General features: G+C 40.1%; 3 protein-coding genes across 3 annotated transcripts; 2 read left to right on the top strand and 1 right to left on the bottom strand.

The window, feature by feature from the left end:
• Positions 1-23365: 23365 nt before the first annotated feature.
• Positions 23366-23939, bottom strand: LOC104220918 (uncharacterized). The gene is made up of 2 exons (XM_009771882.1): positions 23918-23939; positions 23366-23853 (listed from the first exon to the last, which is right to left on the bottom strand). The coding sequence occupies exons 1-2, from the start codon at positions 23937-23939 to the stop codon at positions 23366-23368; spliced, it is 510 nt and encodes a 169-aa protein (XP_009770184.1).
• Positions 23940-26275: 2336 nt separating this feature from the next.
• Positions 26276-28523, top strand: LOC104220917 (large ribosomal subunit protein eL19y-like). Its single transcript, XM_009771881.2, has 5 exons — positions 26276-26551; positions 27272-27394; positions 27679-27992; positions 28152-28216; positions 28297-28523. The coding sequence occupies exons 1-5, from the start codon at positions 26440-26442 to the stop codon at positions 28319-28321; spliced, it is 639 nt and encodes a 212-aa protein (XP_009770183.1). The 5' UTR covers positions 26276-26439; the 3' UTR covers positions 28322-28523.
• Positions 28524-31129: 2606 nt separating this feature from the next.
• On the top strand, positions 31130-31921 carry LOC138871755 (uncharacterized). The gene has a single exon (XM_070149654.1). It carries the CDS (start codon positions 31130-31132, stop codon positions 31919-31921), a length of 792 nt encoding a protein of 263 aa, XP_070005755.1.
• Positions 31922-72089: the final 40168 nt, after the last annotated feature.

Here is a 72089-nt window from a genome sequence, read left to right as displayed (position 1 = left end):
TCGGACTCGCACTCCCAGGTTGCTGCCTCAACAGGCTGACCTCTCTACTAAACACGAATGGAAGGAAAACTCTTCGATCTCAATAGACGAACCTACCGGTCTAGAATAGCTACCAGCTCCTTCTCGTAGGACAAGTCCTTGTCCAACTGAACAGTGTTGAAGTCTAACACGTGGGATGGATCACCGGGATACTTTCGAAGCATGGACACATTAAACACTAGATGCACGGCTGATAAGTTTGGCGGCAACACAAGTCTGTAAGCCACCTCTCCCACTCGATCAAGAATCACAAAAAGAACAATGAACCTATGGCTAAGCTTGCCCCTCTTCCTAAATCTTATCACGCCCTTCATAGGCGACACCCGAAGCAACACCCACTCGCCGACCATGAATGCTACATCACAAACCTTACAGTCGATATAACTTTTTTACTTGGACTGAGCTGTACGAAGCCTATCCTGAATGATCCTGACCAAGGCCTCTTGTACTAGATCCGCACCCAACAACCGAGTCTCTCCCGACTCAAACCATCCAACCGGCGACCGACATCGCCTACCATATAAAGCCTCAAAAAGAGCCATCTGGATACTCGACTGGTAGCTGTTGTTGTAGGCAAACTCCACTAAAGGCAAGAACTGATCCCACGAGCCTCCAAAGTTAATAACACAAGCTCGGAGCATATCCTCCAAAATCTAAATAGTACGCTCGGACTGCCCGTCTATTTGAGGATGAAATGTTGTGCTCAACTCGACCCGTATGCCCAACTCACGCTGAACTACCTCCAAAAATGTAAGGTAAACTGCGTACCTTAGTCTAAAATGATAGATACGGGCACTCCATGAAGACGAACAATCTCCCGGATATAGATCTCAGCTAACCTCTCGGAAGAATAGGAGACTACCACAGGAATGAAATGTGCTGACTTGGTCAGCCTATCAACAATAACCCAAACTGCATCAAACTTCCTCTGAGTCTGTGGGAGTCCAACAACGAAGTCCATAGTGATACGCTCCCACTTCCACTCAGGAATCTCAATCTTCTGGAACAAACCACCAGGTCTCTGATGCTCGTACTTTACCTGCTGAAAATGCAAACACCAACCACATAGGCAACAATATCCTTCTTCATCCTCCTCCACCAATAATGCTAGCGCAAATCCTGATACATCATAGCGGTGCCCGGATGAATAGAGTACCAGTAACTATGGGCCTCCTCTAAAATCAACTCTCGAACCCATCCACATTAGGCACACAAACTCGACCTTACAGCCTCAAAACTCCATCATCTCCTAATGTAACCTGCTTGGCACTACAGTGCTACACCGTGTCCCTAAGGACACACAAATGAGGTTTATCATACTGCCGATCTCGGATACGCTCCAATAAAGAAGAACAAGTGACTGTGCAAGCTAACACACAGCTGGGCTCAGAAATATCCAACCTCACGAACTGATTGGCCAATACTTGAACATCCAAAGCAAGCGGTCTCTCACAGACCAGAATATATGCAAGACTATCCATACTGACTGAATTCCTACTCAAAGCATCGGCCACCACATTGGCCTTTCCTGGATAATATAAGATGATGATATCATAGTCTTTCAATAACTCCAACCACCTTCTCTACCTCAAATTTAGCTTATTCTGCTTGAACAAGTACTGCAGTCTCTTGTGATCCATGAACAACTCACATGACACACCATATAGATAATGCCTCCACATCTTCAATGTGTGAACAATGGCTTCTAACTCTAAATCAGGAACTGGATAATTCTTCTCATGAATCTTCAAATGCCGCGAAGCATAAGCAATGACCTTGCCATCCTATATCAACACCATACCAAGTCCAATACGAGATGCATCACAATAAATGTATATAGCCTTGAACCTATGGCCAAAACTAACACCAGCGCCATAGTCAAAGCTGTCTTAAGCTTTTGAAAGCTCGCCTCACACTCGTCCAACCACCTGAACTGGGCAACCTTCTAGGTCAACCTGGTCATCGGGGCTGCAATAGATGAAAACCCCTCCATAAATCGACGGTAATAGCTTGACAAACCTAAGAAACTCCAGATCTCTGTAGTTGATGCGGGTCTAGGCCAATTCTTGACTGCCTCTATCTTCTTCGGATCTACCTAAATACCCTCTGTTGATACAACATAACCCAAGAATGCAATAAAACTCAGCCAGAACTCACACTTCGAAAGCTTAAGATACAAATGACTATCTCTCAAAGTCTAAAGAACCACTCTCAGATGCTGCTCATGCTCCTCCCAGCTGCGGGGATAGATCAAAATATCATCAATGAAGACTATCACGAACGACTTCTAGTAAGGCTTGAACACTCGGTTCATCAAATCCATAAAAGTTGTCGGGGCATTGGTCAACCCAAATGACATCACCAAGAACTCATAATGCATGTACCGAGTGCGGAAAGTTGTCTTAGGGACATCTGATGCCCTAATCCTCAACTGATGGTAGTCAGATCTCAAGTCAATCTTCGAAATACCTTGGCACCCTGAAGCTGATCAAACAAATCATCAATACTCGGTAATAGATACTTGTTCTTGATTGTAACCTTGTTCAACTGCCGGTAATCTATACTCATCCTCATCGATCAGTCCTTCTTCTTAATAAACAACACCGGCGCACCCCAAGGCGAGACACTAGGTCTAATGAAGCCTTTATCAAGCAAGTCTTGCAACTGCTCCTTCAACTCTTTCAACTCAGGCGGGGCCATAGAAATGGGCTGAGTGCCCGGAGCCAAATTAATGTAGAAGTCAATATCCCTATCGGGTGGCATACTTGGCAGGTCTAAAGGAAATACCTTAGGAAACTCACGAACTACAAGCACAGAATCCATAGAAGGAACCTCAACACTAGAATCACGAGCATATTCCAAATAGGCCAAACACCCCTTCTCGACCATACGCCGAGCCTTCATATATGAGATAACACTACGGGTAGAATGACCAGGAGTCACTCTCCACTCTAAACAACGTAGGCAAGGCTAAGGTCACAATCTTGGCATGACAGTCCAAGATAGCGTGGTAAGGTGATAGCTAGTCCATCCCTAATATGACATCAAAATCAACCATGTCCAATAGTAACAAATCTACTCGAGTCTCAAGACCCCCAATCACAACTATACATGAAGGATGGACACAATATACCATAATAGAATTACCCACCGGTGTAGACACATATACAGGAGCACTCAAAGAATCATTAGGCATGACCAGATACGGTGCAAAATAAGATGACACATAGGAGTATGTAGACCCTGGATCAAATAGAACTGAAGGATCTCTACTACAAACTAGAACAGTACCTGTGATAACTGCATCGGAAGCCTCAACCTCAGGCCTGGTTGGAAGAGCATAACATCGAGGCTGGGCCCCACCACTCTGAACTACATCTCTAGGACGGCCTCCTGCTGGCTGGCCTCCACCTCTAGCGGCCTGACCTCCACCTCTAATACCTCTACCTCCACCTCTAGCACCTCTACCTCCACCTCTAGCTAGCTGGGCGGGCATTGGAACACTTGGTGCCTGAACCATGGCACAAGAACCCTAATGCTGAGAGCTGCTCGGTGCTCGAGGTCAAAATCTAACAATATGCCCAATATCACCACATGTATAATAAGCCCTCGGTGGCTGAGACTATTGACCTTGACGGCCTGAATAACCACTCTGAAAACTCTAGAGCGGAGGTGCACTAATAGGAGCTGATAGTGCACTGTAGGGCAATTGATCGGAATACTGCATACGAGAACCACGACCACATGGAGCACCGTGAGAAGCCTAAAGTGCTGAATGAAACGAACTGGGAGGATGGCCCCTACCAAAAGAATTCCTGCCTCCAGACGAGGCACCACTCAACCTACCAGAATGACGAGGTCTCTTGTCAGACCCTTGACCACTCCCTTGTAATAGAACCATCTCAACTCTCCTGGCCACATTGGCTGCATCCTGAAAAGAAATCTCGCTCCCTGTCTCTTTAGCCATCTACAATTGAATAGGCTGAATGAGTCCCTCAATGAACCTCCTCACACATTCTCTCTCAGTGGGAAGTATAAGAAGAATATGACGGGCCAAATCAATAAACCTGGTCTTGTACTGAGTAACAGTCATAGAATCCTGCTAAAGACGCTCAAACTGCCTCCGATAGTTCGACCTCTAAGTGATAGGAAGAAACTTCTCCAGAAATAGCTGGGAGAACTGATCATAAGTCAAAGCTGGTGACCCAATTGGTCTAGCCAAACAATAATCTCTCTACCAAGTCTTGGCGGATCCAGATAAGCGAAAAGTAGCAAAGTCGACCCTATTGGTCTCCACTATCCCCATGTTCCTGAGAACCTCATGATAGTTGTCTAAATAATCATGGGGATCCTCAGAAGATGCACCGCTAAAAGTGTAGTGAAGAGCTTGGTAAACTTGTCCAATCTCCACAAGGCATCAGCAGACATAGCTGCTCCATCACCAGTCTGAGCTACCACACCTGGCTAAACTGCTCCAACTAGCTGAGCTGCTGGAGTCTGAAACTGGGGAGCAATCTGCTCCGGAGTGTGGGTAGCGGGAGTCTGTGCTCCTCCCCCGGCCTGAGAGACGACTGGTGCTACCGGAAGTAAGCCTGCGCTGGTGACACTCTCCATAAGGCCCACTAGACGGATCAAAGCATCCTGGAGTACTGGCGTAGTAATGAACCCCTCTAGGACCTGAGCTGGTCCTACCAGAACTGCCTGGGCTAGAACCTCATCATCAAACTCAACTTGAGGCTCCGCCGCTGGTGTTGCTGCCCTAGATTGAGCTCTGCCCCTGCCTCGGCCTCTAGCATGGCCTCGGCCTCACCCTCTGCCCCTCGTGGGAGCTACTGCTGGGGGATCGGGCTGCTGATCAGTGGATGAGGAAGCGCGTGTTCTCACCATCTGCGAAAAAACATAGTAGAAATTCAATTAGCATTAAGAAACCAAACCGCACAACAAGAAAGAATAGATGTGAAGTTTTTCCTAACTCTGTATCCTCTAGGATAAATACAAACTTCTCTGTACCTATCCCTCAGACTCTACTAAGCTTGTCCGTGAATTGTGAGACCTAAGTAACCTAGAGCTCTGATACCAACTTGCCACAACCCTGATTTTCCACTCTCGGGGGTCGTGATGGTGCCTACTAATGAAAGCTAGGCAAGCCAACTATTCCAATTACTTAACCTTTTTCATATATTTTAATCATTTAACAATGGTGAACAAACATCATATAAACAGTAGAATTAAATAAGCGGAAGAAACGAAATGAAACAATTTAATATTAATACTGATAAAACTCTATAAACAAAAAACTACCCAGATCTGGTGTCACAATTAACAGACTGTCTAATAGTACTACAAATAAGGGTCTGAAAGATAAATACAAGTTGTTTCAGAAATACATAAAAGAAACGGTATAGAAAGATAGAAGGAGATGCCAGGGCTTACTAATGCCTGCAGGAAGACCTCGGGTCGCCTAAATGGACTGAAGACAGCACCCTCACTACGGTCCAAAAGGTGCAGCACCAGGATCTGCACACAGTACAAAGTGTAGTATCAGCACAACCGACCCCATGTGCTGGTAAGCGCGTAACCTAACCTCGGTAAAGTAGTGACGAGGCTAGGACTAGACTACCAAATAAACATATGCAATTAAATCATATACAACAGAAAATAAAGGAAGAATGTACAGTTAAGGATAGGAGGGGAAAGCATGTTGTGAGGAACATCAAGTAATAATAGAAGAACAACAGATAAATATAAGGAACACCAAAGTTCATTTATCAACAAGAATCAGAAATAAAAGATATGTGCACGGCATCGCCCTTCGTGCTTTTACTCTCGTCCTCACCATAACATCAATAAAATCGGTACGACATCACCCTTCGTGCTTTTACCTCACATAATCATGGCACAGAATGATCCTTTGTGCATTATCACTCATATCATGGCACGGAATGGTACATCGTGGGCCACGAAATCACCCTTCATACTTTTTACCTCACAATATCGGAACGGCATCACCCTTCGTGCATTAACACTCTCTCACAAATATCATGCACGGCATCACCCTTCGTGTTTTAACACTCTTCCTTACCCAAACAACAATCACAAAGCAATAAGGGCAAGGGAATCAATAAAATCACAATAAAACCCCGGCAAGGGACACAATATCATGAATAATAATGTCCCAACAAGGGAGATAATATCAAAAGCAATAACATCCCGGCAAGGAAGACAATAATATAAACCTTTTCTTTTTACCACAATTTCTTCACAACTCATTTCTCAACTTGAGAAAACGCTCTACAATGATCAATTACCAATAATACTTCCACAAGCCTTGTCCAACAATAGAAATCATCATATAAAGCATGAACAATACGAAACAGAGTCACATTAGTCATAGTATAAGACTCACGGGCATGCTTGACACCAACGTATAGATACTCATCACCATGCCTATACGTCGTACTCAATAATTAACACGTAGCAAATAAGACACGACTCCTAATCCCGCAAGCTAAGGTTAGACCTAACACTTACCTCGATGCCACGAACACAATTCAATCCTCAACTATCGCTTTACCTCTTGTTTCCACCACCAATTCGCTTGTATCTAGCCACAATTTATTTAACGATATCAATAAATACTAAATGAATCAATTCTAATGCATGAAAATAAGTTTTATACAGATTTCCCTAAAAAGTCAAAAATTGACCCCGGGACCACATGGTCAAAACCCGAGGTTCGAACCAAAACCCGATTATCCATTCACCCACGAACCCAAATATATAATTTATTTTAAAATCAGACCTCAAATCGAGGTCCAAATCCCCAAAATTTGAAAAACCTAAGTTCTACCCAATACACCCAATTTCCCCCATAAAAATCCTTGATTTTGAGTTGAAATCATATGAAAAGATATTAAAGATTTAAGAAAATGAGTTAGAAATATACTAACATTTTATCATGGGTCTGGGTCTGGGTTTGGGTCCGTTTACCCAAAATATTGACCGAAGTCAACTTAAATTCATTTTAAAAGCAAAATTTATCATTTTTCATAAATTTTCACATAATGGCTTTTTGGATACAAGCTCGGACTGCACACGCAAATCAAGGTTAGACAAAAAGAGGTTTTTAAGGCCTCAGAACACATAATCGACTTGTAAAACAAGTGATGACCTTTTGGGTCATCACATTCTCCACCTTTAAAACAACTGTGCATCCTCAAACGGACATAAGGAGGAAGTACCTGAGTCGGAGAAAAGATGGGGATATCGGCTCCACATATCGGACTAGAACTCCCAGGTCGCTGCCTCAACAGAACGAAAGGAAAACTCTTCGATCTCAATAGACGAACCTGCCGGTCTAGAATAGCTACCAGCTCCTCCTCGTAGGACAAGTCCTTGTCCAACTGAACAGTGTTGAAGTCTAACACGTGGGATGGATCACCGTGATACTTTCAAAGCATGGACACATTAAACACTAGATGCACGGCTGATAAGTTCGGCGGCAACGCAAGTCGGTAAGCCACCTCTCCCACTCGATCAAGAATCACAAAAGGAACAATGAACCTTGGGCTAAGCTTTCCCCTCTTCCTAAATCTTATCACGCCCTTCATAGGCGACACCCGAAGCAACACCCATTCGCCGACCATGAATGCTACATCACAAACCTTACAGTCGGTATAACATTTTTGCCTGGACTGAGCTGTACGAAGCCTATCCTGAATGATCCTGACCTTGTCCAAGGCCTCTTGTACTAGATCCGCACCCAACAACCGAGTCGCTCCCGACTCAAACCATCCAACCGGCGACCGATATTGCCTACCATATAAAGCCTCAAAAGGAGACTTCTGGATACTCGACTGGTAGCTGTTGTTGTAGGCAAACTCCACTAAAGGAAAGAACTGATCCCACGAGCCTCCAAAGTCAATAACACAAGCTCGGGACATATCCTCCAAAATCTAAATAGTACGCTCGGACTGCCCGTCTATTTGAGGATGAAATATTGTGCTCAACTCGACCCGTATGCCCAACTCACGCTGAACTACCTCCAAAAATGTAAGGTAAACTGCGTACCTTGGTCTAAAATGATAGATACGGGCACTCCATGAAGACGAACAATCTCCCGGATATAGATCTCAGCTAACCTCTCGGAAGAATAGGAGACTACCACAGGAATGAAATGTGCTGACTTGGTCAGCCTATCAACAATAATCCAAACTGCATCAAACTTCCTCTGAGTCTGTGGGAGTCCAACAACGAAGTCCATAGTGATACGCTCCCACTTCCACTCAGGAATCTCAATCTTCTGGAACAAACCACCAGGTCTCTGATGCTCGTACTTTACCTACTGAAAATGCAAACACCAACCACATAGGCAACAATATCCTTCTTCATCCTCCTCCACCAATAATGCTAGCGCAAATCCTGATACATCATAGCGGTGCCCGGATGAATAGAGTACCAGTAACTGCGGGCCTCCTCTAAAATCAACTCTCGAACCCATCCACATTAGGCACACAAACTCGACCCTATAGCCTCAAAACTCCATCATCTCCTAATGTAACCTGCTTGGCACTACGGTGCTGCACCGTGTCCCTAAGGACACACAAATGAGGGTCATCATACTACCGATCTCGGATACGCTCTAATAAAGAAGAACAAGTGACTGTGCAAGCTAACCCATAGCTGGGCTCAGAAATATCCAACCTCACGAACTGATTGGCCAATGCCTGAACATCCAAAGCAAGCGGTCTCTCACTGACCGGAATATACGCAAGACTGTCCATACTGACTGACTTCCTACTCAAAGCATCGGCCACCACATTGGCCTTTCCTGGATGATATAAGATGATGATATCATAGTCTTTCAATAACTCCAACCACCTTCTCTACCTCAAATTTAGCTTATTCTGCTTGAACAAGTACTGCAGACTCTTGTGATACGTGAACAACTCACATGACACACCATATAGCTAATGCCTGCAAATCTTCAACGCGTGAACAATGGCTTCTAACTCTAAATATTGAACTGGATAATTCTTATCATGAATCTTCAAATGCCGCGAAGCATAAGCAATGACCTTGCCATCTTACATTAATACCACACCAAGTCCAATACGAGATGCATCACAATAAATGTATATGGCTTTGAACCTATGGCCAAAACTAACACTGACGCCGTAGTCAAAGCTGTCTTAAGCTTTTGAAAGCTCGCCTCACACTCGTCCAACCACCTGAACTGGGCACCCTTCTAGGTCAACCTAGTCATCGGGGCTACAATAGATGAAAACCCCTCCACAAATCAACAGTAATAGCTTGCCAAACCTAAGAAACTCCAGATCTCTATAGCTGATGCGGGTCTAGGCCAATTCTTGACTGCCTCTATCTTCTTCGGATCTACCTAAATACCCTCTGCTGATACAACATGACCCAAGAATGCAATAAAACTCAGCCAGAACTCACACTTCGAAAGCTTAAGATACAAATGACTATCTCTCAAAGTCTGAAGAACCACTCTCAGATGCTGCTCATGCTCCTCCGGCTGCGGGAATAGATCAAAATATCATCAATGAAGACTATCATGAACGACTTCTAGTAAGGCTTGAACACTCGGTTCATCAAATCCATAAAAGCTGTTGGGGCATTGGTAAACCCAAATGACATCACCAAGAACTCAAAATGCCCGTACTGAGTGCGGAAAGCTGTCTTAGGGACATCGGATGCCCTAATCCTCAACTGATGGTAGTCAGATCTCAAGTCAATCTTCGAAATACCTTGGCACCCTGAAGCTGATCAAACAATTCATCAATACTCGGTAATGGATACTTGTTCTTGATTGTAACCTTGTTCAACTGCCGGTAATCTATACTCATCCTCATCGATCAGTCCTTCTTCTTAATAAACAAAACCGGCGCACCCCAAGGCGAGACACTAGGTCTAATGAAGCCTTTATCAAGCAAGTCTTGCAACTGCTCCTTTAACTCTTTCAACTCAAGCGGGGCCATATGATACGGTGGAATAGAAATGGGCCGAGTGTCCGTACCTATCCCTCAGACTCTACTAAGCTTGTCCGTGAATTGTGAGACCTAAGTAACCTAGAGCTCTGATACCAACTTGCCATGACCCTAATTTTCCACCCTCGGGGGTCGTGATGGTGCCTACTAATGAAAGCTAGGCAAGCCAACTGTTCCAATTACTTAACCTTTTTTATATATTTTAATCATTTAACAATGGTGAACAAACATCATATAAACAGTGGAATTAAATAAGCGGAAGAAACGAAATGTAACAGTTTAATATTAATACCGATACAACTTTATAAACCAAAAACTACCCAGATCTGGTGTCACAATTAACAGACTGTCTAATAGTACTACAAATAAGGGTCCGAAAGATAAATACAAGTTGTTTCAGAAATACATAAAAGAAACGTTATAGAAAGATAGAAGGAGATGACAGGGCCTACTAATGTTTGCAGGAAGACCTCGGGTAGCTAATGGACTGAAGACAGCACCTCACTGCGGTCTAAAAGGTGCAACACCGGGATCTGCACACAGTACTGAGTGTAGTATCAGCACAACCGACCCCATGTACTGGTAAGCACGTAACCTAACCTCGGCGAAGTAGTGACGAGGCTAGGACTAGACTACCAAATAAACATATGCAGTTAAATCATATACAGCAGAAAATAAAGGAAGAATGTATAGTTGAGGATAGGAAGGGAAAACATGTTGTAAGGAACATCAAGTAATAATAGAAGAACAACAGATAAATATAAGTAACACCAAAGTTCAATTATCAACAAGAATCAGAAATAAAAGACAAGTGCACGGCATCACCCTTCGTGCTTTTACTCTCGTCCTCACCATAAAATCAATAAAATCGGTACGACATCACCCTTCGTGCTTTTACCTCACATAATCATAGCACGGAATGATCCTTCATGCATTATCACTCATATCATGGCACGGAATGGTACATCGTGGGCCACGAAATCACCCTTCATACTTTTTACCTCACAATATCGGCACGGCATCACCCTTCGTGCATTAACACTCTCTCACAAATATCATGCACGACATCACCCTTCGTGCTTTAACACTCTTCCTTACCCAAACAACAATCATAAAGCAATAAGGGCAAGGGAATCAATAAAATCACAATAAAACCCCGGCAAGGGATACAATATCATGAATAATAATGTCCCGGCAAGGGAGATAATATCAAAAGCAATAACATCCCGGCAAGAGAGACAATAATATAAACCTTTTCTCTTTACCACAATTTCTTCACAACTCATTTCTCAACTTGAGCAAACGCTCTACAATGATCAATTACCAATAATACTTCTACAAGCCTTGTCCAACAATAGAAATCATCATATAAAGCATGAACAATACGAAACAGAGTCACATTAGCCATAGTATAAGACTCACGGGCATGCTTGACACCAACATATAGATACTCATCACCATGCCTATACGTCGTACTCAATAATTAACACGTAGCAAATAAGACACGACTCCTAATCCCGCAAGCTAAGGTTATACCTAACACTTACCTCGATGCCACGAACACAATTCAAGTCTCAACTATTGCTTTACCTCTTGTTTCCACCACCAATTCGCTTGTATCTAGCCACAATTTATTTAACGATATCAATAAATGCTAAATGAATCAATTCTAATGCATGAAAATAAGTTTTATACAGATTTCCCTAAAAAGTCAAAAATTGACCCCGGGATCACATGGTCAAAACCCGAGGTTCGAACCAAAACCCGATTACCCATTCACCCACGAACCCAAATATATAATTTGTTTTGAAATCGGACCTCAAATCGAGGTCCAAATCCCCAATATTTGAAAAACCTAAGTTCTACCCAAAACACCCAATTTCCTCCATGAAAACCCTTGATTTTGAGTTGAAATCATATGAAAAGATGTTAAAGATTTAAGAAAACGAGTTAGAAATGACTTACAGTCGATTTGAAAGAGTAGTTGTCTTTGAAAAATCGCCCAAAGGTGTTTAGGTTATGAAAAAGTTTGAAAAATGAGAGATTTTCGGCTAAGTCATGATTTACACAGGCGTAGATATTGCAATTGTGAAGCCTAGTTCGCAAATACGAACTCGCAAGCTTTGCAATTGCGAAAGATGGCCTATGTCTGCTTTCTTCGCAAATGCGAACAGTGTTTGCAATTGTGGTGCCTGTCAAGGTCGCATTTGCGACATAAGCTTCGCAAATGCGAAGGTTACCTATCCAACCAGTCTTCGCAAATGCGATAGGTTTTTCGCAAATGCGAGCTCGCAATTGCAAAGCCTGCAGATCTGCAATATACCAGCAGTTTTCCTAAGTCAAATTTCACACTGTGGCCTATCCAAAACTCACCCGAGCCCTCGGGGCTCCAAACCAAACATGCACGCAAGTCCAAAAACATCATACGGACTTGCTCGTGCAATCAAATCATCAAAATAACATCAATAACTATGAATTTAGCATCAAAATCAAAGAAAAATCTCATAAACTCTTAAGTTCCATTTTTATCAACCGATGGTCCGATTCACGTCATATCAAGTTCGTTTCTTACGAAATTTTACAAGCTCAACTTAAATCCCATATAAGATTTGTACCGGGCTCAACAACTAAAATACGAGCCCGACACTATCAAATTCAAACTTATTTAAATTTCTAAAAACTCTTATAATTTCAGTTAAATAATTTTCTTCAAAAATTCATTTCTCGGGCTTGGGACCTCGGAATTAAATTTCGGGCATACGCCCAAGTCCCATATTTTCAAACGGACCCTCCGGGACCGTCAAATCACATGTTCGGGTCCGTTTACCCAAAATGTTGACCGAAGTCAACTTAAATTCATTTTAAAAACAAAATTTATTATTTTTCACAGATTTTCACATAATGACTTTCTGGATACACGCCCGAACTGCGCACGTAAATCGAGGTGAGACAAAAAGAGTTTTTTTAGGCCTTGGAACACAGAATCGACTTGTAAAACAAGTGATGACATTTTGGGTCATCACATTTAATCTTGAGTTTGGTCACAAGACAGTACACAAGAAAGGTATCTCGTTGAGAGAATGTGGAGAATGATCCAGTACAAGGAAGAAGAGTGGTTGCAACAATGTGGGCTAGAATTCGGGTTTCAAAGCTAATATCAATAGGACCTAATTGGTTAGAGAGGAAATCAGATAGGCACCCAGCAATACAATGTTTTGCTTGATCAAAAGAAATTTCAAAGTCATCAGGCCAAGTATTCTTGAAAAGGATGGGAAAATCAGAGCACTTACACTGAAAAATTGAGTCGAACATGGCACAATCAAGAATAATGTGTTTACCTAAAACTAGGGATTCCAACTTATCAGACTTGCTAGAGCGAAGATTTGCATAAAACATTCTTACTAAGGGTTCATAGACTTTTAGAGGGGGTACATAGAGGAATTTTGTCCATCCTTGAAAGACAAACAAATCATTTACCTTACAATTGAGGGCTTCCATATTGTCAAGGTTGACTACTCTGCCATAAGCATTGGGCTTGTCTTTCAGAGCAATAAAGAAATCCATGTTTGGGGTATCCGAGAAATTGAGGTCTGACTCTACAGAACTTGAAATGTCTATTTTGGATTTCTTGGGGGTAAGAGATTCATAAGGGTCTTCCATAGGCCTTTTTCCTAGGGCTTTTTCTCCTAAGTGATGAGAGTGATCTGAAAGTTCTGCAACCAAGTTCATCTATATCCAATTTTGTAGTTGTTGCTATAGGAGTATCGATTTTTTTTTATTCTTCCATTTTAAACCTTTTAAGCAACTCTTTCACATATTTCTGTTGATAGATCATAGTTCCATTTGAGTTTTGCTTAATTTGTAAGCCTAAAAAGAAATTAAGCTCACCCATCATACTCATTTCAAATTCACTCCTCATTAATTTAGCAAATTCTTTACTTAGCTTATCAGTAGTTGCTCCAAAGATTATGTCATCAACATATATCTGTACTACTAGAAGGTCTTTACCTTTTTCCTTCAAGAATAAAGTGTTATCGATTTTACCTCTCTTGTAGCCATGCTCAAGCAGGAATTTTGATACTTTTTCATACCATGCTCTAGGAACCTGCTTGAGCCCATAAAGTGTTTTATCTAGTTTGTACACTTGATCTGGACACTCCTTGCTTTCAAACCCCGGAGGTTGCTTGACAAACACTTCTTCTTTTAAATAACCATTGAGAAAGGCACTCTTGACGTCCATCTGGTTAAGAGTAAATTCCATGTAAGCAGCAAAGGCTATGAGGAGTCTTAGTGCTTCCAACCTTGCAACTGGAGCAAAGGTCTCATAATAGTCTATGCCCTCCTCTTGGCTATATCCTTGAACTACTAATCTTGTCTTGTTCCTTGTAATAGTTCCATCTTCATCAAGTTTGTTTCTGAAGACCCATTTTGTGCCAATTACTTATCTGTCCTTAGGTCTTGGAACCATATGCCAAACTTGACTCCTTTCAAACTGGTTGAGTCATCTTGCATTGCATTTACCCAGTCTGCATCCTACAAAGCCTCAACAACATTTTTAGGTTCAATAAGAGATAAAAAGGCATCAAAAGCATAAAGATTCAATAATGAAGATCTAGTTTTAATTCTAGAGGTTGGATCAGTAATTATGTTCTTAATGGAATGAGAACTTTGGTACTTGCAAGGTTTCACAACAAACTGGTTTCCTCTTGATGGTTCCCCAATGTTCTGTTGTTGAGGAACAGGCTCATGGATAGGTTCCATCGAGGTATTAGATTCAATTCTTCTTTGTTCAGTTCCCCCTGTCAAGTTGTCTGAATAGAAGAACCTGTTCCATCACTTATTCCTTCTTCTGGTGCAGCTTCGGCCTTGGCTGTGATTTCATTTAAACTTCTTACCAGCCCAATTGTTTCATCTTCATGTTCCTGTCTCTCAGAAAGAATGTTAGTTTCATCAAAAACTACATTGGCACTTTCTTCTACACGTTAGTTCTTTTGTTGTATACTTTATAAGCTTTACTATGTGAAGAATATCCCAAGAATACTCCCTCATCACTTCTGGGATCGAACTTACCTAGGGAGTCTTTACCATTGTTGTGCACAAAGCACTTGCATCCAAATGCCCCAAAATGGGATATATTTGGTTTTTTCTCTTTAAGTAACTCATAGGGAGTCTTCTCTACAACGGGTCTAGTCATGCACCTATTGATGATGTAGCATGCAGTATTTACGGCTTCTGCCCAGAAACTATGGGGCAGTTTACTAGAAAGAAATATAGTCCTAGCCATATCTTCAAGTGTCCTATTCTTTCTTTCAACTACTCTATTTTGTTGTGGAGTCCTAGGAGTAGAAAAATTATGATATATGCCATGCACATCACAAAATTCATCAAACTTAGCATTTTCAAATTCAGTTCCATGATCAGACCTAATTGATGCAAGTTGATTACCTAGTTGTTTCTGAGTTTTTCTAACAAAAGAAGTAAACATGTCAAATGCTTCATTTTTAGATGTTAAAAATAATGTCCAAGTAAACCTAGAGTAATAATCAACAAGCACCATTGCATATTTTTTACCACATATGCTTAATGTTCTATGGACCATAAAAATCCATATGGACCAGTTCCATTGTTATGGTGGTGCTTACCACTTTCTTGCATTTTAAAAAGGATCCTACTTGCTTCCCCCCTTGCACAAGCCTCACAAACTTTGTCTTCCTTAAACTTGATGTTTGGCAATCCTATCACCAGGTCCTTGAAGACTAATTTGTTGAGTTGACTCAGACTTGCATGTCCAAGTCTCTTGTGCCACAGAAGGGGATCATTGTCCAACATACTTAAGCAAGTGAGTTCATTTTCTGAGAGTGTGAACAGATCTGTAATGTAAATATTGTTTACTTTTTTCCCTGCAAATAATCTTGTCAGTGGTAAGATTTATCACAAAACATTTGGTAGAGGTGAAGCTACCAAGTTACCTCTGGCACACAGTTGTGATACACTGATTAGACTGTATTTCAAGCCATCTATCAATTAGACATTCTTAATAGAGTTAGAGTCTGTCTTACCTACCATTCCAACCCCAATGATCTCACTTTTCTTTCCATTTCCAAAGGAGACATTTCCTCATTTGAGGTCCTCAAGTGAAAGGAACTGGTTCTTGCTTCCTGTCATGTGCTTTGAGCAGCCACTATCCATGTACCATATTTGGTTGCTCCCCTTTACTTGGACCTACAAAAGGAAATCAGGGGTTGGTCTCAGGAACCCAAACTAGTTTGGGTCCATTTCTATAGGCAAAAAGGCGAATTAGATTCTTTTTGGCCATCCTGGCAGCCTATTTTTCCCTTGAACAGATATTTTATTCTTTTGACTAGTCCTTTCTTTTGCAGTACATTCACTTTTGTAATGATCAGTCTTACCACAGTGTGTGCAGATTTTGTTCTCAGGAAGTGTGATATACTTGTTTTTGGAATCCCACTTAGGTGCAGGGGTCCCGTAGCTAAGTCCTCTCTTATTGCTACTATGGTATTCTTGTAGCCATGAAAGTGCATCTAAGGACCTGTTCCATTTACAGATTATGTCCAACTCATTCTTGACCTTGCTTAGATCCTCCTTTAGGACTCTTATCTGCTCATCCCTTTTGTACAACTCATCTTTTATTTTTCTTAGGTTTTCTTCTAAAGTGAGTTGTGTGTGATCACCTTTCATTTTACATGTTCCTAATTTTAGTTTTAGATTTTCAGATCTAAGTTCTAGGATAGTGGTGCCAATTTCAAGAACTCAGTTCTTTAACTCAACATTTTTACTATCACTTTCACTAGCCCTAAGTTCCAGATTTTTGCACTTATCTTTCAAAATCACACACTCCTTAGACAGTTGTTCCTGTTCATTATTTCTAACCTCAGATTCATCAATGAAATCTAGAAGTAACTTAGATACCCTTTCTTTAGACAAAAACTTAATCTTGTCTTTGAGATGAATTATACTTACCTCGGATTCCTCATCGGATTCTCCAATTGCCATAATTGCTTGTTCATCTCTATCTTCATCCTCTGAGTCCTCATCTGAGCTTTCTCCCCATGTAGCAACCATAGACTTTGTTGATCCTTTGTTCTTCTTGGGATGAACCTGTTCCTTCTTCCTGTTTCTTCGTTCAGCTCTTTCCTTCTTCCATTCAATTTCCCACTGAGGACAGTTTTTGATATGGTGATCAGTCTTCCCACATTTGTAGTAGCCCTCGTTGGTCTGTTTTTCAGAAACCCTTAGTTTGTTGTAGCTTGCACCTCTTGAGGAACCCTTTCCTCTCATTAGGTACTTCTTGAAGTCCTTTGTGATCATAGTCATTTCCTCTTCTAGATCAACACCTTTAGTGATTCTGAGTGCCAGGCTCCTTTCCTTCTTGGGTGCATCCATCTTCATGTTTTCCTTCTAAGTTCATAGGCAGTGAGATTTACATTTATCTCGTCCAACTTAAGAGTGGCAATATTCTTTGATTCCAGAATGGCAGTGATTTTGCTTTCCCAAGTGACTAGCAGAACCATTGTCAAAATTTTCTCAACTTTGTCTTCTTCAAGAATAACCCTTCCAAGAGACTTAAGTTCATTTATTAGTGTGGTGAACCTTGTATACATCTCTTGGATGGTTTTGCCTTCCTTCATGGTGAAATTCTCATATTGAGAATACAACAGTGTTCCTCCGGACCTCTTCACTTGAGGTGTTCCTTCATGGGCCACTTGCATAGTGTCCCAGATTTCCTTAGCAGTGGTACAACTTTGAATTCTACTGTACTCGTCTGGACCAAGTCCATACACAAGCTATTTCTTGGACTTAGCATTCTTTTCCCATTTTCTCAAGTACTCGGCGTTGCAGTTAGCTCTTGTTTTTGGCACATCTACTCCTTCAGCATTCTTCTTCATGGTAGCCAGGGGACCATCAGTGGTAATGTCCTATAGCTCATAGTCTTCTCCAATGATGTGATCTCTCATCTTGTTTTTCCACCAAGAGTAGTACTGGATATTAAAGAGTGGAGTCCTAGCAGTGGATTGCCCTTCCCAGTTTCCAGGTGGTGCACTTATCTTGAATCTGTTCCTAAGGTGTTCCCCCTTCAAGGATAACCCGCTCTGATACCAATTGATGTTTTAACTTCAATACAATACAAGAGGGGGGGGTGATTTGTGTGATGTCCAATTTTTCGCTCAAACTGATTGTGGAAGGACCTGGTTCTTCTAAGTGTTCCTTAACCTACTATTGCAGAAATAGTAAATGCGAAAGATAAAGAACACAAGTATTTTACGTGAAAAACACTTGGCTCAAAAGGTGAAAAAATCATGACCTACTTCCCAGTAGAATTTTTCCAAACTCTCCACTAAATCACTGAGCCAAAAACTGCATTTACAAAACATTTTTGTAAAGCTAGGATTAACTCTAATCCCGTTGTGGCCCACAACCTCTAACTATTGCGACAACTTCAAGTTAACTCTAACTTGAATACTTTGAGTATCTATTACAATTGCCTCTAGATAAAGCTAAAAGGTACAATATGAAAATACCTACTACAATTGAACTAGATAAAAGACAGACACTTGGAACTAATTCTTCTATCTTGTTCATGTAGCTTCAGGTTTGCACACTTGAATCATACACGAACTGCTTGCAAAATTGCCTTGCTATTTTGCTCTCAATTCACATTTAACTTCTGGGTTTATGCAACACCTATAGTGTGAGAACATCCTGCAATTTATAGAGTTAGTAGATGAAGAGAATAACTAGAGTTCTAATGCTACTCTTCCTTGGTGGAAGAGTTCTAGTTAATTTCAACTTCTAACTCCTTTCCTATCTTGGATAGTGTTTTCTTTGATTAAGGAGTCCTTCTCCTTATCAATTATGCAACCTTTTCGATCAGGAGATATAAAATATACCAAGTTACAAGTTAAGCTTATCTCCTTCACGTGCATCCCACATGCTCGAATCTGCCCGTTTTTATGCACATAAGGGATAGACCTTGAGGGATGGACCTGGTTCATGCCTGAGCTTCCTTTGTCAATCTTCAAAACAAACCTTTACTTGGGCCAACACAATGAAAGGTCATGATAATTGGTTTTCCTTTATTGAAAGAACTGATGGGAAAAGAGAGGGAAATCGGAGGTGCTACATTAATGAGTACAAACATACAAAATTAAAACATTAGGAATACAAGATAAAATTATCAAATAGATACTAATTTTTATGACCAAGAGAAATAATACCAAGTAGTTCTCTTAGAAAATATATAACTTTAAGTAAAGGCTTAGTAAAAATATCTGCTAATTGATCAGTAGTGCCAACAAATGATAATTCTATATCTCTCTTGAGGATATGATCTCTAATGAAATGATGTTTGATGTCTATATGCTTAGCCCTAGAGTGATGCACATGATTCTTTGAAAGACATATAGCACTAGAGTTATCACAAAATATTTGAATAGGTTTAAAAATAGTTCATAGTCACCCAGTTGATGAGACATCCATAATAACTATGCACAACATTGTCCAATGGCGAAATATTCAACCTCTGTTGTGGATAGTGCAACTGATCTTTGTTTCTTATTGTTCCATGATATCAGTACGTTTCCAAGTAATTGACATATCTCACTAGTGCTTTTTCTGTCTTCCTTATCACCTACAAGATCAACATCTAAAAAACCTTCTAGTTAAAAATTGTTATATCGTGGATACCATAGTCCATAAGAAATAGTTCCAATGAGATAACAAATTATTCTCTTTACAGCAGTCAGATGTGACTCCTTAGGATCTGACTGAAACCTGGCACATTTATATACACTAAACATAATATCTAGTCGACTGGCAGTTAGGTAAAGTAAAGAGCCAATCATTCCACGATATTTGGTTCCATCAACAAGATTTCCCTTTTCATCTTTGTCAAGATTTGTTGACGGACTCATTGGTGTGCCAATAGCTTTAGCACTACTCATACCGAACTTCTGAATTAGCTCATTTGTATATTTTGTCTAGCATATAAAAGTTCCTTCTTCATATTGTTAGATTTAAAGTCCAAGGAAAAACATGAGCTCTCTTATCATACTCATTTAAAACTCACTTTGCATAAGATTGGCAAATCCTTGCACAAAAGAGGGTTAGCACTACCAAAGATAATGTCATCAACGTAAACTTGAATAATAAGATTACCTTTCGATGATCTTTTGATGAATAGTGTAGTATCTACTTTATCTCTGATAAACCCGTGATCAAGTAGAAATGAGCTAAGTCTTTTGTACATGCTTGTGGAGCTTGTTTAAGTCCATACAATGCATTGGTCAACTTATACACATGGTAAGGAAACATTGAGTCTTCACATCTAGGAGGTTGTTTTACATATACCTCCTCCTCAATGAAGCCATTTAAGAAAGTACTTTTGACATCCATCTGGAAAAGTCTAAATCTTTTGAAAGACGCATATGCTAGAAGAATTCGTATTGACTCCAATCGAGCTACTAGAGCAAAGGTTTCATCGTAGTCGGCTCCTTCCTACTGTGAGTACCCTTGAGCTACTAACCTAGCTTTGTTTCTCACAACCTTTCCATTCTCATTGAGCTTATTTTTGAAAACCCATTTTGTTCCAATTACAGTAGTGTCTGCAGGCTTAGACAATAGTTTTCACACTTGGTTTTTGTCAAATTGATCCAATTCTTCCTATATTGCTTGTACCCAGCTTGAGTCTTTAGATCTTCCTCTATCTTCTTTGGTTCAATATGAGAAATCAGTGTTATATTTGCCTTCTTATTGAGAGCTCCCCTAGTTTTCATTCCTTCACTTAGGTTTTCTATGATAAACTTTTGAGGATATTCTGTTTCACTTCTCCATTCATTTAGACGTGTTATGCTCTTATGAGTAGTTGACTCCTTCTGTGATTCTGGTTGATTGTTGCTAATCTCATTAGTTGACTCTGTGATATCGTCTAGCCTGTTAGTCGACTCTTGAGATTTGCTTGACTGAGGTATTTCTTGATCTTCATCACCTACAATAATTCCTTTCTCGACCGTAGTGTTATTTTCATCAAATATAACATGTACTGATTCTTCTACAGATAGAGTGAGTTTCTTATAAACTCTAAAAGATTTACTGTTTATGGAATAACCTAGAAAAATGCCTTCATCACTTCTTGGATCAAATTTTCCAAGATTGTCCTTACCATTGTTGTGGATGAAACACTTGCTCCCAAAGGGGATGGAAATAGCTTTTGTTGGGTCGTTTACCTTTCTATAGTTCATATGGAGTTTTCTTCAAGATAGGTTTTATGAGTCATCTATTGAGAATGTGGCAAGTTGTGCTTACTGCTTCTGCCTAAAATTGATTTGGCAATGAATATTCTAGTATCATAGTTCTCGCCATATCTTGCAGAGTTCTATTTTTTCGCTCAACTACTCCATTCTGTTGGGGTGGTCTTGGAGATGAGAAGTTATGGGTGTATCCTTGATCATTGCAGAAGTCTTCGAATGCTTTGCTTTCAAATTCTCCTCCATGATCGCTTTGAATAGTTGTAATAAGATACCCATTTTCTCTTTCAACACTTTTACAGAAGATCTCAAAGTTTTTCAAATCTTTATCTTTGTGAGATAGAAAAATCACCCATGTAAAATGTGAGTAGTCATCAACATTAACAAAAGCATATCGTTTTCCTCCTATGTTAGCAGTTCTGGTGGGTCCACATAAATTCATATGAAGCAATTGTAAAGGCTTTGATGTAGACACAATGTCTTTGTTTTTTAAAGTTTCTGGTTTGTTTACCAATATGACATTGCATCACATACATGATTTCTAGAAAATTTGAATTTAGGGAGACCAATAACTAAATCATGCTTGGAGAGTTTCTCTATAAGATGCATGCTTGCATGACCAAATTTCTTATGCCATAATCATGGATCATCAGATAAGGATGTTAAGTAAATGTGACCATCTAGATTTTCAAACCATCAAGAATATAAATATTTCCATAACTTTTTTCTAGGAGGATTATTTTACCTGTCTCATCTTCAATAGCACAACCTGTTTTCTTGAACTTTACTTCATACCCTGAATCACATAACTGACTTATACTCAGAAAATTGTAGTTAAGTCCATCTACAAGATAAACTTTAGTAATATCACAGTTGTTATTGAATGGAACTATGCTAGTGCCGACTATCTTCCCTTTTGAGTCATCACCAAATTTAACACTTCTTCCATTTATCTTCGTAACTTCTTTGAACAGGTTTTTGTCACATGTCATGTGACTGGAACACACACTATCTAAGTACTATTTTCCTTTGTGGCTCTTCATGTGGTGCTCTGCAAAACATAATTATCAATTTCTTTTAGGTACCAAGCTTGCTTGGGTCCTTGTTGGTTAGTATTACTAAGATCAGGATTATTTTTGGGTTTTCAAATCCACCCTGAAATATTAGATTTATGAAATTGACAAAAGGAATATTTATGTCCACTTTTATTGCAGTAGTGACACATAGGGGTCCATTCTTGGATCCTCTACTTGTGTTAGTACTAGTGGACTCTATTCTAGCTGATCCTTTTTCAGTTGACTTATAAGTCGCCTGGTTCGACTTGACAGAACTATGACTGGTGGATTTGCGCATGCCATTGAGAATTCCTGAATTTCATCTTGAAGTACCTCCTTTTCAATTTCACATACTTCAAGCTTGAGTTCCAACTCTTTCTTTTCCCTGTTGAGTCTATTTAGTTCATTCATCATTTTTAGACCCTTTTAGAGTAAGGTCAAGAATATCTTGCAATTTATTACATATTTCATAATTGTAAGATCTTACCTCACTTGTTTCACCTCGAGCCATGAAACAATTCTCATTATCATCTTTGTATTCGTCGTCTGATGCATCTTCATCTGTCTAGCAGCTTGAGAGTTTGTTCATGTCATTTTTCAGGATTTTCATAAAGAATAGATTTGCTATCATTTTGTATTTTGAACTATCTTCACCACTCCAGCTTCCAAATGATTTGTTCTTGTTGAATCCTCTGGGAACGGTTTTTTTAAGATCTGGGCATTCAGCTTGAACATGCCTATATCTTCCACACTCATAGCATTTTCCATCACTCTTGTCTTGTTCATTATATTGCCTGGTTCGCTTGGGTGGTATCTTACCTCTTCTTGTGTTTCTATATCTCCTTATTAGACCATCCACGTTCCTTGATACCATGACAATCTCTTCTTCAAGAGTTTTAGGGTCGCCATCAATATCATTGTCTGTCCTTTCAAATGTAGCCTTGTAGGCGACTGTTTTCTTCTTTTCTTCTTGGCTTATTTTCTTGAGGTGAGTTTTCTAGAATGCTATAAGATCTCCTCGAAGATCATCATAATAAAGTTTATTTAGATCTTGTGATTCAAGTGCAACTACTTTTGTCTCCCAAGTGGTAGGTAGACTCATCAGAATTTTTCGAACTTGATCACCACTTGAGTATGGTTTACCAAAAGCTTTTAGATCGCTAATGATTTTGTTGAACCTCGTAAATATTTCTTTAATAGATTCTCCTTGTTTCATCTGGAAAAGTTCGTAGCCATGAACCAACATGTTGATGTGAGTCTCTTTCACTTTGTTGGTTCCTTCATAAGTAACTTCCAATTTATCCCATATTTCTTTGGTTGTATCACAACTAGAGATTTTCTCATATTCCTCTCCACTTATAACATTATAGAGTAAGTTTCTTGCTTTAGCATTGACTTGAACAACTGACATTTGCTCATCTGTGTATTCATCTATATCTTCTGGATCACCAGGTGGTTGAGTAGTTGTTGTAGTGGATAGTTTTCCTTTTTGATAACTCACCAAACTTTGATATTATAGGACTTTGCATATATTTCCATATGCACTTACCAGTGAGAAAAGCGTTGTCCATTAAAATACAGTGGCCTAACTTGTGATATTCCTTCTTGAAAGAGTGCTCCAACAATAACTTGATTTGCCAATCTTTTCTCACAAGCTATTAAGCAAAAAGTGTGAGACTTACTCTGATACCAAAATAAAATACAAGAGGGAGGGGATGGGGAGGGTGAATTCTTAGTTACGAAACTTTTATAAGTAGTTGACTAGTTTACTAGTTAATCAACTAAAGAACAGGATAATAGTAAATGCAAAAATAAAATACAGGAAATAAAGACACCAAAATTTTTATACTGGTTCGAATTCAATGTGAATCTTAGTCCAGTCCCCTGGGGTTGCAAGAGTGTTCTCTTTCAGTGATCGATATTTCTTGAGTACAGAATGAATGGTGTAGCTTTACACCAATAGCTTAGTCCCTATGTCTCTTTTCTTTTCTTGATACAATGCCTTACTAGTGTTTATCTCTTTTTCTTCTCTCACTAATTACACAACAGATCTAAAGGAACTACAATGCTTATTTGGAGTAAACATTTGTATTTATACTTTCCATTAGGCCTTCAAGAATCTTGAGAGAATGTAAAACCAATGGAGTTGATCCTTCAAAGGAATCATAAATTGATTCTTTCCAAGAATAAAGTCAAGTTCCCGTTGTTCTTCCTTAATTATGGTCTTGACAAGCTTTCCATCGGTTGGGCATATCTCTATGTTACTTGAGTCATATCCGCTGGATCCCTTAATTTTTCGCTTCATTGATTTTCAGTGATAGTGTTTCCTATTGATTTGGGGCCTTCCAGTAATAGCTTTTGTCAATCTAATTGGTTATTCTTGCTGGATCTCCGTTGTTTTTTTCCTTTTTCATCGCTGGTTCTTTTTTTGTTAGCTTCCGTCAATCTTTAATCGACTATTCTTGCCGGATCTCCGATGTTTCTTCCTTTTGCATCGCTGATCATTTATTCTTTTCCTTGATCTATTCCTGACTGATATTGCTTCTTGAATCCCTTTAATATATTCCTTGAGACCCTACACCAAATGCATTATTTTTCATCATTCAAACTTATAATTAACAACTTGTTGAAGATTACTCTAAAACCAGCATAGCAATGTTGATATTGTGAAATAATTACGTAACTGGTTTCATATTTATAATAAGAGTGGCAAAAGGGTAGTTCGGGTCGAGAACGAGTAATAAAAAAGGATAAATTATTCGATCCGACCCATATTTAATACGAATAAAAAATGGGTTAACCGGCGGATAATATGGGTACCCATATTATCCATAACTTCTTGCATATAATCACTTTTGGGAGAATCCATAGTCTCACTAACTTGAGGAACCCACAAGTTGAGGCTTTACAAATGTAAAAGTTAGACTCATTGGTTACCCATTGGTTATCTATTTTCTAAATGGATAATATGGTTTTTATCCATATTTGATCCGTTTTTAGAAAGTTCATTATCCAACCCATTTTTTAGTAGATAATATGGATGATTAACTGTTTTCTTTTAACCATTTTGCCACCCCTAATTTATACTTCTTTCGTTCCAGTTTATGTGAACCTATTTCCTTTTTGGTTAGTTCCAAAAAGAATGACCCATTTCTAAATTTGGAAACAATTTAGCTTAAACTTTCAATTCTACCCTTAATGAGAAGCTTTTATAACCATACAAATACTCTAGAACCCTTTTTGACTTGTTTAGAGCCACAAGTTCAAAAAGTCTTTATTTTTTCTTAAATTCCGTACTCAGTCAAACAGGTTCACATAAATTGGAACGGAGGGAGTAGTAATCTTCTCTCAGTTCATGGAAATACGATTTTTGTTGCTCTGTTAGATAGAATGTTGAACCTTTCTTTTTTTGCGGGGTTTGCCTGGATGGGGTGGGGTGGGGCTTGTCCTACCTTATTATAAAGCCCTTTTGTACTTGAAAGGGGGAGAAATTCAAAAATAGCCAGATTTACAAGTGGTCATTCAAAAATAGCCACAGTTTTAAAAGTAATCGAAATTAGCCACTTTTCATGTAAAGATAAATCTGAATGAAAACAATATTCAAAACCCGAAAATATACTCCAGCATAATATACCGCTCCAGCATAATATACTGTAGTTTGGAGCACCAGTGCTCCAGTCTCTAGTATATTATACTGGAGCCAGCAAAGTATACTGGTCCAGCATAATATGCTAGAAGTTCATACATAGGTGCACCGAACTCCAGTATATTATACTGGATCGGTCTCTGTTGCAGCAAAATAGTGATTATTTTTCAATAATTTGGTAAATGATGACTATTTTCGAATGACCAGTCTGAAAACTGGCTAGACCATGCTATTTTAACCTTGAAAGGCGAACAATTTTATGGCCGAAGACATTTCAAATGGGCCGTTAGTACGAGGCCCGATCTCTTTTTAAAGGCAAAAGAAGCATAAGCCTTTTTAAGAAAAACCCTAAGGCATTTCTGTGTATAAGACCACGTTATCACCACTGCGGCTGCGAGAAGAGAGAGGTTGGAGGAGAAAGGAAGATGGTGTCGTTGAAGCTGCAGAAGAGGCTTGCGGCCAGCGTTCTCAAGTGCGGGAGGGGAAAGGTATGGCTTGACCCCAATGAAGGCAACGAGATCTCCATGGCCAACTCCAGTACGTTGCTTTCTTAGGAGTATTTCTTTACCATTCATTAGCTATTTAGCTTGGCTCCTCTAAACATTAAAATTATTTTATTTTAGAAATTTTTTCTCTTTACCTATTTTTGCATAACACTAGATGTTGAATTCGATCTGTACCTAATTTACTCCTTTAATTAAATTTCACGACAAACTTCTAGTTTTAGAGAACCCTTAATTGTCTCAAAAGACTATTATGAGTATTGGTGTGAAATGAACTGAAAGAGAGTTGCATCTTATGGTGGATTCATATTAACCTATGGTGACTAGTTTGAGATTAAGGCTTAGTTTTTGTAATCAAAGTTCTAGAGATTACTTATTCTCGAGTGGGTAATTTTCATACATGGGCGTAGTCTATGTATGAATTGCACGTTGTGCTCAATAGGGTAAATATTTTTCATAACAGCAAAAATGTAGTATCACGGCCAGTTGGGTTTTGGTGTTATTGGGATATGAAATGGAAATAGGGATTGAGTGGGGTATTGCGTTTATTTAATGGTCTGACCATTTTCTGAAAATTTGAACATATTGCTTGAGCCGAGCTATTTTAGCCTTTGCATGCCCTGTGTGATCATATCCTATCTATTGCCATTCGAGGAGTTGCAGTTTTGGCAATGGCAGTGTGATATTTATACCTTTTTCTCAGTCTCTAAACAAATTGAATGCCTCTAATTCCCTTGTTTTGCATTGAGTGCAGGGCAAAACATCAGAAAGTTGGTCAAGGATGGTTTCATCATCAGAAAACCAACCAAAATTCACTCAAGATCCCGTGCTCGTAGAATGAAGGAAGCCAAGAGGAAGGGCCGTCACTCTGGATATGGTAACCACTAACCTTTACAATGACTACTACCCTATTTTATTTAGAGTAACACTTTTTGTTATGTGGTGCTAGTTCTCATCAGAAGGTAGTTTGTGTGTTGACCAATTTAATTTGGGTTTTAAACTTCTTGTTTAGAAGTTCAAAGGTAAAATGAGCCTACTTTCTGTTATCTTTGATGGTTTCAGTATTATAGGCGTTGCTGCTATCTTTTTTTAAAATGAAAATTTGCTGCTGAAATTTGTTTTGGTGACTCCCAATATTGAAGACATTTCTTGTTTGCCCAGGTAAGCGTAAGGGTACCAGAGAAGCTAGGTTGCCTACAAAGGTGCTATGGATGAGGAGGATGAGAGTTCTTAGGCGATTGCTTCGCAAGTACAGGGAGTCAAAGAAGATTGACAGACACATGTACCATGACATGTACATGAAGGTGAAGGGTAATGTTTTCAAGAACAAGCGTGTGCTGATGGAAAACATTCACAAAACAAAGGCTGAAAAGGCCAGAGAGAAGACCTTGTCCGACCAATTTGAGGCCAGGAGGGCAAAGAACAAAGCAAGCAGGGAAAGAAAGTTTGCTAGGAGGGAGGAGCGTTTGGCTCAGGTATTAAGTTGTAAATTTAGTTGAGGTCTCGTCTAACACTTGAGAGGAGGAACTATTTGTTTTTGCATTGATATTATGTTGGCTCGTAGTCAATGGATTTTGTCCTCCCTAGAAATGACGTTGCATGGGATTTAAGCTTGTATTTTCTCCCATCCTCAGGGACCTGGAGAGAGGCCAGTACAACCTGCAGCAGCGACGGCAGCCCCCCAAGCCCAGCCAGCCCAGTAAGTTTTCTAACAAATGCTATTCTCTTGGCGGTTGTTAGAAGTTAGGAACAAACTTTGATAGAAACTTTTTCTTTCAGGGGATCTAAGAAGTCAAAGAAGTGAGGATGATACTCTATAAAGAGCCTTGGCTCTATATTTACTTGTCCTTGATAGTATGGCAGTTTGTGATATCCCTTTATTTTATTATTAGAGAACAACATTAGTAACATGATTTTGCGAGCACCTTAAAGTTTTGATACGTTATTCGCATTGTACCTGAGCTATTCCTATTTCGGTTATGCATTAGCTTTTATTACTATTCTCAGTCAGTTGTTATTTTGCCATGGACGCACAGAAGAAATCAAGTTCTGCTTAGGCTTGTTTTATCATGTATGGGTGACTAGCCTGTATGATCAGGAGTTCTTATGTGCTCCGGGTTGGTTTGGACACTGAGTCAAGCTGGCTTGGTTTAGGTTGGCATGATCAAAGCTCAGGTTGAGCCAGCTCCATCTGCTCCAAGTAGTTTAGTTACTCCAAATATAAATTTATACTTTTGAGTGAAATCGAATTAATCAAGGCTTACTGATCTTGCAAACTCAGATGATTGTTATACATTTCTTAACTTACATGAGAAGGCACACAGATCAGGCTCCTGAATGTTTTGTATCCATACCATTTTACATAAATTATTTCTTACTCCAGAATTTCATAAGTGCTTGTAATGTATTCAGCCAAAAGCTAAAAAATGTAGTCGAACCAGATAGAAGAAAAATCAATCAAACTCATGGAACGCACTCACTGTATTCAGAAGAACAATAGATAAAACGGTTATGGTTGCAATCTAATCGATAATGATTAGGTTTGTCATCTGTATATTGGTTGAATGTCCAATTACCTACAGCTGTCTCCCACTCTGTCTGCGTGTGTGGGAACTTGTGGTTTCCTTGCCTAATTAAGCTCTCTATTGATTTCGAAATAAAACCCAAGCTTGCTTGCCTAATTCCCTGTTTGTTTATTAACTTTACGTGTGTACACATAGGATAAGTTGAAGTTCTCCAATTTTAAACAGAATGCTGCAAAGATAATAATCTGCAAGTAACATTCTCCCTGCTGCTGGGCAGTAGACAAGAAATTTGGTGATGATTTTTCAATTTATTCTGTAAAATAAAGGGAACCAACAATTTTTTTAGTGATTGGTAAACAAAAACACAAGTGACTAAGATTTAAGACTGCACTATGGCCCGTCCTCATAGGTTGGGGAAAAGAAGCCCACGATACTAAGAACAAAATCAGTGATTTTCTTATCTACTGGACGTCATACTAGTAATAATGCGTTTCTACGAATGAAGCTTTTGGAGACGTGGCCATACTTTGTTGAGAGTGAAACTAATCAGAGATGATGCATTGATAAATGACTCCCAGTTCCAACAGTAATCTCTCGGTTTTCTTTTATCCGCACCTTCATAACTCAGATCACGCATTCCATCTAGATTCAGAATATTTTGTTTTCTCTATGCAAAAAAGAGCTATGCAAGTGCAAGCACACTTGCATGCGTCCAAGCAATAAATAGGTTTACAGGTTGTCTTGTCCAGCCAGAAAAATCTACCAGGCCTTGAAGTAAAAGGGGTTACCTATGAATGAGAATCTCACGGATTTCGGAAGGTGAGAACTAAAAGTATCTATCACATTGATATGTTATATGTGTATCTCTGTTATGTTTTGATGATCTAACAATGTTAAGAACCAGATAAGGAACTTGATACACATCCTCAAGAACTTAAGATCAACAAGTCTTCAGTTGGGGACACAATTCAACTCTTCAAAGTCAAAGGAACAACTGAGGGAACCGATTGCTACCAGTTCCTGTGGTGACTGTACAAGTCAACTCCCCGGCTGTAAAGTTATTGCCTGCACACACACCAATACAAAAACAGTGCAACAGTCAACTTTACGGGGAATGCCCTTTACCTAACTTGCTTGCATCATTCAAGTGATATCACCAATGAATTATTAACGTCAAGCAAAGGTAAAACAAAATACTTGCACATTTAAGATTTGATCAAGCATTTTTCTCTCAAGTCATCCATCAAGGGCATCAAGAACAAAGAACAACATAATAACGAACCAGTTCTCTATATCGATTTATTACATATCCTTAGTTGTGTTGTACTTTTGTTAAAGCACTCTACTTGTAATTCCTACTTAGCTTAGTTAGAAGCATTGTGTAGGAAATCTTTGTAAATCATAAACCCTTGTGTTTGTGTCTTGGCTAGAGTTAGTCGAGTTGTAAGTGTTTGTAATAGAGTTATTACAAAGTGGCTTGTAATAGAGTTGTTACAAGTTAGTGATGGATTAAGAGTTAATTCCTAGGTTACAATAGGTTGTAATGATGTAATCTAAAGTTTGCTTAGTAGTGAAGTTGAAATCTTACAAGGGTAGGTCGTGATTTTTGATCCCGTGAGCTAGGAGTTTTCAACGTAAAACTCCTTTGTATCATTTACTTGCTGCAGTGTACGTGTATTCTGTAGGAACTAATAGAGAACCTAGTTATCTATATAGTTTGGTGGACCCTTAATACTATCAATTGGTATCAGAGCAGGTTCTTTCTATTAGGCTAACACATAGAAAGGATCCTCATGGCTGCTCCGCCGAACTTCGAAGGAGGTCAGTCTACCTACAGACCGCCAAGATTCAATGGCCAGTACTATGGATAGTGAAAGACAAGGATGCACGACTTCATCATGACTGAAGACTCAGAGCTCTAGGATATTATCTGCGCTGGACCCTTCGTTCATACAAAAATTGGAGGCCGCTCAGTGACAGTTCCTAAAACTAGAAAGAAATATAATAATGTTGACCGCAAGGCTATTGAAAAGAACTTTCAAGCTAAGAAAATCAACGTCTGTGGTATTGGACCATATGAGTACAACATGATTTCAACATACCAATCAACTAAAGAGATCTGGGAAGTTCTCCAAACAGCTCATGAAGGGACAACACAGGTAAATCAGTCCAAGATTGACGTGCTGACCACAGAGTATGAGCTTTTCAGAATGAAGGACGATGAGTCCATTCAGGATATGCACAATCGCTTCACATCTATCCTCAATAAGCTTCACTCACTGGGAGAGATCATCCCTAGGAACAAAATTGTCAGGAAGATACTTAGCGTATTACCTGGTTCCTGGGAAAGCAAAGTAAATACCATCATAGAGGCAAAGGATCTTCAGGATCTGACCATTGATGAACTCGTTGGCAATCTCAAGACTTATGAAATAAAGAAGAAAAAGGATAATGAGAGAACAAAGCCCAAAAAGGAGAAGAACCTGGTTCTCAAGATGGACATCAATGACTTAGTTGGTGAGGATGTTGATATGGCCTACTTGCCAAAAAGTTTTCAGAAAATGATTCGCAGAAATGGAGGCATTCCAAAAAGGGGCAGCTCTAGCAAGTCAAAAGGTTATGACCTATGTCATAAGTGCGGCAAGCCAGGATACTTCATCAAGGATTTCCCTCTCCTCAATCAAGATAAGTACAAACACAACACTGACAAAGCAGCTAAGAGAAACCAGGTTCCTAACAAACGATTCAAGAGAAAAGATGTCGCTGAAAATATTGTGAAACAAGCTCTTGTTGTATGGACAGACTCTTCCAGCAAATCTGAAGAAGATGATGATCAAGGTGATAGCTCTATGATGGTAGTGGAAAGTGATACAACTTAGTATGACTCAATCTTTGCCCTTATGGCAAAATCTGACAATGATGAAGATGACGATGATGATGATGATGAGACTTTTTAGATGTTCAAAGAAATCTAAAGTCTTATTCTCCAAAAAAACTTATGTCTTTGGCAAATGTTTTAATTGATGCTTATCATAGTATTATAAATGATAAAGATGCATTAACTATGGAACTGGGAGAAACAGAACAGTCGAGAGATGATCTAGTAGTTGTTGTGGTAGACTTAAAGGAAACCATTGAGAGCCTGAAGAAAGAAAAAGATGCCTTAACTGAAAAAATTGCAAACATAGAACATGAGAGACATGATCTAGTGGTTGTTGTGGTCGTTCTAAAAGAGATCATTAAGTGTGTTAAAAGGGAGAAAGAAGTTTTAATTGAAAGGGTTGCTAGCATTGAGCATGAGAAAGATGACCAATTAGTGGTGGTTGTAAACCTAAAGGAAACAATTGAGGAACTAAAAAGGGAAAATAGGCCCGAGAACACTCAAAAAGGAAAGGAAGTTGTAAGTGAAGCACAACTTAGGCTTGAAAATGAGTTAAAATCAGTGAAATCTAGTATGTGTGCTGAGCTTGAGAAAAATAGATAACTTCAGGAAGATCTAGGGAAAGTGAAAAGTGACCAAGAAAAATCTGTTAAGTGGAGCAGGTCCTCTGATGCAATCACTGCTATGTATACAAACAATGGGGGAAACATGTAGCGAATCAGGTTTCAAAGGGAAAAGATTCCCTAAAACCCTCATAGCAAGTATGTTACTATACCTGATAACTGGCTCTACACTCAATGTGGTAACACTGGGCACTTTAAGGAAACCTGTAAGGCTAGATTTCAATCTCAACAAAAAAATAAAGTTTTTGCTGAAAAAGTAACTACTGCTAGGGAACCTGGTCCTTCATATAAAAAATGTGTGATGGTTGCTTGGATTAAAAGATCTCTCATTCACCCCTTCCCTCATTACAAGGGACCCAAACTTGTTTAGGTTTCTAAGTCTAACTCTTGATTTCCTTGTACAGGGAGCAGCCAACAATGGGACCCAAACTTGTTTGGGTTCCTAAGTCTAACTCTTGATTTCCTTGTACAGGGAGCAGTGAAAGGGAGCAGCCAATAATGGTACATGGATAGCGGCTGCTCGAAGCACATGTCTGGAAGTACAAATGATTTCCTTTCACTGAAGGTCCTACATAGAGGGATTGTATCCTTTGGAAAAGGAAGATACATTCAGAGAGTTGGAAGGATTGGGAACTCTCTTTCTCACTCAATTGAAAATGTGTACTATGTGAATGAATTAAAGTACAGTTGCTGAGTGTTTCCCAAATCTGTGACAAGGGAAACAAAGTGGAATTTGTATCCAAGATATGCACAGTCACAAATCTTGTGACTGGTGAAGTGGTGTTAGTGGCCAAAAGATACAAAACTATCTACGTTGCGGACCTTGAGTCCTCGCAAAATGGGGATCTCAGCTATCTGAGAGTTGTTGATGATAATGCTAAACTATGGCACAGAAGGCTGGGTCATGCAAGTTTCACGTTGCTGAACAAATTGGTCCAGAAGGATCTGGTTCGTGGTCTGCCCAAGTTAAGCTTCAAGGATCACAAGGTATGTGATGCATGTGTAAAAGGAAAGCAAGTCAGATCCTCTTTCAAGCCCAAAAAGAAAGTGAATACCTCAAGGCCACTTGATCTCTTCTATATGGATCTATGTGGACCTATGAGGGTGCCAAGTAGAGGAGGAAAGAAGTACATATTTGTTATAGTGGGCGACTATTCCAGATTTACCTGGACTCTGTTCTCAGAACCAAGAATGAAACCTTTCAAGTGTTTGTGGCATTTGTGAAGAAGATCCAGGTGAAGATGAGCCATAATGTAGTATGTATCAGGTCTGACCATGGGTCAGAATTTGATAATGCCAAATTCCACAAATTTTGTGCTGAAAATGGCATCACTCACAATTTTTCAGCTCCAAGAACACATCAACAAAATAGTTTTGTGGAGAGGAAGAACATGAATCTTGAAGACATGAAAAGAACAGTGTTGACTGACAGTGGCATGGCAAAAGGTTTCTGGGCAGAAGCCGTCAACACTGCATGCTACTTGGTAAACATGTGTATGATCAGGTCCCTTACGAACAAAATGCCATATGAATTACTGAACAGAAGGAAGCCCAAGCTAACACATTTAAGAACATTTGGTTGTAAATGTTTTGTCCTCAACAATGGCAAGGAAGCACTTAGAAAGTTCGATGCCAAAAGCGGTGAAGGAATCTTTCTGGGCTATTCATCACAAAGAAAAGCCTACAAAGTATACAAAAAAAGAACTCAATGTGTTGAGGAAAGCATACATATGATCTTCAATGAATCTCATCACCCATGTGAAAAGGATTTTAATGATAAAAATGATCAAGACAGAGAACAGTCAATTGTCCCTGGTGAAGTCAGTGACATGGCAAATGGAAAGGTAGATATGATGAGCCATGTTGAGAAATCAAATGAGGATGGTGAAACCATATCTCCAATTAATGAAGAGGAACTTGGTCCCTTAATCACAACAATTGAAGCTAAGAACAGAGTTGTCGATGTTGTCCAAGGCACGCCACATGCTGAGATAAGAAGAAGCCAAGGTTCATAGTCTGAAATGCCTAGATCCTCTAACAATGAGACTCGGGTGTCTAACTGGGAGCACAAAAGTTCACACCCTCTTGAAAACATAATCACTCCTCTTGATTCAGGAATTCAAACTAGATCAAAGACAAAAAAACTCACTTGCCTTCTCAGCCTTTCTCTCTCAAATAGAGCCCAAAAATGTTACACCATGTGCGTCCCAAGGCGACGTATAATGAATATGAGACTTTTTAATCATGATTTAAATAATTTTAAAGTCATAATATGACTATGTATGATATTTTTATAGAAAATATAAAGTTTGGAAAATATCGGATTTAAGTTGCGAAAGAACCGACTAGGGATTTGCCTTGTATCGAAGCTTTTTGAGAAATAAATTTCGTGTGATATATGAGGTCTTTTTGGGACATATTATATATGAAATTGAAGGTCTTGGAATTTATTTTCCAACGCACTTAACCATTCATTTATACGACAACCAGATAAAAAGATATAGGCGTCGGAAGATGGTCCAATGCGAGGGTGCCAAGCTAGCACCTCTTTGAATTTTCAAAAGTTTATATCTAGGTTTTAGCTCATATATACCTTCACTTTTACATATATCCCGACCAGATAACACCATAAAAACCTTTCCTTAATCTCCCAAAGGGTTTCAAAGAATACTAACATCCATGGTATGAAATCGAGAAGCGATAACATCAAAACGATCCCTACGACGTAAGTATCATTATACCGCCTCTCTTTTCTCTTTGTAGTTAGATTTTTGTAAGGTAATTCAATGTTGTGAAATGTATAATTTCTGTAATTAAGTTTTTAAATATCAAGGAAGGTTGATAAATTGGTTTCCTAATAGTTAGAACTCACGGGACGGTGATTGGAAGCCGTGAGTTCAATTTTGTTCCACTTTTAGTGGGCTGTTTTGTAGTCCATTTGTGTTGGCCTATTATTCTTATGGAGTTTGGAAGGATAAAAAGGCGTGGAGAAACACCACATGTGGTAGGGTAGTAGGTTGGTCGCTCGTCGTTGCATTTTCAGGCTAATTGATAAGTTGTTGATTGAGTGTGCTATGGTATATATGGGGTTTTTGTTGCATTGAAGGTCCCGAATTGTAACTAGGTTGGTTTTGAGTTGTGGATTGTATTGTATTTGTATCACGCTTATATTAGGCTTGAGGGAGTAGTAAAATCAGGGGAGATTCTGCCTATTTTATTTTAGAATCGAGTTATCGTTTGCGATACGGAATATACTAGCGTCATCTAAGTCGTACATGTATTTCTTTGTTATAGGGTTGTTGCGCTAGTTATCATAAGGTTGTTGTGAAGTTTCATTGACAAATTGAGGTATGGTAAGGTTATCCCTCCTTTCCTTTTGGCATGATCTATATGATACAATGAAATGAGCAAGCACGCAACTTTCACAAATGATTCTATTCTTAGAAGTACTAGGGTTGCTTATGTTCTGAATTTCCCATATGTCCTACTATCATATCGTCTCTTCATGGGTCTCATGACATTCCAGAGATCTTATTAACTTACTTCATATGCATTGCATCCATTTATACATGTATATTGACCCATGACCAGATGACATTATATACGCGTATAGTATATGTATATGGGGTATGGGGAAAGGTTATGGTGTTATATACGCACCACCACCTGATCAGCTGGTATATGTTTATGATTTCGCCCATAGAGGCTAAGATGATATGATAGGATGCCCTCAGAGGCTTGACGATGTTATCTATGCATATACCTATGCATGACATGATATTTATAAGCATATGCATGACATTATAAATGTTTCACGATTCACATAGCTATTCAGACTTACAGGTTGAGTCCTTTACTCCATGTTCTTTCATGTCTTTTATATACTGATTTTTATGCCTTACATACTTGGTACATTATTCGTACTGATGCCCCTATTGCTTGGGGGTCTGCTTTTTATGCCCACAAGTGCAGGTAGACAGGCTGACGGTCCCCCTTCTTAGGGTCCTTGCTCAGTGATAGTTGGTGTACTCCATTTGATCCTAAGATGCTATTGAGTTTTGGTACGATACTTTTGTATACATATGGGTATGTCGGGGCCCAGTCCTGTCCTTTATATAGTGTACACTCTATTAGAGGTCTGTAGACAGTCATGTGTAGTTAGATAGTATGTGTCCTTGTCGGCTCGCCCTGCCGTATTCCATATATATATGTATATATGTCTTTTGGGCATTTTTTCCGCGTATGTTATTCACATGATTCGATATTTTATTACCAGCCATTATGCATGACCTACACTTATTTCATGTTTATATCTTAGATGTATGTTTAGGGGTGTTCGATAGGCAGAACTCGGGCACTCGTCATGCCCCATCAGTTTGGGTCGTGACAAAAAATATCAAGGTAGCATTGAAAGATGCAGACTCGATTACAGCTATGCAAGAAGAGCTCCATCAATTTGAGAGAAATATTGTGTGGCACCTGGTTCCACGACCTACTGACCGAACTGTTATAGAAACCAGGTGGGTATTCAGAAACAAACTTGATAAGTTTAGAAACACAACAAAGAACAAGGCAAGGCTAGTAGTTCAAGGCTACAATAAAGAAGAATGGATTGACTATGATGAAACTTTTGTTCTAGTTGCTCGAATGGAGGCTATCAGAATTGTCATTGCCTTTGCATCTCATATGGAATTCAATTTGTTCCAAATGGATGTCAAAAGTGCATTTCTAAATGGTTTTCTTAAGGAAGAGGTCTTTGTCAAGCAACCACCTGGATTTGAGAATCATGAGCATCCTGAGCACATCTTTAAACTTGACAAGGCTTTGTATGGGCTAAAGCAGGCTCATCGTGCTTGGTATAAAAGGTTGTCAAAATTTCTTCTAGAAAATAGTTTTACGAGAGGAAAAATTGACAACACCCTTTTTCTGAAGAAATGAGGAGGGAACCTGCTCATTGTGCAGATCTATGTTGATGACATCATTTTTGGAGCAACAAATGATTCTCAGTGTGAGGAGTTTGAAAAACTCATGGGGAGTGAGTTTGAAATGAGCATGAGAACTAAAGTTTTTCTTGGGTTTACAAGTGAAGCAAACTCCCAAGGGGACAATGATAAGTTAGCAGAAGTATATCAAGGAGCTGCTCAAAAGATTTGACATGGAAGGATAAAAAATCATTGATACTCCCATTGCCACAGCCACTCGTCTGGACATGGATGAACCTAGTTCTACTGTGAATGAAACCATGTATAGAGGTATCATAGGGTCACTCTTGTATCTCACAGTAAGCAAACTAGATATTGTTTTTAGTGTGTGTCTTTGTGTCGGGTTTCAATCTAATCCAAAGGAATCTCATATGAAGGCAGCCAAGAGAATCTTGAGATATCTCAAAGGGACACAGGACCTGGTCCTCTACTATCCCTCAGGAGACAATTTTGATTTAATTGGGTATGCGGATACTGACTACGCTAGGTATATGGTGGACAGGAAAAGCACTTTTGGCGTGGCACATTTTCTGGGTTCATGTCTGATTTCATAGGGTATAAAAAAATAAAACTTAGTGGCCCTCTCAACTGTAGAAGCTGAATATGTGGCTGTTGCATCTTGATGTGCTCAATTGTTATAGATTAAATAGCAACTGGAAGATTATAGTATGTTTTCTGAGTGCATGCCCTTACTATGTGACAATACCAGTGCTCTTAACATGTCCAAGAATCCAGTTCAATATAAGAAAACAAAACACATTGACGTGCGACATCACTTTCTCAGAGACAATGTTGAAAAAGGGCTTATCTGTATGAAATTCTGCAGCACAGAAGATCAAATTACATACACATTCACCAAAGCACTGAGCAGAGAGCATTTTGAAAGGAATCGCTTATCACTAAGGTTGATGAAATCAAACTGAGGACCTTGTCCCTTGATGATTGGCTATGAAAGAAATGTACAGGTAAAATAGATAAAAAGTATTTTCTGGCAAAGTCTAACTCGTCTCTATACCGTTATAGATAGACACGTATGATTATTACAGAGCAAAGAAGCAGCTAATGCATTGCATGTTGGTCAAAGAAAGAGGCTTACATTTGCAAAATTTGTTAGGGAACCTGGTTCCCTAGACACATGTTAGTAGTTCCTCTATACTCTCATGCACAATTTTTAAACAGCTGAAATGGTACCACATCATCAACTTGTCAGTTTTTTTTCTTTCCCGCTTTTTGAACCCAAGCGTCTCACCCCTTTATGAAGCGACCCGACTACCAAATTGCCAACCCATTCCTAACCGATCTCTCGCCCCTATTAAATAATGCCTCTCAGTCACTTTCACAACTATCCACATCATAAATCCAAAATTCCTTTTTTCCCTTCTTCCAACCAAACACCTTCTTCTTCAACTCACTACACTCTATCATGACTAAAAATCAGGAAGCCCAAAGTGCTCCAGTCATCGTCCCCACTATGACTTCACCCCTTGAAACACCAGTCTTAGAGCCAACATTCCCCACTACGACTAGTCCAAACCCTAAATCCGAGTCACAACCACCCTTTTCTCTGACCCAGTCGATTACCGGTTCTCATAGAAGTCGCAAAATTTTGAATTCCAAAAAGTTTGTGGCTGTGACCTCTCCTTTTACCTTGGCTAAAGCAATGGTCGAATAGGATACTGTAGAGAGAGAAGAAAATCCAAAAGTTTCTAGTCTGCATGTGGAAGAAAGCTCTCCCAACAAACAAGATATGGGTGCTTCCATGCTGAATTGATAGTGATAGGCCCTGGCCTTGATTCTACAGGTAATACTCCTCCTACTTCTGAGTTTACCATGAGATTACAAGAATAAGAGGCCATAGAAAATATGTTGTCAATAGATGCTGAGGGAAGTGTTATTGGGAGTGGAGAAGGTGTGTTTGAGTCTCAGGGAGAAGAAAATACACTAGTGGAGAGTAGGGAACTGGTGCCTATTGAAACATCAGCAGCGGACAGTACTACTGGGGAACCAATTGAAGGGCCTGATCCCTTCACCCAAGAGGAGCCAACTTCTGGTTCCTCTCAATCACCCCAGGTCAGTATTGATCCTGCTCCCTCTCCTCACTTCTAAGTTGAGCCTTTGTCCATAGTTATTCCTGAGATGCGATCTTTGTCTGAGGAGGAGAAGGAGGATAGTGAAGAGGAAGATTATGATAATGTGGCTCTGGCAAGGTTTATTAGTTCTAGGAGTAGAAAGGTACCTCCCCATAGGTCAGTGTCTAAGAGGCCCATTACGAGTTTGCAAAAGAAGGAAGAACTTGAGTCTGTTCTAAAGAAAAGTAAAGCAGAAAAGAAGAAAAAGAGATTGGTGAAAGGGGGAAAGGTAGTGTCTCCTGCACTGGTTGTTGAGGTTAATGATGAGGAGAAAAAGGAACTGATTCTTGGGTTCATAAGTCCTCGAAGAAACTTGTTGTTCTTGCATCAAAGAAAGAGTCATATGTGAGTGAGATAGGTGTGAGTAACGTCGAGGGTGAAAAATCTAGTGAAAATCTAGTTGAAGATTCTACTGACCAAGAGGTTGGGGAGTCTATTGAAAAGGTGTCTGGGAAATCTGCTGAGAAATGAAAGAGTACTCAAAAATCAGTGAAAAGGAAAGGGTAATGCTAGTGAGGAACTTGGTTCGTCCAAAAGGGCTAAGTTTGATGATGCCCAGGATGCTGGGAAGGCAAAATTGGAAAATCAAAAAGTGTTGTGGGGTCGCACATTTGCCCCTAATATTCTGGATATGGCTGGAGTGTGTCAATTGGTAGAGATCTATGAATTTCAACAGTGTACACACCTGTTTACAGGCGACAGTCCCAAAGTGTATGAGGAAGAAGTGCACACCTTTTATGTCGATTTATTTAAAGTTAAGGACGATCATATTTGTATGATGGTGAATGGGGTTGATTTTGTGATGGACTCTGCTATGCTGGAAACTATTTTAGGAGTGCCCACTGAGAGTTTGTCTTCTATTCAGGGAACTTGCTCTTCGAACTTTAGAAATGCTATCTTGAAGGATACAATAGTTCAGTAAAAGGAACGGGTACAGAAGAAGGCCCTCCTTCCAGTGTACCAATTGTTGTTTGAAATGGTGAATAAGGTCTTGCTCCCTCGTGCCGAGAGAAGGTCCATTACATCTTGCGCGGACCTGGTTCTCATGGAAGCACTAGATAGTTACACAACTATCAACCTGCCTGGCATCATGATAGAACACATGCAGAAAGTGGTGTCGCGCCCCCTTTTCTCCCTTCCAAATGGAGAGGAGTTTCCGGGTTTCGACGTTCATGGGGTGTAATGACTCATTTCCTCTTTGGGAATTAGGTATTTTGAAGAGTCGCCACCTAATAGTTTGAGGCGCATTAGGACACCTATAGAGTTCATTTACAACTATGCTTGATAACTAGAGATTGGGTAAGGGCTAGAAATTATCCAAGGAGAAAGTGTTAGGCACCCCTCAGGATCCACTAGTGTGGTTCTCGGCCAGATAGTTTTTATGAATTAGTGCAATTAGCAAGTAAACAAGTAAGGCTCAAGCAAGAGGGGATTTAAGTTAAACACACAAGCGTTTGAAACAATTATTGAAAGGCAAGGTTTGAAAGAGTTATAGACTAAACATGCTTGTAAAAAAATAAAAAGGGGTCCTAAGCTTGTTTATAATATGGATCACCTCAATGCAATACCCGGTATGACACTCCTCAGAAGAGGGGATACACGTAGTATTAGCGCACCGGTCATCATATTCATATCTACCCTTCCCACCCCGTTAAGGTATTAAAGTGCGGATTAGTCTCGACCTCTATTGCATGCTATTACCCGTTCCATTCCTATCAGTCCCGGAGGAGTTTAAGACTAGTATTCCTATAAAAGGGAGGGTTTTAGGCTGACTCTTAGGTTTAAAGATAAAAGGCTAAGGCGACATACAAAAAACACGTCGGACTGCATTTTGAAGGGGAAACATATAAACAATTAGAGGGCTCATGTATACCTCCGCAAACAATGCATATAAATAGCATGACTTAAATACAGTTAAGGTCTAAGTTTTTAAAAAATCCTAAAGCAGAGTTTGAGTCAGAACCAGATTCATTATATAACTCAGAAAAGAAGTCTGAATCAGGCCTGCATGCTGGTTGTAGCATTTGGTAATTAACAAAGGCAGTTCCAGTTTTATTTAAGTAGTTACCTAAGGCTTGCCTAGGCATAACAACGATTTCCTATGAGCATGATATCTATATTGATGCAGTAAAGCAATGCTTAATTTTAAACAGGCAATTTGGATCTTATAGGCATGCTCTCTAATGATATGGCTTAACACGAAAAGAGTATGTTATTTAATCTGATTCAGGCAGGCATGAGTCAAACTGATTTTTAACTAAACTGGTTTTAGACCTTATAGGCATGATCTCTAAGGGAAATGATTTTGGATACATCCTATAATGAAAATTGAACTTCAATTGGTTTTAACCCTATATACATGATATCTAATTACAAAGCTGATTTTTTAACCCAATAGGCATGATATCTAATTATAGCCATTTAGATCCTATAGGCATGGTATATAAGTGTGGAAGTAAAACATGCAGAATTTATTTTAAACCAGAGCAGACCCTATAGGCATGATATCTACCCAATTTACCCCATATGAAACTACCCACCCTTTTCACTGATCAACCCATAACTGTTTACAAATTATTACAACCCAAATGATTGAATTATAAAAGAAGTCCAGAAATGAGAAATTACAACCAAAGGAAGCCTGATCTTGACTTCCTCTTTAAGTTATGTAATGAACCACTTCAATGCCAGAATTTCAAAGCCTTTCTCATACCTGGGTGTCTCAAAGTTCCCTAAGGATCTCAAGGGATCCCGGGCAGTGCTTACACCCAGGTTTGCATAGCCAGACAGAGATGAGTGCAGTGTGGAAGGGCCAGCCCTTATGTGTCCAAGTTCAGAGGGAGCTCAAGGGTCCCAAGGTAAGGCTCACACAAGAGGGGCAGAACCTAGACTCTAAGAATATAGTGGAAGTGCAGGACATAGTTTGAAAGAGATTTATTTAAAACTAGACTAGCAAGTCCATTTTTTGAAGGTAATCAGTAGCAAAGTGCATAAAGGAAAAGTAAGCAAGATTCCACAGTCTAGCCTTGGCTTTCAGCCGGCTAGACAAAGCAGTAGTACAAGTAGTAGTAGAAAAGAGAGAAAGTTTTGAGTGTAAGTGTGTGTTCTGAACTCAAATTGTTCGTGTCTTTGATAGAAGAGAGGGTAAGGTATTTATAGTTTTGAAAACGAGTGAAGAATAAGGTAATAATTAAAGTCTTAACACAAACATGGAAATAATCCCTATCAGAATCAATTAAAATAAGTGATTCCCTTTAATTAAGGAATCACTGCTTAACAGATACTAACAGATTTAGTTATGGAAAGAAATCAGCTTGAGACAGATTGATTATTGCCATATAAGGGGCAGTCAAAGCATGAAGTAAATAATCAAGTCTAAGTACAAAATATGCTTAGTTTTGGGAAAGGATTCAGCAAGGTAAAACACCACAGTAATTAAAGGAGGGGAATCAATTAATTAAGCAAACAAATACAATTAGGGTTCATAAGAAAACCTTTTGCAATCAGTCACAACATTGAGGGAGTCAAAATCAATCAAGAAAGGGTCAAGATTCTGCACCTCAACATATAAATAGCAAGGAATGAACAAGCATGCAGAGTCAAACATGTTGACAAAAAGAATCAACAAAAACATACAGTAGCAACAAGGTAAGCTAGAATTCAGTAGTAAAAGAAAACTATTCGAAGCACAATAGTCAAGCAGTCACATAGAACCCAAAGTGCAGAGAACCAAACTGACAGGTAAAAAAATTAGAAACAAGTAAAGGTCTCACAGTAGTAATAAGTGATGAAAACCCCTTTTAAGAAATTAGGGCTTCATAGTAATCGAGTTTAAGAGATGATAAGAACTCAAATCAGATAAGTCAAACAAGAAAAAGAGAGTCAGAAACAAAGAACTTAATCGAACAAGTACACATTTAAACAAATAGTTTCAGGACTCGGAGAAGACCAAAAAGGAACTATGGTTTTTAACATGCTGAATCAGGTTGAAAGAAAGCATAAACAAGTTGTTTGAACATAGTAAAATCATGAAACAACACCAAAAATCAGAGAAGAGATTTTTTTAAAAAGAGGTTAAGAGAAACCCTAATCGTTGAAAAATGAAGAGTCATTTTGAAAGAAAGTCGAAGAACCTTCAAGAAAACACTTAAGAAGTTCGTAGTAAACACATATCTAAGATAGATCTAAAAGAAAATCAAAAGACCTTAAAGCTAGGGTTTCAGAGAACCCAGAAAAGGTGAGAGAGACCTTGAAAAGTTACCGATCTAACCGGAAAGTTCAAGGATCTGCCTTGAACGGCCATGGATGGCCGGAGAAAGACCAGAGACAGAGGTTGAGCAAGGAATGGACCAGGTCTCTTTGAGATCTGGCCATGAAATCATGGAAACAAACACCCAGGAGCCATAGGAGGCTGATACACATCTTACATGGCCATGGGAGGCCATGGATTAGGCAGGGATTGAGGTAGATTAGGGTGGAATTAGATGGCGGCGGCTAGGGTTCATGTGAGGTTGCAGAGAGAATTGAGAGGGAAGGGATTCATAGGCGGCGGGTGGTGGGAAATGAGTTAGGATAAGGGGTCATTTAGGGTTAAAAATGGAAAGAGGGAATGGTGGCCGTTGATCTGAATGATCAACAGCCTAGATTTAAAATGGTAGGTGGGGAATCTAGGTTGGCTTGGTTTAATTGGGTTAGGGGTCGGGTTAAAATTGAAATTGGGCTGGGAAAATTGGGGCCTGATTTGGGTTATAATTGAAAACCAATTTGGGCTAAAATTTAAATAGCCACTTTTCAGTTTTAATTTATAAAAAAATAGTATATAAATTTTTGAAAACAAATTGAAAGCGTTAAAATGATTTATAATATATAATTAACAACGTAAAAATATAGGATCCCATTTTATAAATATGAGACAAATTTAAACCTAAAGATGGCTAATATTGCAATTATGTGCAATTAGCTTTAAAAAAATACTAAATAAAATTGTAAAAATATGTAAAAATTACCTTAGCCATATTTTGGCATAAATATAAGAATTCAATAAATGAATCATCAAAATAATAATTTTGGAAATAACTATTGAAATTTTGTGGATAAAAGAGGGAAAAATAAATCAATTTAAACCTTTAAAAATTATGGCAAAAATAATAAAACATTTAGTCATGCTTATATATGCATATATGCTATTTTGAAGGTATTTTGCATATTGAAAATATATAAGAAAAAATTGGGTATCAACAAGTGGCAAATTTCAAGGATGGTAATCATGGGCTGCCTTACGGGTTCTTCCTTACTAAGGTGTTTGAGTTCTTCAAAGTCCCTTTGGGACAAGATAAAGTGGGTACCACTAAGCAAATATTCTCCAAGACTACTCTAGAGGAATGTGAATGCATTGAAAAGGTTGGAGGGGTCGACAACACTTCTACTATCTCCCAGTTGATCAACACCTAAAATAGTGCAACTGCTGAGATAAGGAAGTTGAACGCAAGGAATGCCATTCTTGAGGGTAAGCTAAGTCAGCTTTAGGAGGCACCTAGTTCTAGCAGCTCTCAAAGCACAGAGGTTGCCTGTCTGACCAAGGAAAATGCCGACCTTAGGAAACAGGTCGAGGAACTAAAGGAGAGACTGCTCAATGAGCAGGTGTCAGCTAATGCTCGAATGGACATCCTTCTTCGAACCCTTGCCTCTTCATCTGTGCCTTCCCCTTCCAGTGCTCCCTAAACAGTGTCCCCTTCCCAAGTGTCAAGTTCTTAGTGTTTGTCCTATGTTTTAGTTCTGATGATGTTTATGACTGGTAATTTTATTTTTGCTGTTTTTATTTTATGAATGTGTTTGGAAACAATGGAACTACTCCCTACTTAATTATCCAAAATTAATGAATGCTTCATCATTTTGTTGTTTATGCCTTGCTCTTTTGCTCTATTTTAGTCATGATTATGTGCTCACATGTGGCATGAATTAACTAAAGCTAGAATTCTTTTTTTCTTAAGTCCTGCTGCTGATCTTTTTATGATGCCAAAAGGGGGAAAAATAATTAAGGGGGAACATGATGGGGAACAGATTCAGGGAGAACATAGGAAATGTTAATGTTATTCTAGTTCTTAGGGGGAACTTGAATTATAAGTTTGTCATCATCATAAAGGGGAAAATTGATAGGTTATATTTGTATCCATGTTATGTTTTGATGATCTAACAAACTTACTGTTAAGAACCAGATAAGGAACCCGATACACATCCTCAAGAACTTAAGATCAACAAGTCTCCAGTTGGGGACACAGTTCAACTCTTCAGAGTCAAATGAATAATAGAGGGAACAGATTGCTACCAGTTTCCATTATCACACCTCTTTTTTACCTACACCCCCGGAAGGGTGTATAAGTATAAGGGAGTTTTTCCAATTAAAGGACAATCGAAATGGGATTTATTATTAAAAGATTCAGAGTCGCCACTTGGGATATTTATGGTGTCCCAAGTCACCGGTTGAATCCCGAATCGAGGAAAAGCTTGACTCTATATTACAGTCCGCGAACCAGAAATTCGAGTAAGGAATTCTGTTAACCTGGGAGAAGGTGTTAGGCATTCCCGAGTTCCGTGGTTCTAGCACGGTCGCTCAACTGTTATATTCGGCTTAATTAACACATGCTTTAACCTATGTGCAATTTCAACCTTAACCGCTTTTACTCATTTTTAGGAAACTTGCAACGTTATTAAAACACGTTTTGAACCACGTCATATAAATGTGCCCGTGGTTTTTGACATATTTTAACATCGTTGAGATTTGGATTTGGGTCACATAAATGCGCACCCGAATTTAAGAAGGTAATATTATTAAACTAACGTGCCTAAAGCAATTCCACGTTTCCAACTTTGCGAGGGCCATGAAATTTACTAAATGGCACGCCTCGGACTCTAAGGATCAATTCCAAATTAAGTAAAGTAACGGCCATGCAAATGTCACTTTTGTTTGGCATGGCGCACCTCAAATTATTCTAAAAGGGGATTCAACTAAAGTTCGGAGGGCCGTAAAGTATTTATGTTACTTAAAATAACGCATCCCCAGTGAATGAGAACGCCAATTCATTAGCTAAGGAAAGTCGTAGAACTTCTATTTTAAGAAAATTCCCAATCCGTTAACTGCTTAGCAGGCCTTGAATTAAAGGATTATTTGGCTCAACATTTAATTCTGACAACTTCAAGCCTGGGCCTAATGATCCCAACAACTTATGCAATCACAGATATACTGCTCCCCGATTTTCAGGTGGCTAAGAATAAGTCCTAAAGGAGACACAATTCAAAATCAAGGTGCAACTGAAAAGTAGGGACTCAGAATCGAGTCCCTGCAGTGGCATAACAGAGCACACAACGAGTTCAACATTGGTATTGCTCCTATAGCCAACCACACAGACTTTTGGCAAAGAACAGATTTCGAAAGCAAGGTTTTGAAAAATCCAATCTTAGCAAACCAACAGCAAGTAATATTCTACTGGAATCAAGACCAGCGTGAACACAATCTTACCAGACAACACCCCACAGATCTCGAACCAAGGCGGAACACAGATCAAAATACAAGTCATACTAACATGAAAACTCCTGCACATATAACTTTAAACAACCTTCAATGTCACTTCAGATTCACTTAAAAATGCTAAAGTACAAGGTCCACCTAGTATTACAGAGCATGCTTGCAACTAAACAATTAAGAGTGAACATGATAAAGGGGAGATCAGACTACTCCACAAATTCTGATGGTTTCCAAAAGACATGAGTGGCATTTTATGAACAAAACTGAAATACAGCTAAACTATAGAAATGAACAAATTTAATGCACTGCTTCAAAGTACCCTATCCATTTCATTCATCACATTTGGATTCACATTCTGCTGGTCTTAGAATAAGTACCTGGATATTGAAAGCTAAGAACAAAGTGGTGAGGCAGCAGCAATACTTAGCAGAATTCAGAACCAGCAACACCAATGCAAACCAGAAAATGGATACGATGCAATACAAGACAGTCTTAATCGAACAATAACCCAAAGCAAACTCAAACCAAACTTCAAACACCCAAAACTCAATTCATTTCAGCACCAGATTAATCAGAAATTCTTCAAAAGTTAAAGATCTTCAAAATTATAGAAGAGAATGCAATGGAACAGTAATCTTTTTTCTTGAAGTTTTTGAAAGTAGTAAAATTTTTGTAGTTTTTGTATTTCTAGATTTCCAGCTCTTCAAAAATCTCTCTTGGGTCTGCCTTGAAAGGCAAGTTTAGGATGCCTTTATAGGCAAGCTATTAGGGCAGACTTAGCTTGCACTTTGCCCCCTTTTGAATTTTGTTTTTTTTGCTTAAGTGTCCCTAGCTTAATTTCCAGAAATTCAGTTTAATCCCTACACCCAGCTTCCTGGAAGCTTCCCATTTAGTTACACTCAAGAGTCCTTAGGCCAATTCCATAGACTACCCCTCGAACCCTGATTATTTACTCTAGGAACCCAAATGGGTCAGATTGACCCGATAATTAAAACAAAATTTGGGCTCAATTCTGACCCAATGACCTAAATCAACCCCCTTGGGGTAAGGTCTACAATGGCTTTAAAGCCCAAACAACAAGATGAACTAAATCAAATCAGTCAACAAACAAAGGGCAAACACTTGAATGATTTCGATAATTAAAACCTACACTAATCAACTGATTACTACACACAAATAAGCAAGAAATTAATCATGTTATTAAAATAACCCTAATTAAATTAACTAGGTGACTAAACGAGATATGAAGTCAGAACTTTAAATGGGCTGATAACACAACTAAGGAAATAGAGAACAACTTTCACAAAGAAGGACGAAAAAGAAAAACAACTAACAGAAGATAGTTTAAACCCGGAGGATTGGTTGAGTTTAAACCAGACTAGTAGAAGAAAATTAAATCAAAGAAAAGGGAAGGAGAGGAAAATAAAATAGTAAAAGAAAGAACAGACAAAAGAGGGGAAGGGAACCTACCGATTCAGACTCGAAATCTATCGGAGACACAGGGCCTAACAGAACTAATGCCGATCGTTTGAATCCAAGTTTCAAACTCGAAGAACAACCCTTTTGACCATGCATGCACCAGGTCCAATAGAAAAATGGCTTTTGAACTTTCAAGGCTCGAACTCAGATTTAGGATTCGAGAAGCTCCGGCAAGATTCGAGGGAAACCAATCAGGGATTTGGAATGAGGGGGGTTTAGTGGTCATGGGGTGTTATTTTGGTGGTGAACGGAGGCGGCGCCGCCGGCGAGTGTAGTGGAAAAGAGGGCGGCGGGTTAGGGTTTGGGAGTGTTTCTGAGGAGAGAATGGGGGGGTGAGGGGGGTGAAGGAGACGAATGAGAGGGGGGTGGGGCTGGTTTCCGACACTTAAATATTAAAGTTGAGCCAGTTCCGGACCGTTTGATCAACTGAGATCAACGGTCCGGATTAACATGACTGAAACGGTGTCGTTTTAATTTGGGAGGGGGGAGAATGGACCGAGTAATGGGGCGGGTTTGGGCCGGATTGGGGCGAAGAATCCGTTTGGGCTGAGTACTTTTAGACCAAAATTTGGCCTAATTTCTAGTCTCTTTCACAAATTGTCCAAAATTCTTTTTCCTTTTCTCTTTTCTTTTGTTTTCAAAATTAAAAAAACCTAAACAACAATTTACAAAACAATTAACTCCTAATTACTATTATTAACTAAACCAAATTAAAGGACCAACTAACCTAAATTCCAAAATTAAAACTAAAGTAAACTATTTTTTGGGACTTTTCCTTTTATAAAAATTAATGACTAATTAATTCCTAAAATGCAAAATTAACTCCTAAATGCACATGCACATATATTTTGTATTTTTCACTAATTAAAATGCAAAAACAAAAATGCAAACAATTAACAGAAAATGTCACAAAAATCCACGAAATTGCAAACACTGAAAGAAATTATTTTATTTTGAATTTATGGGAGTAATTCATATAGGGCAAAAATCACGTGCCCACAGCTGCCCCTCTTTGCCCGGAAACATGAAGAGTTTTTGTGCAAAGATAAAGTGAGCGGATACGAGCGATTTTTGCCCGTTTGAATATTCCGTGGGAAGCATTTTTGAAATATTTGACCGCACCCTGCTTCCGAGGTTGCCTACATATCCTTGGCTAAAGAGGAATCAGGTCAGTGTAGTTCAGGAATGTTTGGTAGCTGGGACTACCATGAAGCGGTGATTTCACTGCTGCTACTGCTTACTGCATCCCCTTATTACACCCTGCCAAGATAAAAAGAAGCTAGACTAGACTATGATCTACGCATTACAAAATCCTATCTATAACTTAGACTTGCTCTGGTGGTTCTTGTTGCCTTGTTAACTTGTATTCTCCCGGTGGAATCCCTTCGTTGCCGCCTTGAGTTGTAATCTGAGATGTTTTTCTTTGCTCTCCAGGTGGATGCTTGACTGCTAAACTTGATATGTATTCCCATGCTTTCTAGGCGGGCTGCTGACTCCAAAACGTGAATGTATTCCCATGCTATCCAGGCGGGATCCTGACTTCGAAACGTGAATGTATTCCCACGCTATCCAGGCAGGCTCCTGACTTCAGCAAAATAGACAAAAACAAAGAAAATCTTCTGCCCTAGTTTGGGTATGTGGGCCCATGTGTAAGTGTAAAACGAATCACATTACCGCACATCAAAGAATTTTGAAAACCAAAACTTGAATTGTACTCCCTTGTTCTCCAGGTGGGCTCCTGACTGCTAAACTTAAAAGTATTCCCTGCTTTCTAGGCGGGCGTCCTGATTTCAATTTGAAATGTATTTCCTGCTCTCTAGGCGGGCTCCTGACTTCGAAACGTGAATGTATTCCCATGCTATCTAAGCGGGCGACTTCGAAATGTGAATGTATTCCCACGCTATCCAGGTGGGCTCCTAACTTCGAAACGTGAATGTATTCCCATGCTATCCAGGCGGGCTCCTGACTTCAGCAAAATAGACAATAACAAAGAAAATCTTCTGCCCCAGTTTGGGTATGTGGGCCCATGTGTAAGTGTAAAACGAATCACATTGTCGCACATCAAAGAATTTTGAAAACCAAAACTTGAATTGTACTCCCTTGTTCTCCAGGCGGGCTCCTGACTGCTAAACTTGAAAGTATTCCCTGCTTTCTAGGCGGGCATCCTGACTTCAATTTGAAATTTATTCCCTACTCTCCAGGCGGGCTCCTAACTTCGAAACGTGAATGTATTCCCATGCTATCCAGGTGGGCTCCTAACTTCGAAACGTGAATGTATTCTCATGCTATCCAGGCAGGCTCCTGACTTCAGCAAAATAGACAAAACCAAAGAAAATCTTCTGCCCCAGTTTGGGTATGTGGGCCCATGTGTAAGTGTAAAATGAATCACATTGCCGCACATCAAAGAATTGTGAAAACCAAAACTTGAATTGTACTCCCTTGTTCTCCAGGCGAGCTCCTGACTGCTAAAATTGAAAGTATTCCCTACTTTCAAGGCGGGCATCCTAACTTCAATTTGAAATGTATTCCCTGCTCTCCAGGCGGGCTCCTGACTGCTGCGCTTGAATGTATTTTCCTGCTCTCCAGGCGGGCTCCTGATTGCTAAACTAAAATGTACTCCCTGCTCTCCAGGCGGGCTCCTGATTTCAAAATAGGCAAAACAGAGGATTTGAAGGTTAAACTTAAATTATACTCCCTTGTTCTCCAGGCGGGCTCCTAACTGCTGACTTGAAACGTGTTTCCTGCTCTTCAGGCGGGATCCTGATTGCTAAACTTGAATGCATTCCCTGCTCTCCAGGCGGGCTCCTGACTTTGAAACGTGAATGTATTCCCATGCTATCCAGGCGGGCTCCTGACTTCATCAAAATAGACAAAAACAAAGAAAATCTCCTGCCCCAGTTTGGTGGCTGGGCATAGATGTGAGTGTTAAACTGAATCATATTGCCAAATATTACTAAGAATTCGAAAGGTAGGCCCCATTATCCAGGAGAGTCCTGACAATTCTTACCTAAACAACAATTTTAAATCTAAGTTATATCTTCTAAATGTGTGACTTCCGCTAAATCTTGTTATCTAAGAGGGTCTTAAAGCTACACCCCATTATCCAGAAGGGTCCTGAAACTCAAAATCAAATCTTGTCCTAAAAAATGCTTTTACGACTGAATTATATTACCCTACGGCAGAGCTTACGATACACCTTGTGATCTAATGGAAATCTTAAAACTAAGCCCCATTATTTAGGAGGGTCCTGGAAACTCCTAATTGAATCCTATCTCAGACATGCAAACTCATAAGCTAACTTATATTCATTTGGGGTACATTTATGCTAGATTATGCTATTTCTGAACTTTGAACTAGGTCCCATTTTCCAGGTGGGTCCTGAAAATCAAAAATCAAACCTGTTTGCTAACTGCCTTTCTCCACGGAGGGTTTCTCCGAAACAACCGAAATTTTCTGCCCCTGTTTAATCAAAGAAAAATCTTGTCAGTTTTAAATATGGTGGTTGGTTGATGACATTCTTTGCTGAAGGTCTCTCTGCTGCATTGTTTTGTTTTGACTGGCTTTCCCGAACTGGCCCTGAACTGCTTGACTTTCCGACTGACTTTCAAAACCCCATGACTTTGGATGACCCGAGTGTTCTATACCCGGACCGTTGCCTCATACCTCTTACCCCTTTAACTGAGCCTCTGCATCTCCCATGAAATTACCAAATCATTTTGCCGATGGAACTATTGCTGGCATTTTATCTCCTTTTTCATCATGCTATCTTTGGTATTGCTCTAGCCGCACTGTGCTTTGCAATCTTGAAGCTGGTAGTGAGCTTTGAAATTCCTTCTTATTTGCTTAAACATGACTGGCATTGGGAACATCTTAGAGAAATAAACCCAAAGAAATGAAATGCAATGACTTTCAGAGTTGAGGATAAGGAAGTTCAAAACTGGAAGACTATCTAAAGAGAAAAAGAAAAGAGATTTATCTGAGTGGAATAACTGGTTCCAATGGTCATGACATGCAATTTGGATTAATCGGCCCAATCTTTCCAACCAATCAACTTTCAGTTGCCATACTTTGTTGCCCCAGAATTTCCATGACCTGATTTCTTCACCTCAAATCCCGACCTTGTTCGTCCTACGGTGCCTTGAAAGGTTTTCACAAACAGACCTCTCTTATTCCTTCATCTATCAACTCACATTCTCCTTAAGGTGCCCGTGAGGGTTTTCACTAATAAGACTCTCTCATTTTGATTTCTCTCAGCTCCTGTCGCCTTACGGTGCCCGTGAGGGTTTTCACCAATAAGACTCTCTCATTTTTTTACTTCTTTTCCCTCTTTGAACCAGAGTGCTTCCCCTGATGTGAACCACCGTACCTGCTTGACTTGGAATTTCCCGAAGACTGATCGAAAGGTCTTTCTTTGGACCGTAATGTGGCTTTTGGATGGGTTTAGAAAGGAAGGGTATAAAAAGCTCAAAACTGTTTGATTGGGTTCAAATTTACAACCTTCGGAATTAGGTTTTTGATAACAACCACAACTTCTGCCCCAGTTTCTTGTTTGGGGACCTTTGGATTTTTATTTTGATGGGACCGAACCGTGAGGATGCCTACGTGTCCTTAAAAGGAATCAAGTCGAACGTAGTTCATGACATAGGAATTACTTTGTTTGTTGTGATTTTTCTTCCCTTTTCTTTCTCTTCTTTTCCCCTTTTGTTTTTCCTTTTGTTGTTGTTGTTGTTTTTTTTTCTTTTTTTTCTTTTCTTTTCTTTCTCTTTCCATTCTTTTCTTTCTCTTTTCTTTTTCCTTCCTCTTTTTCTCTCCTTTCTTTACTTATCTTTACGCTTGTGTTTCCGATATTTGCTATTGATTCCGAAGGAGGGGTATGAAAGAAAATAAATGAGGCTCAAAGGGGTAACGAGGGATAAAGTGTTTAGATAGCAGAACAAAATGCCTTCGTCATTTCAATATTCGAGACATGCCAAATATAAACAAGTACAATCAAAGAAAGAAATCATACATAATATCTCTTGACCGCATCAGAATTGATAGCCATTTCTACACATTTGCCTTCTACATCTGTCAAATACAATGCACCATTGGACAACACTCTAGTCACGACGAACGGCCCCTGCCAATTTGGGGCGAACTTTCCTTTTGCTTCAACTTGATGAGGAAGAATGCATTTCAATACTAATTGCCCCTTCAAACTTTCGTGGATGCACCTTCTTGTTGTATGCTCTTGCCATTCTCTATTGATACAACTGACCATGACTCACTACTGCCAGTCTCTTTTCATTTATCAAACTCAATTGTTCTAAGCGGGTTTTGACCCACTCCTCATCATCGATCTCAGCCTCCGCGACAATTCGAAGGGATGGAATTTCCACTTCTGCGGGTATCACTGCTTCGGTGCCATACACCAACAAATAAGGAGTCGCCCCTACTGAAGTACGGACAGTAGTGCGATAACCCAGCAATGCAAACGAGAGCTTTTCATGCCACTGCCTAGAACCCTCCACCATTTTTTGAAGTATCTTCTTTGTATTCTTGTTAGCCGCCTCAACTGCTCCGTTTGCCTTGGGGCGGTACGGGGTAGAATTGCGATGTGTAATCTTGAACTGCAGACATACCTCTTTCATCAGATGACTATTGAGATTAGCCCCATTGTCTGTAATGATCACCTTCGGTATCCCAAATCGGCAAATGATATTTGAATGCACAAAATCAACCACCGCCTTCTTGGTTGTAGACTTGAATGTTTTAGCCTCTACCTACTTGGTGAAATAATCGGTGGCCACCAGAATAAACCTGTGCCCATTGGACCCTGTTGGCTCGATTGGTCCAATGACATCCATTCCCCAAGCAACAAAAGGCCATGGTGCAGACATTGTATGTAATTCAGATGGTGGAGAATGAATCAAATCTCCATGCACTTGGCACTGATGACATTTACGCATGAAACTGATACAATCTCGCTCCATAGTGAGCCAATAATAACCTTCCCGGAGGATCTTCTTTGCCAGCACATACCCACTCATGTGCGGTCCACAAACTCCAGAATTTACTTCGGTCATGATAGTCACGGCCTGTCTGGCATCTACACATCTTAATAACCCGAGATCTAGAGTTCTTTTGTACAAAACTCCTCCATTGAAGAAAAATCCACTTGCCAAGCAACGAATTGTTCTCTTTTGATCACCTGTGGCTTGTACTGGATATACTCCCCTTCGGATGTATTCCTTGATGTCGTGAAACCAAGGCTCCCCATCGAGCTCTTCCTCCACCATGTTACAATAAGCATGCTGATCACGAACCTGAATATGCAACAGGTCAACATAAGCCTTATCCGGATGATGTAACATTGACGTCAGAGTAGCCAAAGCATCAGCGACCTCATTGTGGATCCTCGGAATATGCCTGAACTCTATTGATTAAAACCGTTGGCAGAGATCATGCAAGCATTGCTGGTATGATATGAGTTTTAAATCCCGTGTTTCTCATTCTCCCTGAATCTAGTGTACCAGCAGGTCTAAGTCACCCAAGACCAAGACTTCCTAGACACTCATATCCACAGTCATCCTCAAACCCAAAATGTATGCCTCGTATTTCGCCATGTTATTAGCATAGTAGAATTGAAGCTGAGCCGTAACAGGGTAATGATGCCCTGTTTCAGAGACTCTTATCCCAATGCCTTTCATGTTAGCAGCCCCATCAAAGAAAAGTTTCCATCCTGGCCTTTCAATTTGTTCCAACTCATCAATGTGTATTACCTCTTCATCAGGCAAGTAAGTCTTCAAAGGTTCGTATTCTTCATCCACAGGATTTTCAGCCAAGTGGTCGGCTAATGCTTGTGCTTTCATAGCGATCCGAGTCACGTAAACAATGTCAAATTCTATGAGCAAGATCTGCCACTTTGCGAGCCTTCCCGTGGGCATAGGCTTCTGAAAGATATACTTCAATGGATCCAAGCGAGAGATGAGGTAAGTAGTATAAGAGGGCAAATAATATTTCAGCTTCTGGGCTACCCAAGTTAGGGCGCAACACGTCCTCTCAAGCTGAGTGTACTTAACCTCGTAAGATGTGAACTTCTTGTTGAGATAATATATGGCATGCTCCTTTCTGCCAGTGATGTCATGCTGTCCTAACACACATCCACATAAATTGTCCAAGACTGTCAAATACAGAATCAAAGGTCTCCCTGGTTCTGGCGGGACCAACACAGGTGGGTTTGACAAGTACCCCTTTATCTTATCAAAAGCTTCCTGACATTCATCTGTCCACTTGACTGCAACATCTTTCTTTAACAATTTGAAGATAGGCTCACACGTTGTCGCGAGCTGAGCAATAAACCGGTTGATGTAATTCAATCTTCCCAACAAACTCATCACCTTAGTCTTGTTCTTCGGAGGTGGCAATTCCTGGATGGCTTTGATTTTTGACGGGTCTAATTCAATACCTCGTCGGCTGACTATGAATTCCAACAACTTTCCAGACGGAACACCGAACGCGCATTTTGTTGAATTGAGCTTGAGATTGTACCTGCGAAGCCTTTGGAAGAACTTTCTCAGATCTCTAACATGGCTAGACTGCTTTCTAGACTTTACAATCACATCATCCACATAAACCTCGATCTCCTTGTGTATCATGTCGTGGAATATGGTCGTCATTGCCCTCATGTAGGTTGCCCCGACATTTTTCAAACCAAATGGCATGACCCGATAGCAGTACGTTCCCCATGGTGTGATGAATGTTGTCTTTTCTGCATCTTCTTCATCCATTAAGATCTAGTGGTAGCCCGCATAACAATCCACAAAAGAACCATCTCATGTTTGGCACAATTATCGATCAATATATGGATGTTCAGCAATGGGAAGTTATCCTTGGGACTCGCCTTGTTGAGGTCTCGATAATCAACACACACCCTGGTCTTGCCGTCCTTCTTTGGAACAGGCACTACATTGGCTAATCAAGTGGGATACCGAGTGACCTGAATGACCTTGACCTCAAACTGTTTGGTGAACTCTTCCTTGATTTTCACATCATATCAGTTTTAAATTTCCTCAGCTTCTGCTTGACATGGGGGAATGTCAGATCAGTAGGCAATTTGTGAACCACCAAGCCAGTGTTTAGACCTGGCATGTCGTCATAGGACCATGCAAAAACATCTTTATACTCGAACAGTGTTTTAATTATCTCCTCTCTGAGTTGTGGTTCAAGATGGACACTTATTTTAGTTTCCCGGACATTATCTTGGTCCCCTAAATTGATTGCTTCTGTATCACTCAGGTTAGGTTTGGGTTTTTCTTCAAAATGGCTTAATTCTTTACTAATCTCTTCAAAGGCTTCATCCTCGTCATATTCAGATTCAACATCACATTCTATTTCTTGAATTACTATTTCAGAACTAGATTGGCTTTTAAGACTGGGCCGGAGATTCCACATGCATGTCATATCATTGAAGCCAACATAAAAAGAACTGTAAAAGGAAAAAAAGGAAAACAAAATAAAACTATCAGGAAGAGAGGAAAAGAGAAATTGCATTTCATTGAAATTAAAGATAACAGGGTGTATACATCCTAACGGACGAAACATAGAATCTGAATTACAACCCTGGAATAATCCAGATAAATTGAAAGAAAATCAAAGCAAACTACCAAAACTCCCTCCTGGTGGGGAGAGGAGTAGCTTCCCAATTGTTAATCTTTGCACCGGGCCCAACAAATTGCACATCCGCCTTGCTAGAACCCTCTTCAGCTTCCAACACGTTCACATCGGCGAATATCCTCTCGAACCTTTCCATCAAATCTTCATCCACATCAACCACCGAAATGGGAACCGCCGTCACTGGGCGCTTTATGGTACCAGGCCTGACAAATGATAGGGAAAGATGCGGGACTGGCTTTAGAAAGGCCCATGCTCTCTATTTCATTTTTCTGGCTCTTCTCACGTCTGCGACTATGGGCTTGAACCCCAGACCAAATATATCCAAGTTCTTAGGAAGAGAAACCGGCTGTACGATAACCTGTAGAGATGCACCCAAACCTTTGCCCGGTACAAAACCATTTTTCAACATTTCAACGGCTACCATGACTGATGCAGTAGCTACCCTTGGAGTCGGCACGCACTTCCCTTCAGGAATTTTCTCTATCGCTACCGTGTCAAAAACCTGATAAACCCACGGCTCCTTGTCGTCTTTAAACTCTATGAATGGAACAATGGCATCACTGGGAACACACAAATTGTCTTCGCCATGCACAACAATTTCCTATCTATCCCATTCAAACTTAACCATTTGATGCAGAGTGGACGGGATCGCTTTGGCAGCATGAATCCAGGGTCGTCCTAACAACAGATTGTAAGAAACAGCCACATCGAGTACATGGAATTCCATAGTAAATTCAACTGGCCCTATTGTAAGCTCGAGCACTATGTCCCAGACTGAATCTTTCCCTCCACCATCAAATCCTCGAACGCAGATACTATTCTTGTAAATTCTTTCATCATCCACCTTCAACTTGTTCAGAGTGGAAAGAGGGCAAATATTTGCACTGGAACCATTGTCAAATAGTACCCGAGTAACCACGGAATCTTCACATTTCACCATCAGATAGAGGGCTCTATTATGCTCAGTACCCTCCACGGGCAACTCATCATCAAAAAAAGTGACTCGGTTTACCTCAAATATTTTGTTAGCTATCTTTTCCAAATGGTTTACTGAGATTTTTTCAGGAACATGGGCCTCGTTCAAGATCTTCATCAAAGCCCGACGGTGCTCGTCTGAATGGGATCAATAATGACAGGAGTTAGATTTGAGCCGGTGTCTTCCTTAACTGCTCCACAATGGAATAGTCCTGTACTTTCATCTTTCTCAGAAATTCTTCTGCTTCTTCCTCGGTCACCGCTTTCTTCACGAACACTGGATTATATTTTGCGGTCTTAGCTTTTCTCAACTCTCTGGGGGCAAAGAATCTCCCCGATCGAGTCAAACCATGAGTCTCACACACTTCTTCTTTAACATATTTCCTCTTGTAAGTCACTGTCACTCGTTCATAATTCCATGGGATTGCCTTGCTGTTGACTATCGGTAATTGAGTTATCGGTTTGATAATGACAGGATCTGTTTGGGCGCCCTTCACAGTTACCACAAGCTTTTTCGTCACTCCTGACACAACCACTTTTGCTTTTTTCATGTTTTCATACAACGTCACTTGAGGAACCTTTCTTGACCTCCACAGATGGTTCGTTATTTACCCCGTTCAACTTGATCACAGACTTCTGACTTGTCGACTTTTTAAATGGCTTGGCTTCGCTAGCCCAAATCATCATGACGGTTTGCGAGGGCCTCTTAGGCTCCCTTCCCTTATGCACTATATCGATCATATTAGTCTCATGGTGGGCCGACAACGGGTTCTGGTTGATGTTGGGTGCCTCCGGGGCTTGGACCTCAATTTGATTAGTATCAATGAGCTCTTGAATAGCTGTTTTCAACTTCTAGCATTTCTCTGTGTCGTGACCCGGGGTCCCTGAACAATACTCGCAACTCACCAAGCGGTCAAGATTTCTGGGAGGGGGATTCGACAGTTTAGCCTCGATCGGATTCAACATACCCAACTGTCCCAGTCGATGGAATAGACTAGCATATGATTCTCCCAAAGGAGTGAAAGTCTTCTACTTCTGCAACCTCTCATTCTTAAAGGTTTGATTTGGCCGAAAACTTGTTCCAGGGGAATTTCTGTAGGCTCTTGGGGGTGGATAGGCATTTTGTGGAGCTAGGTATGGACTTGGTTGAGCCGGCGCACGCCATTGTGCGTGAGCGGGAGGTTGGGTATAGGTTTGTGCGTGATGGACGGAAAAATAGGGATCGGGCGGTGGGTAGTAGTGTTGTGGTGGACTATATGGAGTGTGGGAGTAAGTTTGGTGGTAGGGTCGAGGCGGGTTGTAGTAACGTGGAAGGTTCCTGGATCCAACCTAAGCTCCCGACTCAATTGTAGCAACATCCTCTTTCTTCTTCTTCTCGAGTACACCTCCAATACCGTTTTGAATGGCCTGGATGGTTGCGTTGATTGCTGAATAACTCATGATCTTGTTGGACTTGAGTCCCTCCTCAACCATGCCTCCCATTTTTACAACTTCATTAAAGGACTTACCCACTGCTGACACCAAGTGACCAAAATAAGTGGGTTCCAAAGCCTGCAAGAAATAATCAACCATCTCACTTTCTTTCATCGGAAGGTCAACCCTCGCTGCTTGCTCTCTCCACTGGAATCCATATTCCCTGAAGCTCTCACCAGGTTTCTTCTCAATCTTTGTCAATGACAGACGGTCTGGGATGATTTCGAGGTTATACTGAAAATGGCAGGCAAAGGCTTGGGCCAAATCGTCCCATGTGTACCACCTGCTGTGATCTTGTCTAGTATACCATTATAATGCCGATCCGCTCAAACTTTGGCTGAAATATGCCATCAGCAACTCATCTCTTCCATCTGCTCCTCTCATCTTGCTACAAAATCCTCTTAAGTGTGCTACTGGGTCACCATGCCCGTCGTACAGAAACTTGGGCATTTTGAACCCTGCTAGTAACTGAACATCTGGGAACAGACATAAATCTTTATAGGCCATACTTACTTGACCTCCCAACCCCCTCATATCTCGGAACGATTGTTCCAAGCTTTTTACCTTTCTGATCATCTCTTCATGCTCGAGATTTTTGGGCGGCTTCTCGGTCTCTGCTGGGAGATCAAGATGAGGGGTGAAAGAATATGGTTCTGGAACTTTGAAGGTGGGTTCAGGGGGATAGTACTGGTTGTCGTGAGTTTGGAACAGAGGTTCACTGGAAGATCGGTGTAATGTAGCAGGTGGAGGTGCCACAAAAACAGGTGTAATTGGTAGGGGAAGGTATGGGACTTGTTTGGGTGGTGGAGCTTGAGAAGCATGGGAAGTGGCGCCATAGCATTGTTGGTAGAGGGGAAAGGCTGGAGATGAGTTCACAGTGGGCGACTCCGGAGGTTGGGCCGACGGTGAGATATAAGCAGGGTTGGCGGGATAAACCGGTGGTGGATGCCCCTTTGTCGAGGCTTAGTACATTTCAGCCATCTGCTGCTTTAGCTTATACATCTCCTCCTTCATTGCATTAACATCCAGTTCTTCCACCTCTTTTGATGGGTCAACAATACTTGTCTCCGGTTCTTGGTTGGCCATATTCATCCTGTCTTTTGATCGGGTGTTGTATGAGTGAGTTGCGAGAATGCCAATCAACTAACCACCTGCCTGAACTCAATACATCGAACAACAACCTTGTTAGCAATTAGGCTTTAACAGATTGGTAACCGCACATTGGGCATGCATGCACCTAAACAGTTAACCGTCTCTATTATGTATTTGATCGGTTGCATGCGTCATCCCGGCCTTTTCTTACTTTCAATTGCAAACTTCCCCCTTTTTCTTTCTTTTTCTTTTCCTTCCTTTCACTCTTGCCTCTGTTCTCTTTTTATTTTTATTCTCTCTTGATTTCTTATTTTCTCTCTTTTCTTTCTTGTTTTTCCGCTCTTTTTCTTTTGCTCTCTGGTTTTTCCTCTTATTTTCTTTCTCTCTTTTTCATTTGGTTAGGGTCGAATTCTATGGAGATTGCCTACGTATCATGACCCCGCATGAATCAGACCAAGCGTAGTTCTTGGAGATGAAAATAATAAAACGTTTTTGGAATTTTCAAATTTTTCATAAAAAGACTCGGAAATAGACTTAAACAAAAACTAACAGACTCTGATGAAAGACGAAATACAGACTCGAAAAACAAACAACCCACATACTCTAATAAAAGAAATACAGACTCCAAGACAAACTGGCAGACTTTAACGGAAAGAAAATACAGACTCAAGAAATCACGAATACATCAGTGCCTCAATTGCCTCCGGGACCCGCGGGGCATCATTCGGCCTCGTCGCGGGCCGACTCGCTAAATATCCTTGGAGGTGGTAGAGATCTTCCATTACCCGGCGAACAAAAATCATCACAGTAGCGAAGAACATAGATCTAGTCATATCCTCACAGCTACTGCACTTCATCGCGATGTAGTTGGCCACCCTTTTGACTCGCTCTCTTATGACGCCCTTCTCTTGCAACAAACGGCCAATCTGTTCAGTTCTGGCTTCCAAAGTTTGTTCAGCTACCTCGTTCTGCTCTTGGAGTGGTTGCAAGTCTCTTTCTAGCCGTGCCATTGCCATATAACACTGTTCCCTTTCAACCTTGAAGTCTTTCGCCTGTCTGATTATTTTATTCTCCGTGGTGATGACCCTTTTCTTTAGTCCTGCGACCTCATTATCGTACTTTTCTTTCAACTGCTTAACCAAGTGCGCTCGTTTATCTGCGTTTTTAGCCAATTGCTTTCGAGCCATAGCTAGTTCACCTTCTGCTTTGTTCAAATTGAAACTGTAGTCATTCACTTTTTGCCTCAGGTTATTTATGAGGTTTTCATCTTTGGCACTTCGGGTGGGGTTTTCTGCTGCTATTTTCATTTTCTGAATTTGGGCTCGAAGGGCCTCATTTTCTTTGGCTAACCTTTTCTTTTCTCCTTCATCCTCCGCGACTTGCAAGACACTCTCGAATTGAAGCTCTCTGACTTGCTTTTCCAATTTTCCTATTGTGGCCCTGTACTCATTCTCCTTAGCCAACCAAGCCCACTATTCTTGTGATGCCTCAACGAATTCCAGAATGTGAGGCTTTTTGGCTGGTCATTCTGGTTCGGCCCTTGCAGTGTTCTTCTTTCTATACCAGGCAAGATAGGCGGGGACTTCGCCTCTAGATAGATCATGCACTCGAGTGTTCACCGTCAAATACTAGCATTCATTCCAAATAGAACGAACTGTTTCTTCATGAAATTGGCCGTCGGAACTAACCTCGACCGCATAAACGCTAAGATCTTCAACTAGGTGCATCACCTGACACCTTCCCAACTGTCTCATCACCCGGTAAGGAGCGTAAGGCTGGATACCTCGCAGACCCATTAGGAGTAAGTAAGGACCAGTGGCGGGCATATACACAATTTCTTCAATAGGAAGCCAACCCAATGTCCATTCTATTTGTCCCGCAGTGATGGAACGAAGGCAGGATACCCAATATACAAACCCCTCTGGTAGCTTGAACCCTGAAGTCCTTGTGTCAAACTCTTCAATGCAACCTTTCTTTGTAGATCCATAACTCATATACTGAGGGCGATGACACAGGTGCTCGATCATCCACATTTGTAACAGCAAATTGCATCCCTCGAAGAAATCTGCCCCGGCTTTACAAGCTGTGAGAGTTCGGTACATCTCAGACACTATCATAGGGGCAAGAATGCTTTTGGTGTTGGTAATCAGGACCTTGACGACTCCGGCCACCCACAAATTGATATTCCCGTCTTTTCGGGGGAACACCACAAGGCCTAGGAAAGCTACCATGAAGGCGAAACGCCTATGCTCATCCCATTTTGTTCGGTTTCCTCTGCTACAAACCCCGCTTGACAGATCGTTAAACCCTCCTACATGCCTGTACCTCTGATATATAAAACGTAGAGTAGAAAAACCATCCTCCAACTCGGAATACGGGACCCCTTGCTTATCTTTAGCAAATCCATGAACTTGTGAGAGTTAACGGCCCTTGGAGCGATCAGGCACTTATGCCTCAGCCCTTCAGGACTTCCCATATAACCTGTTATTTCTTCCAAGGTTGGGGTGAGTAAAAAATCCGAAAAGCGAAATACGTTATGGTCTGGGTCCCAAAACGTAACCAAAGCCTTTATGATATCTCCTCTAGATCTGATTTTCAGCAACCCGGTGGGACCTCCCAAATGTAGACCGACTTTATCTTTCTCCGATTTTCCCAGATCCTCCCACCACATATGCAACTCCAAAGGGATGTTGTTCATGACTGTTATCGGCAAATTTGGACTCGTGCTCATTCTGCACATTTATTAGGGTGATTAAGCAAAAATCAGGACTCATTTGACTCAAAGACAAAATTGACACTTTTTTTCTCTTTTTTTATTTAAAAATAAAATTCGATTTTGCAAGTACGGCCTTTCAGCACCTCGGAGACGAAGATTTTAAGGTTGTGTTGGCTAACCGGCGAAAACCTTGAAAAATGACCACAAGTGGTTGTTCTTGCAAAAGCAGCCTTCCAGCGCCCTTTTAGGGACATTCGAATATTTTTGACAAGAATGGCATCACCCTAATTATTTTCAAATAAAAGTAAAAGTTTTGTTCTTTTGGGCTATTTTTGCAAAAAGGGAAGTTGGACCCGATGGGGGTTGCCTACGTATCCCACACCCTGTGAGAATCAAACTGGCGTAGTTCGGGCAAATAAAATGAACTATTTTCGAAAACAAAACTCCTTTCTCATTTTTCAATTCGTTTTCTCTTCTTTTTTTAAAAATATTCGGCAGAGTTTCAGTGCTATTTGGACACTGTTTTTTCTTTAAACAGGTGATTCACTCCCTTAACCCTCTACATTGCTATTTCTTTCCCAAATTCTCTCCTTTCATTCCAAAGCCGGTCAACATGCAAATTCGAAGCAAATAAATGCGCAAGTAGCAAGTAAGATGCATCAGGATGGTCTTTTTATTTCGGGTGCACCTGTCCTAGACAGACCCAGCCCCTATATTGAGTTTCCAAAGTCAAAATGCACATGATGCAAACAAACGTTCCTACTAGGGATCCGACATTAGGTATTGTTATACTAGGTTTCAAAACCTGGGCTTATTTGTTCTAGACCTGGCTTACCCAAGCAGACAACTCGAGCCGAGGGGGGTGGGGCTGCGTACCGGTAACCAAAAGATCATCTGGCTTTGCAACTTGTCTGAACCTCGTTCTATTTGGAATTTGACACTAACAGAAAGAAGTCACGACCAGCGTGCACTCCTCAGGAGGGAGAAGAGAGGGGTTTCGTAGCAATTTATATATACAGTTCAGATAATATCAAAGCGGTAAATGCGCACCCGAATTTAAGAAGGTAATATTATTAAACGAACGCGCCTAAAGCAATTCCACGTTTCCAACTTTGCAAGGGCCATGAAATTTACTAAATGGAACGCCTCGGACTCTAAGGATCAATTCCAAATTAAGTAAAGTAAGGGCCATGCAAATGTCACTTTTGTTTGGCATGGCGCACCTCAAATTATTCTAAAAGGGGATTCAACTAAAGTTCGGAGGGCCGTAAACTATTTATGTTACTTAAAATAATGCATCCCCAGTGAAAGAGAACGCCAATTCATTAGCTAAGGAAAGTCGTAGAACTTCTATTTAAAGAAAATTCCCAATCCGTTAACTGCTTAGCAGGCCTTGAATTAAAGGATTATTTGGCGCAACATTTAATTCTGACAACTTCAAGCCTGGGCCTAATGATCCCAACAACTTATGCAATAACAGATATACTGCTCCCCGATTTTCAGGTGGCTAAGAATAAATCCTAAAGGAGACTCAATTCAAAATCAAGGTGCAACTGAAAAGTAGGGACTCAGAATCGAGTCCCTACAGTGGCATAACAGAGCACACAACGAGTTCAACATTGGTATTGCTCCTATAGCCAATCACACAGACTTTTGGCAAAGAATATATTTCGAAAGCAAAGTTTTGAAAAATCCAATCTTAGCAAACCAGCAACAAGTAACATTCTACTGGAATCAAGACCAGCGTGAACACAATCTTACCAGACAACACCCCACAGATCTCGAACCAAGGCGGAACACAGATCAAAATACAAGCCATACTAACATGAAAACTCCTGCACATATAACTTTAAACATCCTTCAACGTCACTTCAGATTCACTTAAAAATGCTAAAGTCCAAGGTCCACCTAATATTACAGAGCATGTTTGCAACTAAACAATTAAGAGTGAACATGATAAAGGGGAGATCAGACTACTCCACAAATTCTGATGGTTTCCAAAAGACATGAGTGGCATTTTATGAACAAAACTGAAATATAGCTAAACTATAGAAATGAACAAACTTAATGCACTGCTTCAAAGTTCCCTGTCCATTTCATTCATCACATTTGGATTCACATTCTGCAGGTCTTAGAATAAGTACCTGGATATTGAAAGCAAAGAACAAAGTGGTGAGTCAACAGCAGTACTTAGCAGAATTCAGCACCAGCAACACCAATGCCAACCAGAAAATGGATACGAAGCAATACAAGACAGTCTTAATCGAACAATAACCCAAAGCAACCTCAAACCAAACTTCAAACACCCAAAACTCAATTCATTTCAGCACCAGATTAATCAAAAATTCTTCAGAACTTAAAGATCTTCGAAATTATAGAAGAGAATGCAATGGAACAGTAATCTTTTTTCTTGAAGTTTTTGAAAGTAGTAAAATTTTTGCAGTTTTTGTATTTTCAGATTTCCAGCTCTTCAAAAATATCTCTTGGGTCTGCCTTGAAAGGCAAGTTTAGGATGCCTTTATAGGCAAGCTATTAGGGTAGACTTAGCTTGCACTTTGCCCCCTTTTGAATTTTGTTTTTTTTGCTTAAGTGTCCCTAGCTTAATTTCCAGAAATTCACTTTAATCCCTACCCCCAGTTTCCTGGAAGCTTCCCATTCAGTTACACTCAAGATTCCTTAGGCCAATTCCCTAGACTACCCCTCGAACCCTGATTATTTACTCTAGGAATCCAAATGGGTCAGATTGACCCGATAATTAAACCAAAATTTGGGCTCAATTCTGACCCAATGACCTAAATCAACCCCCTTGGGGTGAGGTATGCAGTGGCTTCAAAGCCCAAACAACAAGATGAACTAAATCAAATCAGTGAACAAACAAAGTGCAAACACTTGAATGATTTCGAGAATTAAAACCTACACTAATCAACTGATTACTACACACAAATAACCAAGAAATTAGCCAAGTTATTAAAATAACCCTAATTAAATTAACTAGGTGACTAAACAAGATATGAAGTCAGAACTTTAAAGGGCTGATAACACAACTAAGGAAACAGAGAACAACTTTCACAAAGAAAGACGAAAAAGAAAAACAACTAACAGAAGATAGTTTAAACCCGGAGGATTGATCGAGTTTCAACCAGACTAGTAGAAGAAAATTAAACCAAAGAAAAGGGAAGGAGAGGAAAATAAAATAGTAAAAGAAAGAACAGACAAAAGAGGGGAAGGGAACCTACCGATTCAGACTCGAAATCTATCGGAGACACATGGCCTAACAGAACTAATGTCGATCGTTTGAATCCAACCTTCAAACTCGAAGAACAACCGTTATGACCATATATGCACCAGGTCCGATAGAAAAATGGCTTATGAACTTTCAAGGCTCGAACTCAGATTTAGGATTAGAGAAGCTCCGACAAGATTCGAGGGAAACCAATCAGGGATTTGGAATGAGGGGGGTTTAGTGGTCATGGGGTGTTATTTTGGTGGTGAACGGAGGCGGCGCCGCCGGCGAGTGTGGTGGAAAAGTGGGCGGCGGGTTAGGGTTTGGGAGTGTTTCTGAGGAGAGAATGGGGGGGTGAAGGAGACGAATGAGAGGGGGGTCCGGACTAACATGACTGAAACGGTGTCATTTTAATTTGGGGGGGAATGGACCGGGTAATGGGGCGGGTTTGGGCCGGATTGGGGCTAGGAATCCGTTTGGGCTGAGTACTTTTAGACCAAAATTTGGCCCAATTTCTAGTCTCTTTCACAAATTGTCCAAAATTCTTTTTCCTTTTCTCTTTTCTTTTGTTTTCAAAATTAAAAAAACCTAACTAACAATTTACAAAACAATTAACTCCTAATTACTATTATTAACTAAACCAAATTAAAGGACCAACTAACCTAAATTCCAAAATTAAAACTAAAGTAAACTATTTTTTGGGGCTTTTCCTTTTATAAAAATTAATGACTAATTAATTCCTAAAATGCAAAATTAACTCCTAAATGCACATGCACATATATTTTGTATTTTTCACTAATTAAAATGCACAAACAAAAATGCAAACAATTAACAGAAAATGTCACAAAAATCCACAAAATTGCAAACACTGAAAGAAATTATTTAGTTTTGAATTTATGGGAGTAATTCATATAGGGCAAAAATCACGTGCTCACAGCTGCCTCTCTTTGCCCGGAAACACGAAGAGTTTTCGTGCAAAGATAAAGTGAGCGGATACGAGCGATTTTTGCCCGTTTGAATACTCCGTGGGAAGCATTTTTGAAAGATTTGATGCACCATGCTTCCGAGGTGGCCTACATATCCTTCGCTAAAGAGGAATCAGGTCAGTGTAGTTCAGGAATGTTTGGTAGCTGGGACTACTATGAAGCTGTGATTTCACTGCTGCTGCTGCTGCTACTGCTTACTGCATCCCCTTATTACACCATGCCAAGACAAAAAGAAGCTAGACTAGACTATGATCTATGCATTAAAAAATCCTATCTATAACTTCAAACTTGCTCTGGTGGTTCTTGTTAACTTGTTGACTTGTTGACTTGTATTCTCCCGGTGGAATCCCTTCGTTGCCGCCTTGAGTTGTAATCTGAAATGTTTTTCCTTGCTCTCTAGGTGGATGCCTGACTGCTGAATTTGATATGTATTCCCATGCTTTCCAGGCGGGCTGCTGACTCCAAAACGTGAATATATTCCCATGCTATTCAGGCGGGCTTCTGACTTCGAAACGTAAATGTATTCCCATGCTATCCAGGCAGGCTCCTGACTTCGAAACGTGAATGTATTCCCACGCTATTCAGGTGGGCTCCTAACTTTAGCAAAATAGACAAAAACAAAGAAAATCTTCTGCCCTAGTTTGGGTATGTGGTCCCATGTGTAAGTGTAAAACGAATCACATTGCCGCACATCAAAGAATTTTGAAAACCAAAACTTGAATTGTACTCCCTTGTTCTCCAGGCGGGCTCCTGACTGCTAAACTTGAAAGTATTCCCTGCTTTCCAGGTGGGCGTCCTGACTTCAATTTGAAATGTAATCCCTACTCTCCAGGCGGGCTCCTAACTTCGAAACGTGAATGTATTCCCATGCTATCCAGGCGGGCTCCTGACTTCGAAACATGAATGTATTCCCACGTTATCCAGGCGGGCTCCTGACTTCGAAACGTGAATGTATTCCCATGCTATCCAGGCGGGCTCCTGACTTCAGCAAAATAGACAATAACAAAGAAAATCTTCTGCCCCAATTTGGGTATGTGGGCCCATGTGTAAGTGTAAAATGAATCACATTGCCGCATATCAAAGAATTTTGAAAACCAAAACTTGAATTGTACTCCCTTGTTCTCCAGGAGGGCTCCTGACTGCTAAACTTGAAAGTATTCCCTGTTTTCCAGGCGGGCATCCTGACTTCAATTTGAAATGTATTCCCTGCTCTCCAGGCGGGCTCCTGACTGCTGCGCTTGAATGTATTCCCTGCTCTCCAGGCGGGTTCCTGATTGCTAAACTGAAATGTACTCCCTGCTCTCCAGGTGGGCTACTGATTTCAAAATAGGCAAAATAGAGGATTTGAAGGTTAAACTTAAATTATACTCCCTTATTCTCTAGGCGGGCTCCTGACTGCTGACTTGAAACGTGTTTCTTGCTCTCCAGGCGGGCTCCTGATTGCTAAACTTGAATGTATTCCATGCTCTCCAGGCGGGCTCCTGACTTTGAAACGTGAATGTATTCCCATGCTATCCAGGCGGGCTCCTGAGTTTAGCAAAATAGACAAAAACAAAGAAAATTTCCTGCCCTAGTTTGGTGGCTGGGCACAGATGTGAGTGTTAAACTGAATCATATTGCCAAATATTACTAAGAATTCGAAAGCTAGGTCCCATTATCCAGGAGGGTCCTGACAATTTTTAACTAAACAACAATTTTAAATCTAAGTTATATCTTCTAAAGGTGTGATTTCCGCTAAATCTTGTTATCTAAGAGGGTCTTAAAGCTACACCCCATTATCTAGGAGGGTCCTGAAACTCAAAATCAAATCTTGTCCTAAAAAAAAAGCTTTTACGACAGAATTATATTACCCTACGACAGAGCTTACGATACACCTTGTGATCTAATGGAAATCTTAAAACTAAGCCACATTATTCAGGAGGGTCCTGGAAACTCCTAATTGAATCCTATCTGAGACATGCAAACTCATAAGCTAACTTATATTCCTTTGGGGTAAATTTATGCTAAATTATGCTATTTCTGATCTTTGAACTAGGTCCCATTTTCCAGGTGGGTCCTGAAAATCAAAAATCAAACCTGTTTGCTGACTGCCTTTCTCCACGGAGGGTTTCTCGGAAACAACCGAAATTTTCTGCCCCTATTTAATCAAAGAAAAATCTTGTCAGTTTTAAATATGGTGGTTGGTTGATGGCATTCTTTGTTGAAGGTCTCTCTGCTACATTGTTTTGTTTTGACTGACTTTCCCGAACTGGCCCTGAACCGCTTGACTTTCCGACTGACTTTCAAAACCCCATAACTTTGGATGACTCGAGTGTTCTATACCTGGACCGTTGCCTCATACCTCTTACCCCTTTAACTGACCCTCTGCATCTCCCATAAAATTACCAAATCATTTTGCCGATGGAACTATTGTTGGCATTTTATCTCCTTTTTATCATTCTATCTTTGGTATTGCTCTGGCCGTATTGTGCTTTGTAATCTTGAAGCTGGTAGTGAGCTTTGAAATTCCTTCTTATTTGCTTAAACAGGACTGGCATTGGGAACATCTTAGATTAATAAACCCAAAGAAATGAAATGCAATGACTTTCAGAGTTGAGGATAAGGAAGTTCAAAACTGGAAGACTATCTGAAGAGAAAAAGAAAATAGACTTATCTGAGTGGAACAGCTGGTTCCAATGGTCATGACATGCAATTTGGATTAATCGGCCCAATCTGTCCAACCAATCAAATTTCAGTTGCCATACTTTGTTGCCCCAGAATTTCCATGACCTAATTTCTTCACCTCAAATCCCGACCTTGTTCGTCCTGCGGTGCCTTGAAAGGTTTTCACCAGCAGACCTCTCTCATTCCTCCATCTGTCAACTCACATTCGCCTTAAGGTGCCCGTGAGGGTTTTCACCAATAAGACTCTCTCATTTCTTACTTCTTTTCCCTCTTTGGACCAGAGTGTTGTCCCTGATGTGAACCACCGCTACCTACTTGACTTGGCATTTCCCGAAGACTGATCGGAAGGTCTTTCTTTGGACCGTAATGTGGCTTTTGGATGGGTTTAGAAAGGAAGGGTATAAAAAGCTCAAAACCGTTTGATTGGATTCAAATTTACAACCTTCGGAATCAGGTTTCTAAGAAGAACCACAACTTCTGCCCCAGTTTCTTGTTTGGGGACTTTTGATTTTTACTTTGATGGGACCGAACCGTGAGGCTGCCTACGTGTCCTTAAAAGGAATCAGGTCGAACGTAGTTCATGACATAGGAATTACTTTGTTTGTTGTGATTTTTCTTCCCTTTTCTTTCTCTTCTTTTCCCCTTTTGTTTTTCCTTTTGTTGTTGTTGTTGTTGTTTTTTCTTTTCTTTTCTTTCTCTTTCCATTCTTTTCTTTCTCTTTTCTTTTTCCTTTCTCTTTTTCTCTCCTTTATTTACTTATCTTTACGCTTGTATTTCCGATATTTGCTATTGATTCCGAAGGAGGGGTATGAAAGAAAATAAATGAGGCTCAAAGGGGTAACGAGGGATAAAGTGTTTAGATAGCAGAACAAAATGCCTTCGTCATTTCAATATTCGAGACATGCCAAATACAAACATGTACAATCAAAGAAAGAAATCATACATAATATCTATTGACCGCATCAGAATTGATAGCCATTTCTACACATTTGCCTTCTACATCTGTCAAATACTATGCACCATTGGACAACACTCTAGTCACGACGAACGGCCCCTGCCAATTTAGGGCGAACTTTCCTTTTGCTTCAACTTGATGAGGAAGAATGTGTTTCAATACAAACTGCCCCACTTCAAACTTTCGTGGACGCACCTTTTTGTTGTATGCTCTTGCCATTCTCTGTTGATACAACTGGCCATGACACACCGCTACCAGTCTCTTTTTATCGATCAAACTCAATTGTTCTAAGCGGGTTTTGACCCACTCCTCATGATCGATCTCAGCCTCCGCGACAATTCGAAGGGATGGAATTTCCACTTCTACGGGTATCACTGCTTCGGTGCCATACACCAACAAATAAGGAGTCGCCTCTACTGAAGTACGGACAGTAGTGCGATAACCCAGCAATGCACACGGCAAATTTTCATGCCACTGCCTAGAACCCTCCACCATTTTTCGAAGTATCTTCTTTATATTCTTGTTAGCCGCCTCAACTGCTCCGTTTGCCTTAGGGCGGTGCGGGGTAGAATTGCGATGTGTAATCTTGAACTGCTGACATACCTCTTTCATCATATGACTATTGAGATTAGCCCCATTGTCTGTAATGATCACCTTCGGTATTGCAAATCGGAAACTAATATTTGAATGCA

Source organism: Nicotiana sylvestris, chromosome 6 (assembly GCF_000393655.2).
Source record: "Nicotiana sylvestris chromosome 6, ASM39365v2, whole genome shotgun sequence".
Classification (NCBI taxonomy): domain Eukaryota; kingdom Viridiplantae; phylum Streptophyta; class Magnoliopsida; order Solanales; family Solanaceae; genus Nicotiana; species Nicotiana sylvestris.
This window is presented reverse-complemented; position numbering and strand designations above follow the sequence as displayed.

Excerpts from the sequence above, each read along its gene's own strand:
- LOC104220917 (XM_009771881.2), top strand. The coding sequence starts at position 26,440 with ATGGTGTCGTTGAAGCTGCAGAAGAGGCTTGCGGCCAGCGTTCTCAAG. Across the intron at positions 26,552-27,271 it reads GATCTCCATGGCCAACTCCA|GGCAAAACATCAGAAAGTTG; the intron begins GTACGTTGCTTT and ends CATTGAGTGCAG. Across the intron at positions 27,993-28,151 it reads GGGAGGAGCGTTTGGCTCAG|GGACCTGGAGAGAGGCCAGT; the intron begins GTATTAAGTTGT and ends TCCCATCCTCAG.
- LOC104220918 (XM_009771882.1), bottom strand. The coding sequence starts at position 23,939 with ATGGACAACGCTTTTCTCACTG. Across the intron at positions 23,854-23,917 it reads GGACAACGCTTTTCTCACTG|GAAAACTATCCACTACAACA; the intron begins GTAAGTGCATAT and ends GTTATCAAAAAG.
- LOC138871755 (XM_070149654.1), top strand. The coding sequence starts at position 31,130 with ATGATTTCAACATACCAATCAACTAAAGAGATCTGGGAAGTTCTCCAA.